Source organism: Oncorhynchus mykiss, chromosome 3 (assembly GCF_057628025.1).
Source record: "Oncorhynchus mykiss isolate SJ-2025 chromosome 3, ASM5762802v1, whole genome shotgun sequence".
Taxonomy (NCBI): Eukaryota; Metazoa; Chordata; class Actinopteri; order Salmoniformes; family Salmonidae; genus Oncorhynchus; species Oncorhynchus mykiss.
The window spans coordinates 78,232,396-78,304,484 of record NC_143024.1 but is presented as its reverse complement, the minus strand read 5'-3'; the positions used below and the strand labels follow the sequence as shown (position 1 = coordinate 78,304,484).

General features: G+C 42.0%; 1 protein-coding gene and 1 pseudogene across 3 annotated transcripts; one reads left to right on the top strand and one right to left on the bottom strand.

Moving 5' to 3' along the window:
* Positions 1-19,727: 19,727 nt before the first annotated feature.
* LOC110520430 (motile sperm domain-containing protein 2) lies at positions 19,728-46,631 on the bottom strand. Of its 2 annotated transcripts, XM_021597741.3 has the most exons (15): positions 46,463-46,631; positions 46,298-46,361; positions 44,542-44,694; positions 43,684-43,770; positions 42,874-43,028; positions 40,357-40,417; positions 39,532-39,570; positions 39,192-39,316; positions 38,277-38,447; positions 32,391-32,512; positions 29,474-29,567; positions 29,257-29,353; positions 28,325-28,454; positions 26,071-26,173; positions 19,728-25,823 (listed from the first exon to the last, which is right to left on the bottom strand). In XM_021597741.3, the coding sequence occupies exons 1-15, from the start codon at positions 46,493-46,495 to the stop codon at positions 25,680-25,682; spliced, it is 1,578 nt and encodes a 525-aa protein (XP_021453416.3). In that variant the 5' UTR covers positions 46,496-46,631; the 3' UTR covers positions 19,728-25,679. The 2 variants fall into 2 exon arrangements, with proteins under 2 accessions (XP_021453416.3, XP_090086328.1); XM_090230202.1 differs by lacking the exons at positions 19,728-25,823; positions 26,071-26,173; positions 28,325-28,454; ... (1 more) ...; positions 29,474-29,567; positions 32,391-32,512 and adding an exon at positions 33,298-34,719 and having other exon boundaries at positions 46,463-46,620.
* An 850-nt stretch (positions 46,632-47,481) lies between these two features.
* LOC118964314 (Fanconi anemia group B protein-like) lies at positions 47,482-48,708 on the top strand (annotated as a pseudogene). The gene is made up of 2 exons (XR_005051358.2): positions 47,482-48,316; positions 48,407-48,708. The product of XR_005051358.2 is annotated as a Fanconi anemia group B protein-like (transcript).
* Positions 48,709-72,089: the final 23,381 nt, after the last annotated feature.

The window sequence follows — 72,089 nt, the reverse complement described above, 5'->3', positions numbered from 1 at the left end:
CACAGTTTTATTTGAGACAACTGTACAACCATCAAGATTAATAGTCAGATTCAACAGAAGATCTCTTTGTTTCTTGGGACCTAGAACAAGCATCTCTGTTTTGTCCGAGTTTAAAAGTAGAAAGTTTGCAGCCATCTACTTCCTTATGTCTGAAACACAGGCTTCCAGCGAGGGCAATTTTGGGGCTTCACCATGTTTCATTGAAATGTACAGCTGTGTGTCATCCGCATAGCAGTGAAAGTTAACATTATGTTTCCGAATGACATCCCCAAGAGGTAAAATATATAGTGAAAACAACAGTGGTCCTAAAACGGAACCTTGTGGAACACTGAAATTTACAGTTGCTTTGTCAGAGGACAAACCATTCACAGAGACAAACTGATATCTTTCAGACAGATAACAGGCCAGAACTTGTCCGTGTAGACCAATGTGGGTTTCCAATCTCTCCAAAAGAATGTGGTGATCGATGGTATCAAAAGCAGCACTAAGGTCTAGGAGCACGAGGACAGATGCAGAGCCTCAGTCTGACGCCATTAAAAGGTAATTTACCACCTTCACAAGTGCAGTCTCAGTGCTATGATGCGGTCTAAAACCAGAGTGAAGGATTTCGTATACATTTTTTGTCTTCAGGAAGGCAGTGAGTTGCTGTGCAACAGATTTTTCAACAAAAAAAAATTGAGAGGAATGGGAGAATCGATATAGGCCAATAGATTTTTTAAAACATTTTCTGGGTCAAGGTTTGGCTTTTTCAAGAGAGGCTTTGTTACTGCCACTTTTAGTGAGTTTGGTACACATCCGGTGGATAGAGAGCAGTTTATTATGTTCAACATAGGAGGGCCAAGTACAGGAAGCAGCTCTTTCAGTAGTTTAGTTTAAAAAAGGGTCCAGTATGCAGCTTGAAGGTCTAGAGGCCATGATTATTTTCATCATTGTGTCAAGCGATATAGTACTAAAACACTTGAGTGTCTCCCTTGAGCTTAGGTCTTGGCAGAGTTGTGCAGACTCAGGACAATTGAGCTTTGGAGGAATAAGCAGATTTAAAGAGTCTGTAATTTTCCTTCTAATGATCATGATCTTTTCCTCAAAGAAGTTCATGAATTTAATACTGCTGAAGTGAAAGCCATCTTCTCTTGGGGAGTGCTGTTTTTTAGTTAGCTTTGCGACAGTATCAAAATAATTTTTGGATTGTTCTTACTTTCCTCAATTAAGTTGGAAAAATAGGATGATCGAGCAGCAGTGAGGGCTCTTCGATACTGGACGGTACTGTCTTTCCAAGCTAGTCGGAAGACTTCCAGTCTGGTGTGGCGCCATTTCCATTCCAATTTTCTGGAAGCTTGCTTCAGAGCTCGGGTCTTTTCTGTATACCAGGGAGCTAGTTTCATATGACATATTTTTAGTTTTTAGGGGTGCAACTGCATCTAGGGTATTGCACAAGGTTAAATTGAGTTCCTCAGTTAGATGGGAACTACTTTGGGGTAGGGGGCAGTATTTTCACGTCCGGATGAAAAGCGTGCCCAGAGTAAACTGTCTGCTACTCAGGCCTAGATACTAGGATATGCATATAATTAGTAGATTTGGATAGCAAAACTCTCTGAAGTTTCTAAAACGGTTTGAATGATGTCTGTGAGTATAACAGAACTCATAGGGCAGGCTAAAACCTGAGATAAAATGTAACCAGGAAGTGGGAAATCTGAGGTTCGTAGGTTTTCAAGTCTTAGACTATCCAATACACAGTGTCTTTGGGGTCATATTACACTTCCTACGGCTTCCACTAGATGTCAACAGTTTTCAGAACCTTGTTTCAGGCTTCTACTGTGAAGTGGGAGAGAATGAGAGCTGATTGAGTCATGGGTCTGCCAGAAGAACATGTGCTCAGCCAGGCGCGCTGCCGTGAGAGTTAGCTCCGTTCCCTTTCATTTCTAAAGACAAAGGAATTATCCAGTTGAAACATTATTGAAGATTTATGATAAAAACATCCTAAAGATTGATTATATACAGTGGGGCAAAAAAGTATTTTAGTCAAAGATGAATAGAAAGAATAAATACTTATTTTCCACCATAATTTTCATATAAATTCATTAAAAATACTACAATGTGATTTTCTGGATTTTTTTTTCTCATTTTGTCTGTCATAGTTGAAGTGTACCTATGATGAAAATGACAGGCCTCTCTCATCTTTTTAAGTGGGAGAACTTGCACAATTGGTGGCTGACTAAATACTTTTTTGCCCCACTGTACATCGTTTGACATGTTTCTACGAACTGTAATATAACTTTTTTGACTTTGTTTGGACCTAGTGCATACGCATTTGGATTACTGTACTAAATGCGTGAACAAAAAGGAGGTATTTGGACATACATGATGGACTTTTTCGAACAAAACTAACATTTATTGTTGAACTGGGATTCCTGGGAATCAAATGTAAGTGAATATTTATAATGCTATTTCTGACTTTTGTTGTCTCCATAATATGGCGGGTATCTGTATGGCTTGTTTTGGTCTCTGAGCGCTGTACTCAGATTATTCCATGGTGTGCTTTTTCCGTAAAGCTTTTTTTGAAATCTGACACAGCGGTTGCATTAAGGAGAAGTATATCTTTAATTCCATGCATAACATTTATGATGAGTATTTCTGTAAATTAACGTGGCTCTCTGCACTTTCACCGGATGTTTTGGAGGCAAAACATAACGTGCCAATGTAAACAGAGATGTTTGGATATAAGTATGAACTTTATCGAACAAAACATACATGTATTGTGTAATTGTGTAATTGTCCTATGAGTGCCATCTGATGAAGATCATCAAAGGTTAGTGATTCATTTTATCTCTATTTCTGCTTTTGTGACTCCTCTCTTTGGCTGGAAAAATGGCTGTTTTTTCTGTGACTAGGTAATGACCTAACATAATCGCATGGTATGCTTTTGTCGTAAATCTTTTTTGAAATCGGACACTGTGGTGAGATTAACAACAAGTTTATCTTTAACATTTTGTATGATACTTGTATGTTTGAGGAATTTTAATTATGAGATTTCTGTTGTTTGAATTTGGTGCCCTGTACTTTCACTGGATGTTGGTCAGGTGGGAAGTTAGCGTCCCATGTACCCTAGAGAGGTTAACTGAGTCTGGAAGGGCATCAAGGAATCTTTGGGTTGTCTGAGAATTTATAGCATGACTTTTGATGCTCCTTGGTTGGGGTCTGATCAGATTATTTGTTTGCGATTGCAAACGTAATAAAATGGTAGTACGATAGTCCAGGATTATGAGGAAAAACATTAAGATCCACAACATTTATTCCATGGCACAAAACTAAGTCCAGAGTATGACTGTGGCAGTTAGTAAGTCCGGACACATGTTGGACAAAACCCACTGAGTCGATGATGGGTCCAAAAGCCTTTTGGAGTGGGTCTGTGGACTTTTCCATGTGAATATTAAATTCACCAAAAATGTGAATATTATCTGCTATGACTACAAGGTCCGATAGGAATTCAGGGAACTCAATGAGGAACGCTGTATATGGCCCAGGAGGCCTGTGAACAGTAGCTATAAAAAGTGATTGAGTAGGCTGCATAGATTTCATGACTAGAAGCTCAAAAGACGAAAACACCATTTATTTTTGTAAATTGAAATTTGCTATCGTAAATGTTAGTAACAGCTCAGGGTATATGGTCACTAGTGTAACCAGGAGGTGAGGCCTCATTTAACACAGTAAATTCATCAGGCTTAAGCCAAGTTTCAGTCAGGCCAATCACATCAAGATTATGATCAGTGATTAGTTAATTGACTTTAACTGCCTTTTGAAGTGAGGTATCTAACATTAAGTAGCCCTATTTTGAGATAGATGTGAGGTATCAAGATCTCTTTCAATAATGGCAGGAATGGAGGAGGTCTTTATTCTACTGAGATTGCTAAGGCGAACACCGCCATGTTTAGTTTTGCCCAACCTAGGTCGAGCCACAGACACTATCTCAATGGGGATAGCTGAGCTGACTACAGTGACTGTGCTAGTGGCAGACTCCACTAAGCTGGCAGGCTGGCTAACAGCCAACCTCTCCCTGACAGAGTCTGTAATACCTAAATGTTTCAAGCAGACCATCATAGTCCCTGTGCCCAAGATAACGAAGGTAATCTACCTAAATTATTACCACCCCGTAACACTCACGTCTGTAGCCATAAAGTGCTTTGAAAGGCTGGTCATGGCTCACATCAACACCATCATGCCGGAAACCCTAGACCAACTCCAATTTGCATTCCGCAACAACAGATCCATAGATGACTCAATCTCAATCGCACTCCACACTGCCCTTTCCCACCTGGAAAAAATAAACACCTACAGTGGGGCAAAAAAGTATTTAGTCAGCCACCAATTGTGCAAGTTCTCCCACTTAAAAAGATGAGAGAGGCCTGTAATTTTCATCATAGGTAATCTTCAACTATGACAGACAAAATGAGAAAAAAAATCCAGAAAATCACACTGTAGGATTTTTTATGAATTTATATGCAAATTATGGTGGAAAATAAGTATTTGGTCACCTACAAACAAGCAAGATTTCTGGCTCTCACAGACCTGTAACTTCTTCTTTAGGAGGCTCCCCTGTCCTCCACCTGTATTAATGGCACCTGTTTGAACTTGTTATCAGTATAAAAGACACCTATCCACAACCTCAAACAGTCACACTCCAAACTCCACTATGGCCAAGACCAAAGAGCTGTCAAAGGACACCAGAAACAAAATTGTAGACCTGCACCAGTCTGGGAAGACAGAATCTGCAATAGGTAAGCAGTTTGGTTTGAAGAAATCAATTGTGGGAGCAATTATTAGGAAATGGAAGACATACAAGACCACTGATAATCTCCCTCGATCTGGGGCTCCACGCAAGATCTCACCCCGTGGGGTCAAAATGATCACAAGAACGGTGAGCAAAAATCCCAGAACCACACGAGGGGACCTAGAGAATGACCTGCAGAGAGCTGGGACCAAAGTAACAAAGCCTACTATCAGTAACACACTACGCCGCCAGGGACTCAAATCCTGCAGTGCCAGACGTGTCCCCCTGCTTAAGCCAGTACATGTCCAGGCCCGTCTGAAGTTTGCTAGAGAGCATTTGGATGATCCAGAAGAAGATTGTGACAATGTCATATGGTCAGATGAAACCAAAATATAACTTTTTGGTAAAAACTCAACTCGTCGTGTTTGGAGGACAAAGAATGCTGAGTTGCATCCAAAGAACACCATACCTACTGTGAAGCATGGGGGTGGAAACATCATGCTTTGGGGCTGTTTTTCTGCAAAGGGACCAGGACGACTGATCCATGTAAAGGAAAGAATGAATGGGGCCATGTATCGTGAGATTTTGAGTGAAAACCTCCTTCAATCAGCAAGGGCATTGAAGATGAAACGTGGCTGGGTCTTTCAGCATGACAATGATCCCAAACACACCGCCCGGGCAACGAAGGAGTGGCTTCGTAAGAAGCATTCCAAGGTCCTGGAACGGCCTAGCCAGTCTCCAGATCTCAACACCATAGAAAATCTTTGGAGGGAGTTGAAAGTCTGTGTTGCCCAGCAACAGCCCCAAAACATCACTGCTCTAGAGGAGATCTGCATGGAGGAATGAGCCAAAATACCAGCAACAGTGTGTGAAAACTTGTGAAGACTTACAGAAGACGTTTGACCTCAATACGGGGGCCCTTCAGGGGTGCGTGCTTAGTCCCCACCTGTACTCGCTGTTCAAGCACGACTGCGTTGCAAAGTACGACTCCAACACCATCAATAAGTTTGCTGACGACAGGCCTGGTCACTGACAACAATGAGACAGCCTATAGGGAGGTCAGACACCTGGCAGTTTGGTGCCAGGACAATAACCTGTCCCTCAACGTAAGCAAGACAAAGGTGCTGATTGTGAACTACAGGAAAAGGTGGGCTGAACACGCTACCAATCACATCGATGGGGCTGTAGTGGAGCAGGTCAAGAGTTTCAAGTTCATTGGTGTCCACATCACCAACAAACTATCATGGCCCAAACACACCAAGACAGTTGTGAAGAGGGCACGACAACACATTTTCTCTCTCAGAAGACTGAAAGGATTTGGCATGGGTCCCCACATCCTCAAAAAGTTATACAGCTGCACCATCGAGAGCATTGTGACCGGTTGCATCACCACCTGGTATGGCAACTACTCGGCATCTGACAGTAAGGCGCTACAGAGGGTAGTGTGTATGGCCGAATACATCACTGGTGCCAAGCTTCCTGACATCCACGACATGTATACTAGGCGTAGCCAGAGGAAGGCCCAAAAAATGGTTAAAGACTCCAGTCACCCAAGTCATAGACTGTTCTCTCTGATACCAGAGCGCCAAGTCAAGGACCAAAAGGCTCCTTAACAGATTCTACCCCAAAGCCATCAGACTGCTGAACAATTAATCACTGCTGCTACTCACTGTTTATTATCTACGCATAGTCACTTTACAAATGACCTGAACCCCAGCACATTGACTTGGTACCAGTACCCCCTGTATATAGCCATGTTATTGTTGTCATTTTCATGTGTTACTTTTTAATTTAATTGGATTTTTGTTACTTTAGTTTATTTAGTAAATATTTTATTGACTCCATTTCTTGAACTGCATTGTTGGCTAAGGGCTTGCAAGTAAGCATTTCACGGTAAGGTCTAAACCGTTTGTATTCGGCAATTGTGACAAATAAAATTTGATTTGAATGACCTACAAATAACTACAGTATGTGGCTTTCATTGAGTGGCTGGGGAAGGGAAACCCCCCTCTTGATGTACAGTGCTATATGTGCTGTAGGTCTGAATATAGTATGGTGGAAATGACAAGATTATGTTATAATACTTTTATTGCATCAAATGATTGTTTTATGCAACAGAATAGAGGATTCTCATAACTATCTATTGTGTCTGTGTGAACTGAAAGTGGGCCTCTGAGAGAACACTGACAGGAGATTTATGATGTCTTTTGGGGATTCCACATTCCAGAGCATGAGTTAGTGTTTCTCTACTGGTGTTCCAGGGGGAGATGTCTCCAGTATGGAGTTGGGGGGCCAGACACTGGTCTCTAGACAATAAAAACTGTTTTTACAGCAGATACTGTCTGCCGTGAATTATAAGTATCTTTCATACAAATCTTAACCTTGTGACCCATTTCATGCATCTGTTTGGTGTCATGTGGACTAAAGGAGGATGGACTTTGATATAAAATGCTGTGGCTCAAACCAGCTTGTTGAGTTCTCAGTGATCACCTCCAGGGGTGATTACAGACCAGCTTTTAAATAATAAAGATCAGTAATTAAAGTTGCTAAAAGATGCTAAAGTTAGATTGTTTTGAAGAAATCTAAAAGTCTGTCTTTTTGATTACAATAATTTCACCACAATAGCCCCATCAGTTAGCTGTCTATGCTTAGCCTTGACTGATGAGGTTTAGCATCATTGACATCATATCACATAGGTACAGATTAAAAGCATAAAAACCGAGCTTGAGGGACCCACATTGAAACCACTGTACACTAACATCTTTCTCTGTATTATAAACTGACAGATAATCAGAAAGGCTGAAAGAGTAAACATGAGGTTATGTGCTGCCGTGAACGTGGAGATTTCCCTTTTCTGTGATAATACAGCAACAGCCGCTCAGACACATACAGATCCAGGAGCTCTCGTTACTCTCACTACCTCTCCATCGATCCTCTCACAATTTGCTGCTTGCAGTAAATCATTGTCCCCTCAAGCATACAATGAGCATCTTGGGCCAGCTGCGCACATTGAGCCGGACTTCAATTTACTGGTGTTTAATGTTAAATCAATATTGTGGAGGACTTCCTGACTTCTGGGACTCTGGGCAGACCTATTAGACCTGTGTAATTAGTGGCATCTGGGAAATCAGGGAGGAGGATGAGTCTGGGAGAATCTCAATTGCATACTCCTCGTGACCTCTCTCCTTGCCTCCTTCTCAAAACCTATTGGAGGAGAAGGTCAGAGGGGAGGGACGTCTGACTTTCTCATCCAATGGGTTTTAAGGAGGAGAGAGGACACAAGGAATATGTCATTGAGATCTTTCCTCTCTCTGTTAGGGGGGAGAGAAGACAGTCATGTGTCTGCACACCTTCAAACATCTAATTAACTTTCTGAACAGTAATGACTGAAAGTAATGCATTAGTGGTGGGAGTGTGTGGGGACATGGAAGGATGCTCATACTGGATTTTGGACCACTTTATGTAACCAACTGGATCAATCTGGCTTTGACTGGATTTTGACGAAGACTTGGTCAGGTACTGAAGGAGGTATAGCTGCATTTAAGAGATTACCCTCCTGCACCTGATGTTAGAATTTTTACCTAAAGCCCCCTAGAGAGCCTAGCACTCTATTTACCCTTGTCCTGCTAAATGCACAGGCACTTACTGCCCCAAACAGCTGTGAAAGCATTTCTCAGTGAGAGTGAAAATACAACAAATAATGCATGTTTTACACCCAGTACACACATTCTCCTCAAATGATCCAACGACTAATATAAACAGTCCATTAATACAAGGACAGAGGTTTCTCAATCGCGAGGTAGACTCATACAGAAGAAACCTTTAAGAGTAAAAAGAAAGTTCAGAACATCAGAACATGTGAACAAGGGGAAACACGGAAAAAGCACTGTTACGAAACACGAGGTAGCAGAACGTGATGTGCTAAAATAAGAAGGAGAAAAGAAAAGGCTCCAACCAAAGCAAAAGCCAATGCATATGAAACACTCAAAGCAGGAAGTACCAGTGACTTGCTCAATATGGAAGTGGTCAGATGACTCAGATGCTAAGCTACAGGACTATTTTGCTAGCACAAACTGGAATATGTTCCGGGATTCATCCAATGCCATTGAGGAGTATACCTCCTCAGTTACCGGCTTCATCAATAAGTGCATCGATGACGTCATCCCCACAGTGACCGTACGTACATGCCCCAACCAGAAGCCATGAATTACAGGCAACATCCGCACTGAGCTGCCGCTTTCAAGGAGCGGGACACTAACCTGGACGCTTATAAGAAATCCCGCTATGCCCTCCGACGAACCATCAAACAGGTAGACTAAGAAGATTCTAACTTTCAAAGTTCTCAGGATTGACTGACCTTCAAGTCTTAAGGTAATGATGGACTGTCATTTCTCTTTGCTTATTTGAGCTGTTCTTGCCAATAATATAGACTAGGTCTTTACCAAATAGAGCTATCTTCTGTATACCAGCCCTACCTTGTCACAACACAACTGATTGGCTGAAAGTAATTCCACAAATTAACAAGGCACATCTGCATTCCAGGTGACTACCTCATGAAGCTGGTTGAGAGAAGACCAAGAATGTGCAAAGCTGTCATCAAGGCAAAGGGTGGCTACTTTGAAGAATCTCATAGTTTATGTTTTCACTATTAGTCTACAATGTAGAATATAGGAAAAATAAAGAAAAGCCCTGGAATGAGTAGGTAAGTCCAAACTTTTGACTGATACTGTATATAACAAATATTTTTGAATTATAAGAAAGGAAGACGTTCCTTATTAAACACTGTTGTTTTGTGTGTTTGTGTTCGAGTGTGTGTGTATTATGGAGTTTCACAAGGAGGCAAGAGCAGCAAGGGAGAACCTTGCCTTCCCGATCAGCTGATTGGACCAGTACAAATAATGGCGGATAAATGGGGCAGGGACATTCTGGAACAGGTACCGCTTTGGCACAAAGTAGCAGATTTACCCTTTTTTATTTAACTAGACAAGTCAGTTAAGAACAAATTCTTATTTACAATGACGGCCTACCAAAAGGCAAAAGGGCTCCTGCGGGGACGCGGGCAGGGAATAAAATAAAAAAATAATAAAATATAAATATAGGACAAAACACACATCACGAAAAGAGAGACAACACATGACAACACAGCATGGTAGCAACACAACATAACAACAACATGGTAGCAACAAAACATGGTATCAGCACAAAACATGGTACAAACATTATTGGGCACAGACAACAGCACAAAGGGCAAGAAGGTAGAGACAACAATACATCACACAAAGCAGCCACAACTCTCAGTAAGAGTGTCCATGATTGAGTCTTTGAATGAAGAGATTGAGATAAAACTGTCCAGTTTGAGTGTTTGTTGCAGCTCGTTCCAGTCACTAGCTGCAGCGAACTGAAAAGAGGAGCGACCCAGGGGTGTGTGCGCTTTGGGGACCTAATGTGACTGGCAGATTGGGTGTTGTATGTGGAGGGTGAGGGCTGCAGTAGATATCTCAGAGGGGGGAGTGAGGCCTAAGAGGATTTTATAAAATAAGCATCAACCAGTGGGTCTTGCGCTGGGTATACAGAGATGACCAGTTCACAGAGGAGTATAGAGTGCAGTGATGTGTCCTACAAGGAGCATTGGTGGCAAATCTGATGACCGAATGGTAAAGAACATTTAGCTGCTCGAAAGCACCCTTACCTGCCGATCTATAAATTATGTATCCGTAATCTAGCATGGGTAGGATGGTCATCTTAATCAGGATTAGTTTGGCAGCTGGGGTGAAAGAGGAGCGATTACGATAGAGGAAACCAAGTTTAGATTTAACTTTAGCCTGCAGCTTTGATATGTGCTGAGAGAAGGACAGTGTACTGTTCAGCCATACTCCCAAGTACTTTTATGAGGTGACAAACCTCAAGATCCAAACCTTCAGAGGTAGTAATCACACCTTGTGGGGAGATGGGCATTATTTTTTACCAAACCAACATTACCTTTGATTTGGAGGTGTTCGGAATAAGTTTAAGGGTAGAGAAAGCTTGTTGGACACTAAAAAAGCTTTGTTGTAGAGCATTTAACACAAAATCCGGGAAGGGTCCAGCTGAGTATAAGCCTGTATTCATACACATGGATGAGAGAGCTTCCTACTGCCTGAGCTATGTTGTTGTCACTCCTTTGGTGACAGGCAGTGGCTAAGACAGCAGATTTTTTTACTTTATACACTGCACTCTTGGAGAGAGGTTGTTAGCAAACCACTGCCAAAGACCCCTCAGAGACACCAATACTCCTTAGCCGGCCCACAAGAATAGGTTGCAGTGCCACATCCATAACCTGAGCGGAAACCAGATTGCATAGCCGAGAGAACACTATAGACATCAATAAAGCCAGTCAGTTGATTATTGACAAGTTTTTCCAACACTTGATCAACAGGGCAAAATAGATACAGGACTATAACAGTTAGGATCAGTTTAATCTCCCCTTTAAATAAAGGACGAGCCGTGGCCCCCTTCCAAGCAATGGGGACCTCCCCAGAAAGGAGAGACAGGTTAAAATGTTTGGAGATAGGCTTGGCGATGATAGGGGCAGCAACCTTAAAGAAGAAAGTGCAGGGCCTGGGGAGGTGAGACAGTGGAAGAAGAAGTGTTCCTTTTGACACATTGAGTGAAGTTTTATTAGTAGAATTTATAAAGAACTTAGAGAAGTTTGAGGGAACCAAGAAAGGCAAGAAAAGCTAAATAGATTGGGGTAAGTTTAGAAAGTGGGAGAGGGAAGCCAAAAGACAATCAGACAGGAAAGTTAAAAGAATAAAGGTGAAAGAAAGTAAGAAGAAGAAACAGACAGAGGAAGATAAGAAAATAAGGAAAAACAGGGATGATGATAATGACTTTCCACCCCCCTAGTATACTCCTGTATCCACTGCACCAGCACCAGCTCTGGTTGTCCGACAGCAACTTGCTCAGCCGTCTCCCCCACCGCAGCTCTACCAGCAGACCATTCGGAGGTGGCCCGTGAGCAGTGGAAATCCATTCCGTCCACTGCCCACATTGAGTCCTGTCTCTGGTGTTGGTGGACTCTGGGAACGTAGTCCACCATAGACCTCAACCCCTACCACGCAGCTAAATCCCTCACCCCCAACAGTCACGACCAGAACAGGAAAAAAAGGGGACCCAAACACAACCTTTCTCCAGGCACCTCTGGTAACGTTCCACAACCACAACCTTTCTCCAGGCACCTCTGGTAACGTTCCACAACCACAACCTTTCTCCAGGCACCTCTGGTAACGTTCCACAACCACAACCTTTCTCCAGGCACCTCTGGTAATGTTCCACAACCACAACCTTTCTCCAGGCACCTCTGGTAACGTTCCACAACCACAACCTTTCTCCAGGCACCTCTGGTAACGTTCCACAGCCACAACCTTTCTCCAGGCACCTCTGGTAACATTCCACAACCACAACCTTTCTCCAGGCACCTCTGGTAACATTCCACAACCACAACCTTTCTCCAGGCACCTCTGGTAACGTTCCATAATCCACAACCACAACCTTTCTCCAGGCACCTCTGGTAACGTTCCATAATCCACAACCACAACCTTTCTCCAGGCACCTCTTGTATCGTTCCAAAACCACAACCTTTCTCCAGGCACCTCTGGTAACGTTCCACAACCACAACCTTTCTCCAGGCACCTCTGGTAACGTTCCACAACCACAACCTTTCTCCAGGCACCTCTGGTAACGTTCCACAACCACAACCTTTCTCCAGGCACCTCTGGTAACGTTCCACAACCACAACCTGCGGATGGTGAAAAGGGCCATGACGATATTACCCGCTTGTCGACATCCAGAAGACTTGGAGACAGGACGAAATGGACATTGCTAAAGAACTTCCTTTTGCCAACTGTTACAATTTATACTGATAGACAGATACGCGTTTGGGGCGGTACACAATTTTGGAACATTGTGGCAGCATCGTGGGTTCCTTACTTAATCTGGTAAGACAATTTCACATTCTAAACTGATTGTGAATCTGGTGGAAGCCATTCTCTGGCCTACATCCATTTCTGTCTGCAAGTGTTAAGTTCACACTAACTCATCTGACCCTGTTTCTAAAAGGAATGCTATGGCTGATATGGCTGCAAAAGCAACTGCCATGTCGATTGTGTCCCCAATTCTCCAAATTATTTCACTTCCTGTTTCTGCTGCAAATATGTTTTCATTACAGTTTCAGATCTGCAATCAGGTGCAGGGTCTGGGGAGGTGAGACAGTGGAGGAAGAAGTGTTCCTTTGACACACAGAGGAACCTCTGGCTGGGGCCAAATGGCCTTCCCATTTTACCCAGATCTTGCTTCCCCCAAGTTGGCACATGGCCAAGACCATGTGTCAAAGGGGGGAGTTGTAGAAATTGCACATGATTTTTGGTTTGCTCCTGGATTTTCTGTTTTTGCAGAGCAATTTTGTGCAAAGTGTTTGATTTATGACTAACAATGCAGGCAGATGCATTACGATGCCTATGTCAGCCCACCCAAGGCCTGAAGGACCTTTTGAGCACATAATGGACTTCATTGAGCTTACTCCATGCCAGGGTTATAAGTACTGCATGGTTGTGGTTGATGCCTTCTCCAGATGTGTAGAAGCATTTCCTTGTAAGCATGCCACATCCATGGCTGTAGCAAAGAACCTACGAAGGGAAATCATCCCTAGGTGGGGTCTGCCGTCCAAATGAACATCAGACAATGGCTCTCATTTTGTAAATAATATTATTCAGAACATCTCTGAAAGTTTGCAGATTGACCTGCGAACACACTGTAGCTATCATCGATCCAGTGGTGGTCTCCTAGAGAGAGCCAACCAAACGCTGAAAAATAAATTGACTGAACTGATGGCTGAGACCAGATTGCCATGGGTAACAGTAATGCCTCTGATGTACATGCGTGGATGCGCGCATCGTACCACTGGTTTAGCATCTCATGAAATATTCACAGGAAAACCCAGGAGAATGCTTAACACTCCATTCCCGAAGAACAGGTTGACATTGATGGGTTGCGAGGATCAAATGTTAAGTTACTGTGCTGCACTTAACAATGATGTAAAGTATTTTTCCCAGGTTTTCGGCTTTACCTGAATCAAAGGGAGGACCACTCCACAAACCTTAACCAGGTGATTGGGTGGTCATCAAGGACCTCTGCAGAAGGACTTGGCACCAACAGAGCTGGACTGGTCCATTCCAGGTGCTCCTGATGACTCAAACCCCAGTGAAAGTTGCAGAGAGGTCTACGTGGGTTCATGCCAGCCACTGCAGGAAGGTGCCCCACAAACCAGACGAGGATGTACCAGCTGATGTCCCGTCATAGGCAACGCTATATGACATGGGAGAACCAGGACCGGTCTCTACGCATCATGTTGGTTGATTTTGTGGTCAGTCTTCTCATTGCAGCTGTTGTATGGGCCCTGGGAGGAGATGAACAGCCCAGAGCAAGAAGTGGCCACAATGCAACTGAAGTATACAACACCAGCATAGTCCCACGGCGGGACTGAAATAACAGCCGCTCCAGCTCGAGCCAACAGCAGGCTCAGGATGGGAGTCCAGCAAACAATAGCCGCCCCGATAACAGAAGAAGCAGGAGGTCAATGCATCCACTTGACGAGCATCCCAGCCGGAATCACGAGGGAAACACTTGGTCACTGCTTAATCATACAGTAAAACCTGAACTGATGGTAGGAAACACCTCATGCTATGTTTGTAGTATTTTTCCACACTCAAGAGATCTCACCATTCTTACAGTATTCAGTAGAGGCCAGCATTAACGACACTTTGCAAATTAAACGTCATGGGGTAAACCTTCAAAGGCTAAAACTTTGAGGGGAAAATGCATTAATGGTGATTTGTCAGCAACCTGAACCTATTCTAATCCAATCCCAGCCAAATACATTTAAACTCAGTTTTTCACAATTCCTGACATTTAATCCCTGTCTTAGGTCAGTTAGAATAACCACTTTATTTTAAGAATGTGAAATGTCAGAATAATAGTAGAGAGAATGATTTATTTCAGCTTTTATTTCATCGCATTCACAGTGGGTCAGAAGTTTACATACACTCAAATAGTTTTTTGTAGCATTGCCTTTAAATTGTTTAACTTGGATCAAACGTTTCGGGTAGCCTTCCACAAGCTTCCAACAATAAGCTGGGTGAATTTTGGCCCATTCCTCCTGACAGAGCTGGAGTAACTGAGTCAGGTTTGTTGGCTTCCTTACTCGCACACACTTTTTCAGTTCTGCCCACACATTTTCTATAGCATTGATGTCAGGGCTTTGTGATGGCCACTCCAATACCTTGACTTTGTTGTCCTTAAGCCATTTTGCCACAACTTTGGAAGTATGCTTGGGGTCATTGTCCAGTTGTAAGACTCATTTGCGACCAAGCTTTAACTTCCTGACTGATGTCTTGAAATGTTGCATCAATATATCCACATAATTTTCCTCCCTCATGATGCCATCTATTTTGTGAAGTGCACCTGTCCCTCCTGCAGCAAAGCACCCCCACAGCATGATGCTGCCATCCCCATGCTTCTCGGTTGGGATTGTGTTCTTTGCCTGCAAGCCTCCCCCTTTTTCCTCCAAACATAACATCATTATAGCCAAGCAATTATATTTTTGTTTCATCAGACCAGAGGACATTTCACCAAAAAGTATGATATTTGTCCCCATGTGCAGTTGCAAACAGTAGTCTGGCTTTTTTATGGCGGTTTTGGAGCATTGGCTTCCTCCTTGCTGAGTGGCCTTTCAGGTTATGTCGATATAGGACTCGTTTCACTGTGGATATAGATACGTTGGTACCTGTTTCCTCCAGCATCTTCACAAGGTCCTTCGCTGTTGTTCTGGGATTGATTTGCACTTTTCACACCAAAGTACGTTCATTTCTAGGAGACAGAACGCGTCTCCATCCTGAGTGGTATGACGGCTGCGTGGTCCCATGGTGTTTATACTTGTGTACTATTGTTTGTACAGATGAGCGTGGTACCTTCAGGCATTTGGAAATTGCTCCCAAGGATGAACCAGACTTGTGGAGGTCAACAATTTATTTTCTGAGGTCTTGGCTGATTTCTTTTGATTTTTCCATGATGTCAAGCAAAGAGGCACTGCGTTTGAAAGTAGGCCTTGAAATACATACACAGGTACCTCCAAATGACTCAAATGATGTCAATTAGCCTAACAGGAAGCTTCTAAAGCCAAGACATTATTTTCTAAAATTTTCCAAGCTGTTTAAAGGCACAGTCAATTTAGTGTATGTAAACTTCTGACCCACAGGAATTGTGATACAGTGAATTATAAGTGAAATAATCTGTCTGTAAACAATTGTTGAAAAATTACTTATGTCATGCACAAAGTTGATGTCCTAACCGACTTGTCAAAACCATAGTTTGTTAACAAGAAATTTGTGGAGTGGTTGAAGAACAAGTTTTAATGACTCCAACCTAAGTGTATGTAAACTTCCGACTTCAACTGTAGCTAAATCTGTTAAGTGCGACAGAAGCCTGTGAGACATCCCGTGAGTTTACAATCAGCAGGAAGTCAGCTGTGTGGAACCTTGCAGAAATGAGCACATTATAGTGTGAACTGTGACACAACAAAGTTATACAGTTGAGCCCTCGTGTTATCAACCTTAGGCTACCTTAATCTGCACAAACAAACCAATTGCATTTTACACTATGTTCCGCCCCTGTTTCCACACATCTGCTAAACTGCCACGTAGACAAAAGAAGTTGTACTTTGTCTATAAAAGAAGAGACGCGACTATGTTAAGCTTTCAACTCTGTACCATTCTTTGTAATGGTTGTTTGCTTCATTTTTGCAAATCTTATAATAAAGTTGTTGTTAGAGGAATCTACAGTCTCTCTCTTCCTATAGAATTGCTACCACATCACGCTCTCTGTAGCTGATGTATGACCTTTAAACAGGTAAACGTTCAGACGGATTACCAGGATATGTGCTCAGTGCATGCGCTGACCAACAGGCAAGTGTCTTCACTGATATTTTCAACCCGTCTCTGACGGAGTCCGTAATACCAACATGTTTCAAGCAGATCACCATAGTCCCTGTGCTCAAGAACGCCATGGCAACCTGCCTAAATGACTACCGACCCATAGCACTCACGTTAGTAGCCATGAAGTGCTTTGAAAGGCTGGTCATGGTTCATACAGTATCAAAACCATTATCCCAGAAACCCTAGACCCATTTCGATTTGCATAACACCCCAACAGATCCACAGATAATGCAATCTCTATTGCACTCCACACTGCCCTTTTCCTGGACAAAAGGAACTCCTATGTAAAAATGCTATTAATTGACTACAGCTCAGCGTTTAACACAATAGTGCCGTCAAAGCTCATCACTAAGCTAAGGACCCTGGGACTAAACACCTCCCTCTGTAACTGGATCCTGGACTTCGTGACGGGCCGCCCCCAGGTTGGGTAGGTACAGTGCCTTGCGAAAGTATTCGGCCCCCTTGAACTTTGCGACCTTTTGCCACATTTCAGGCTTCAAACATAAAGATATAAAACTGTATTTTTTTGTGAAGAATCAACAACAAGTGGGACACAATCATGAAGTGGAACGACATTTATTGGATATTTCAAACTTTTTTAACAAATCAAAAACTGAAAAATTGGGCGTGCAAAATTATTCAGCCCCCTTAAGTTAATACTTTGTAGCGCCACCTTTTGCTGCGATTACAGCTGTAAGTCGCTTGGGGTATGTCTCTATCAGTTTTGCACATCGAGAGACTGAAATATTTTCCCATTCCTCCTTGCAAAACAGCTCGAGCTCAGTGAGGTTGGATGGAGAGCATTTGTGAACAGCAGTTTTCAGTTCTTTCCACAGATTCTCGATTGGATTCAGGTCTGGACTTTGACTTGGCCATTCTAACACCTGGATATGTTTATTTTTGAACCATTCCATTGTAGATTTTGCTTTATGTTTTGGATCATTGTCTTGTTGGAAGACAAATCTCCGTCCCAGTCTCAGGTCTTTTGCAGACTCCATCAGGTTTTCTTCCAGAATGGTCCTGTATTTGGCTCCATCCATCTTCCCATCAATTTTAACCATCTTCCCTGTCCCTGCTGAAGAAAAGCAGGCCCAAACTATGATGCTGCCACCACCATGTTTGACAGTGGGGATGGTGTGTTCAGCTGTGTTGCTTTTACGCCAAACATAACGTTTTGCATTGTTGCCAAAAAGTTCAATTTTGGTTTCATCTGACCAGAGCACCTTCTTCCACGTTTGGTGTGTCTCCCAGGTGGCTTGTGGCAAACTTTAAACGACACTTTTTATGGATATCTTTAAGAAATGGCTTTCTTCTTGCCACTCTTCCATAAAGGCCAGATTTGTGCAATATACGACTGATTGTTGTCCTATGGACAGAGTCTCCCACCTCAGCTGTAGATCTCTGCAGTTCATCCAGAGTGATCATGGGCCTCTTGGCTGCATCTCTGATCAGTCTTCTCCTTGTATGAGCTGAAAGTTTAGAGGGACGGCCAGGTCTTGGTAGATTTGCAGTGGTCTGATACTCCTTCCATTTCAAAATTATCGCTTGCACAGTGCTCCTTGGGATGTTTAAAGCTTGGGAAATCTTTTTGTATCCAAATCCGGCTTTAAACTTCTTCACAACAGTATCTCGGACCTGCCTGGTGTGTTCCTTGTTCTTCATGATGCTCTCTGCGCTTTTAACGGACCTCTGAGACTATCACAGTGCAGGTGCATTTATACGGAGACTTGATTACACACAGGTGGATTGTATTTATCATCATTAGTCATTTAGGTCAACATTGGATCATTCAGAGATCCTCACTGAACTTCTGGAGAGAGTTTTCTGCACTGAAAGTAAAGGGGCTGAATAATTTTGCACGCCCAATTTTTCAGTTTTTGATTTGTTAAAAAAGTTTGAAATATCCAATAAATGTCGTTCCACTTCATGATTGTGTCCCACTTGTTGTTGATTCTTCACAAAAAAATACAGTTTTATATCTTTATGTTTGAAGCCTGAAATATGGCAAAAGGTCGCATAGTTCAAGGGGGCCGAATACTTTCGCAAGGCACTGTATTGATGTTTTAACACTTTTTTGGTTGCTACATGATTCTATATGTGTTATTTCATAGTGTTGATGTCTTCACTATTATTCTATAATGCAAAAAATAGTAAAAATAAAGAAAAACCCGTAAATGAGTAGCTGTGTCCAAACTTTTTGACTGGTACTGTACTTGAAAATAGATGGAAACACCTGACAATTGTTGTCTAGCAATGATCAACAACCAATTTAACAGAGCTTGAAGAATTTTGAAAAGAATAATGGACAAATGTTGCACAATCCACGTGTGGCTCTTAGAGACTTAAGAGACCCAGAAAGACTCATAGCTGTAATTGCTGCCAAAGGTGCATTTACAAAATATTGACTCAGGGGTGTGAATACTTACAGTTGAAGTCAGAAGTTTACATACTCTGATTCAGAGGGGTTGGGTTAAATGCGGAAGACACATTTCAGTTGAATACATTCAGTTGGACAACTGACTAGGTATCCATTTCCATTTCCGCATTTTGAATTCAGGCTGTAAAAACAAAATGTGTAATAAGTCAAGGGGTATGAATACTTTCGGAAAGCACTGTGCATGTACATATTTGCTCAATTACCTTGACTAACCTGTACCCCCACACATTGACTTGGTATCGGTACCCACTTGGCATTCGGGCTCCCGAGTGGCGCAGGGGTGTAAGGCACTGCATCTCAGTGCTAGAGGCGTCACTACAGACCCTGGTTAGATTCTAGGCTGTATCACAACCGGTCGTGATTGGGAGTCCCATAAGGTGGCGCACAATTGACCTAGCGTCGTCCGGCTTAGGGTTTGGCCAGGGTAGGCCGTCATTGTAAATAAGAATTTGATCTTAACTGACTTGCCTAGTTGAATAAAGATACAAAAAAAGTTAAATAATATAGCCTCGTTTTTATTTTCTTGTAATTTTTTTTTTTTACACAAATGTATTTAGTAAATATTTACTTCACTCTTTTTTTTCTTAAATCTGCATTGTTGGTGAAGGGGTTGTAAGTAAGCATTTCACGGTAAGGTCTACTACACCTGTTGTATTCGGCGCATGTGACAAATAAAATTGGATTTGATTTGAGTTCAATGAAGATCAAACATATAACCACCAGACAGCACATCGTTTTGAGGGGACAAAAGGCAAATCAGACACCAACAGCAGAACAAACTAGCCTTGGTGTAAGTCAGCGTGTTATTATAAGTGGTGCATTGGCTCTGTGGTTGATTGCTCTGCACTGGATCTTGTTATAGATACCCAGCCTTCCCACTGAGCCCCGTGAGTGAGTTCTGCCATCTCCTCATCCTCAACAGTAATTGCTTGGTATTTTTAGGTTGCCAGCATAGGGTAATTAAAACAAATAGAGGGAGATAGCACAGACAGAGATCTTCCTGGGCTCTCCAGGGGTAAGTGAGGAGAGGTCATGCATGCTGTTGTTTTCAATTAGGCACCACTGCACCGATGAGGCTTTTATTGAAGAGGGGGGGTGGGGCTGCTTCATGGACACAGTGAGACTGTTAATGTAAAATAAGGGTTAAGAGACAAAAGAGGTTTCAGGCCTGCTTCAGGAGTGAAATGGTTATCTACTGTATCAGGATAGAGCTGTGCTCATGCTCATGTTGGTGGTGCCTTGTTCATGCCAGCACACACTGGCTTTCAAAGATTTGGTATAACTCTACATGACCCCCTCATAATATTCTACCATTGCACTGAACACATTAAGAAACATTAAGAAACACTATTTTTATAAGCCATTTTCAGATACAACCCATCAATACAACAGTCATGTTCAACAAAAGGAAAATGCTATTTGTTTAAACAAACAAAAACAAATTTGTTAAAGTTTATTCTTAAACATGATATGTTCATATATTTCAAATGAAATATCAGAAAAATTAACAACTAAATCTTCTACGTCATGTTACATATTGACATAAATAGACCTCATATACAATACCTGCAGAAAGTATTCACACCCCTTGACTTTATCCAAATGTTGTATTACAACATTAATTAAAAAAAATACATTTCATGAATTTTATCACTGGCCTACACACAATAACCCATTATGACAAAGTGGAATTATGTTTTTACAAATTAATAAAAAATGTAAAGATGAAAAATCTTGAATCAATAAGTATTCAACCACTTTGTATGGCAAACCTAGCTCCACTCCCACTCCCCAGTTGCTCTCATTTGTTGACTTCTGTAACTGTAAAAGCCTTTGTTTCATGCATGTTAACATTAGAAGCCTAAGTTTGTTTTACTCACTGCTTTAGCACACTCTGCCAACCCGGATGTCTTAGCCGTGTCTGAATCCTGGCTTAGGAAAACCACCAAAAACATTGAAATCTCCATCGCTAACTATAACATTTTCCACCAAGATAGAACTGCTAAAGGGGGCGGTGTTGCAATCTACTGCAAAGATAGCCTGCAGAGTTCTGTATTACTATCCAAGTCTGTACCCAAACAATTAGCGCTTCTACTTCTAAAAATTCACCTTTCCAGAAACAAGTCTCTCACTGTTGCCGCTTGCTATAGACCTCCTTCTACTATCCAAGCTTGATGCCCTCAATCTCACACAAATGATCAATGAACCTACCAGTTACAACTCTAAATCTGTAAACACTGGCACCCTCATAGATGTCATCCTAACTAGCTCGCCCTCCAAATAAACCTCTGCTGTTTTCAATCAAGATCTCAGCGATCACTGCCTCATTGCCTACATCCGTAATGGGTCTGCGACCAAACGACCACCCCTCATCATTGTCAAACGCTCCCTAAAACACTTCAGCGAGCAGGCCTTTCTAATTGACCTGGCCGGGGTATCCTGGAATGACATTGACCTCATCCCGTCAGTAGATGATGCCTGGTTATTCTTTAAAAGTGCCTTCATCACCATCTTAAATAAGCATGCCCCATTCAAAAAATGTAGAACTAGGAATATATATAGTCCTTGGTTCACTCCAGACCTGTCTGCCCCTTGACCAGCACAAAAACATCCTGTGGCGTTCTGCATTAGCATCGAATAGCCCCCGTGATATGCAACTTTTCAGGGAAGGTAGGAACAAATATATACAGGCAGTTAGGAAAGCTAAGGCTAGCTTTTTCAAACATGAATTTGCATCCTCTATTACTAACTCCAAAAAGTTCTGGGACACTGTAAAGTCCATGGAGAATAAGAGCACCTCCTCCCAGCTGCACACTGCTCTGAGGCTAGGAAACACTGTCACCACCGATAAATCCACTATAATCGAGAATTTCAATAAGCATTTCTCTATGGCTGGCCATGCTTTCCACCTGGCTACCCCTACCCCGGTCAACTGCCAGGCACCCTCCACAGCAACCCGCCAAAGGCCCCACCATTTCTCCTTTACCCAAATCCAGATAGCTGATGTTCTGAAAGAGCTGCAAAATCTGGACCCCTAAAAATCAGCCAGGCTAGACAATCTTGACCCTCTTTTTCTAAAATTATCTGCAGAAATTGTTGCAACCCCTATTACTAGCCTGTTCAACCTCTCTTTCGTATCGTCTGAGATTCCCAAAGATTGGAAAGCTGCCGCGGTAAAACCCCTCTTCAAAGGGGGTGACACTCTAGACCCAAACTGCTACAGACCTATATCTATCCTACCCTGTCTTTCTAAGGTCTTCGAAATCCAAGTTAACAAACAGATTACCGACCATTTCGAATCCCACCCTACCTTCTCCGCTATGCAATCTGCTTTCAGAGCTGATCATGGGTGCCTCAGCCACGCTCAAGGTCCTAAAAGACATCATAACCGCCATCGATAAGAGACATTACTGTGCAGCTGTATTCATTGACCTGGCCAAGGCTTTCGACTCTGTCAATCACCACATTGTTATTGGAATAGTCGACATCCTTGGTTTCTCAAATGATTGCCTCGCCTGGTTTACCAACTACTTCTCTGATAGAGTTCAGTGTGTCAAATCGGAGGGCCTGTTGTCCGGACCTCTGGCAGCCTCTATGGAGATGCCACAGGGTTCAATCCTCAGGCCGACTCTCTTCTCTGTATACATCAATGATGTTGCTCTTGCTGCTGGTGATTCTCTGGTACACCACTATGCAGATGACACCATTCTGTATACTTCTGGCCCCTCTTTGGACACTGTGTTAACTAACCTCCAGACGAGCTTCAATGCCAAACAACTCTTGTTCCGTGGCCTCCAACTGCTCTTAAACGCAGGGAGAACTAAATGCATGCTATTCAACCGATCACTGCCCGCACCTGCTCGCCCGTCCAACATCACTACTCTGGACGGCTCTGACTTAGAACTACAAACAGCTACAAATACCTAGGTTAGACTGTAAACTCCTTCCAGACTCACATTAAGCATCTCCAATCCAAAATTAAATCTAGAATTGGCTTCCTATTTCGCAACAAAGCATCCTTCACTCATGCTGCCAAACATACCCTCGTAAAACTGACCATCCTACCGATCCTCGACTTCGGTGATGTCATCCATAAAATAGCCTCCAACACTCTACTCAACAAACTGGATGCAGTCTATCACAGTGCCATCCGTTTTGTCACCAAAGTCCCATACACTACCCACCATTGCGACCTGTACGCTTTTGTTGGTTGGCCCTCGCTTCATACTCGTCGCCAAACCCACTGGCTACAGGTTATCTACAAGGCTCTGCTAGGTAAAGCCCCACCTTATCTCAGCTCACTGGTCACCATAGCAGCACCCACTCGAGGCACGCGCTCCAGCAGGTATAGCTCACTGGTCACCCCCAAAGCCAATTCCTCCTTTGGTCATCTTTCCTTCCAGTTCTCTGCTGCCAATGACTGGAACGAACTGCAAAAATCTCTGAAGCTGGAGACTCATATCTCCCTCACTAGCTTTAAGCACCAGCTGTCAGAGCAGCTCACAGATCACTGCACCTGTACATAGCCCATCTGTAAACAGCCCATCTATCTACCGACCTCATCCCCATACAGTATTTATTTATTTATCTTGCTCCTTTGCACCCCAGCATCTCTACTTGCACATTCATTTTCTGTACATCTACCATTCCAGTGTTTAATTGCTATATTGTAATTACTTCACCATGGCCTATTTATTGCCTTAACTCCCTTATCTTACCTCATTTGCACTCACTGTATATAGACTTTTTGTTTTCTTTTGTTCTACTGTATTATTGACTATGTTTTGTTTATTCCATGTGTAACTCTGTGTTGTTGTCGAATTGCTATGCTTTATCTTGACCAGGTCGCAGTTGCAAATGAGAACTTGTTCTCAACTAGCCTACCTGGTTAAATAAAGGTGAAAAACTCTGTGTGCAATAATAGTGTTTAACATTATGTTTGTATGATGACCTCTTCTCTGTACCCCACACATACAAAAAATTGTAAGGTCCATCAGTCAAGCAGTGAATTTCCAACACAGATTCCACCACAAAGACCAAGAAGGTTTACCAATGCCTCGCAAAGAAAGGCACCGAAAACATAAAAAGCAGATATTTTTTAATATCCCTTTGAGCATGGTGTTATAGTTATTAATTGCACTTTGATACAGGCGTTCTTAACTCAGTTGCCGGAGAGGAAGGAAACCGCTCAGGAATTTCACCATGACGCCAATAGCGACTTTAAAACAGTTACAGAGTTCAATGGCTGTGATTGGATAAAACTGAGGATGGATCAACCATATTGTAGTTACCCCACAATACTAACCTAATTGACAGAGTGAAAAGAAGGAAGCCTGTACAAAATAAAAAATATTCCAAAACATGCATCTTGTTTGCAACAAGGCACTAAAGTAATACTGAAAAGAATGTGGTAAAGCAATTAACTTTTTGTCCTGAATACAAAGTGTTTGGTTTGGGGCAAATCCAATACAACACATTACTGAGTACCACTCTCTATATTTTCAAGCATAGTGGTGACTGCTTCATGTTACGGGTACGCTTGTAATCGTTAGGGCCGGGGAGTTTCAGGATAAAAAATAAACGTAATAGAGCTAACCACAGGTAATATCCTAGAAGAAATCTTGGTTCAGTCTGGTTTCCACCAGACACTGGGATATGAATTCACCTTTCAGCAGGAAAATAACCTAAAACAAAAGGCCATATCTACACTGGAGTTGCTTACCAAGAAGACAGTGAAGGTTCCTGAGTTGTTCCAGTAATTACTTAAATCTACTTCAAAATGTATGTCAAGAACTGAAAATGGTTGTCTAGCAATGATCAACAACCAAGTTGACATTGCTTAAAGGATATTTAAAATAATAAATGAGCAAATGTTGCAAAATCCAGGTATGGAAAGCTCGAGGCTTACCCAGAAAGACTGCATCTAATGCATTGACTCAGGGGTGTGAATACTTACGTAAATTATATATTGCTGTATTTAATTTACAATAAATGTGCAAAAAATTCTAAAACCATGTTTTCACTTTGCCATTATGGGCTATTGTGTGTAGATGGGTGAGAATGATGTATGTCTTAATCCATTTTGAATTTAGGATGTAACACAAAAACATGTGGAATAAGTCAAGGGGTATGAATACTTTCTGAAGGCACTGTATAATTCCATGATCAGTAGTAAAAATACATTATTGATTCCATTTCACAGTGTCGAGACTCTTAAGGTACAGTACCTCTCACAACACCCAGGAAACTATGAGGAATCTCTCTGGGCAACTCCACAAGTTCACTGCTACGGAACAGAGCAGCCCTCCATCTCCATGACGACAGCTCTTGTAGAGAAGAGAGCCTACTCTCGTATTATCACTGAGTCCAACACCAGCCCTCTGTTGGTTAAGCTTTCAGCTGCTGTAGTCTCTATGTTAGATGGGAGGAGGAGGTAGACCATGTTGTCAGGTCAGGAAGTCCCAGGAAGGTTGTAGAGACACAGGAAGGTGAACATCATGACAACAAGCACCAGACCAATCAGAACCTGCTGGACCCACAGATACTTGTCCAGCTTCTGCTCCAGCCGGGCGTTACACACCATCACACGCATCAGCTGCAGAGGAGAGCATTTGGTAACTTCATCTTACTAATGTATTCACTTTTCAGTTTCCCATATCAATTTGACACCATGAAAATGTATAATGCTTGTAATAGTGTAAAAAGAAAGGGAGGGAAAAAAGAAGATAAACCAATTAAATCAAAGTTAAAATACAGCAAATACTGTACATTGATTAATATTTTATAGGTTAATGTATTGTTGTGGGTGGAGGAGCATCATCCAATAGGAGTGTAGAGCTCACCGTCGTGTGCAGGTCCGGGTGGCCATTGGCTCCTCCTTCAATTGGGCTGTCACTTCCACAGGTCAGGATGGGCTTAGTGCTCTCCAGGATGTGACATCGTAATCTACAGGAAGGACAGGACACAGTCACGTCCAATGATGTGTATAAACCCTGGATGACTGACCGTGGGCGCTGTATTGAAGCCACTGCGCAGCCATCTTGGTACTCCTCCTCAATTATAAAAAAAGATTTAGCATTTATTAAATGTCTACATTAGTTTGACACGTTTATTCTATTACAGACACCTTAATGGACGTGTCAAACTCATTCCACAGAGGGCCGAGTGTCTAAGTCTTAATTGAACGGAAAAACCCCAAACCAGCAGGCACTCGGCCCTCCGTGAAATGAGTCTGACACCCCTGCCTTAATGCATCATTTTTTATTATATTATGTGAGCTAAACATAAAAATAAATACAAATAATATTTAAAAATGTACTAATGTTACTGTCCCGCTACAATTTCAGTTTATGTGACAAAACAAGCAAGTATAGTGTAGAGAATTACTAGGACAGCTCCAGGACAGCAACACAATTAGACCCAACCAAATCATGGGAAAAAAATAAAAGATAATTACTTGACACATTGGAATTAATTAACAACAAAAACACTGACCAAACTAGAATGTTATTTGGCCCAAAACAGAGAGTACACAGTGGCAGAATACCTGCACTTCCTAACCTCATGCCAAATGTATGACCCTATTAGAGACACATACTTTCCTCAGATTACACAGATCCACAAATAATTGGAAAACAAACCCAATTTTGAACTCCCATATCTATTGGGTGGGATACCACAGTGTGCCATCGCAGCAGCAAGATTTGTGACCTGTTGCCACAAGAAAAGGGCAACCAGTGAAGAACAAACACCACTCTAAATACCTCCCATATTCATATTTATTTATTTCCCTTTTCATACTTTAACCATTTGCACATGACATTTGAAATGTCTTTATTCTTTTGGAACTTTTGTGAGTGTAATGTTTACTGTTCATTTTATTGTTTATTTCACTTTTGTTTATTATCTACTTCACTTGCTTATACAATGTTAACATATGTTTCCCATGCCCTTACATTGAATCACTGTACCATCTAAACCACTGTGAAATATCTTTCCAAAGCAAAAAATATAGTATTTTCAGCTGTTTGATACTGGAAGTAAAATATACAAAAAGGAAACTTAGCGCACATAGAATTGATCTACCACTTCTTAGACTTACTTTCAATGAGAATGACAGATCTATAACAAATATTTATATGTGAATTTGGTCAGGTCGCCCAAAAGTTACATATTGCAGCTGTAATTTTGCCCTTGAAACATTTGAAATACTGTAGAACTCCATTAATTACTATGGAAGAGTGCTCATACTAGGGATTGCCCATATGGTCGACCGCTGGCTTCAAAGCCTCTCAATGGCCAATACATAGCGTCAGCAATCCAGGGTTTATATACATCATTGGTCACATCAGGGAAGACTGAGGAAAGGGGATAATCAGCCTGCTAGGTCACTGACATACCCCAGCCATGCTGAGGCAATCTGTGCTGTACACTGCAAGACCACGATGGGTTTAGTGAATCAAAGTTATCTTGAGGTCATTATAGATGTTGATGGTGGCATATTAATGACTGCTTGCCCTTTGGCTCAAAAGGAATTGCTTTACTCATTTACATACACTCAGTATACCAAACATTAGGAACACCTTCCTAATTTGAGTTGCACCACCCCCTTTTGCCCTCAGAACAGCCTCAATTCGTTGGGGAATGGATTGTACACGTTGACTCCAAAGCATCCCACAGTTGTGCCAACTTGGCTGGATGTCCTTTAGGTGGTGGACAATTCCTGATACAGACGGGAAAAAGTTGAGCTTTAAAACCCCAGCAGTGTTGCAATATTTGACACAAACCGGTACGCCTGGCACCTACTATCATATCAAAGGCACTTAAAAAATGTTGTCTTGCCCATTCACCCTCTGAATGGCACACGTACACAATCCATGTCTCAATTGTCTCAAGCCTTTAAATCCTTCTTTAATCTGTCTCCTCCCCTTCGTCTACACTGATTGAAGTGGATTTAACAGGGGACATCAATAAGGGACCATAGCTTTCACCTGGATTCATCTGGTCAGCCTATGTCATGGAAAGTGCAGGTGTTCTTAATGTTTTGTACACTCAGTGTATATTCCCATCCATGAGGAGGCATTGATGATGATGTACCTGTGCTCCATGATCTTGGTTTTGGGCACGTCCTTCCAGAAGTGAGCGAGCTCTGGTGATCCAGCACCAGCGTTCTGCTCCATCTCTGCAGCCATAACTAGGAAGCGGTCCTGCAGAGATGCCTGGTAGCCTGCACAAACACATCCATGAACTCATTGAACTCATGAACTCATTGAACTATTTTTTTTATCTCAGTATATTGTTCAGTTTATGTATCTAGATTCCTACATTTGGATGGGATCAGCTGTACAAAGTATATAGTTTAAACCCCGCTGCTGTCAGAATCCAATAATCAGAAGATAGATCTGAAAGAGCTAACTCTGTCACAGCTGTGAACAGAAAAAGTGAGGGTTCTTATCCACTAAACTCGAACAAATGAACAAGATATAGGCGATAGACGGTGGCTCCCGAAAACTGAATTAAGTTCAACCCAGAGAGAGAAGGAAACCCTCAAACTTTGGAATAATTCCAGAATTTGATTATTAAAAAAAAACCATATCTAGCACATCAGAAGCCATGACTGACATTTCCATGCTTGAAGGCCTCTGAACGTCTTATCAGCCAAGTCCCTGCATCCCTACTCAATGTTGGTCTCAAGTGATCAAGAGGAAAACATTGACCTTAGGGGTTTCAGCCTTCCACAGAGTACTGAGACTGGCTCAATAAAGTTTATTTACCCGCCGGTAGATTTCTGAAAGGCTCAGCTTAGGGGAAGATAAGAGATTATTATTTTATCACTCTTAAAATATGTATGTCAGGCAAAAGAAAGCTGTACTCTGTCAGCACTTTCCAAAGTTATTAGACTGAGACTGGACCTTTTGATTATTCTGAAGTTTCTTCTGGTGCATCTGGAAACATCCGAAGGAAGTAGATAAGAGGAGTGGGTGGGGAGAAAGAGAGAGAGAGAGCGAGAGATAAGTGCAGTACTCTACCTCCATGTAAGGACACCACTATATCCACAGAAGCGCCCGAATTACAGCAGCTGTTGCTGGGCTTCACTCTGTACTTCTCAGGTGCTGTGGTTCGTACCTGTGGAGGGAGACACCGTCAAGTCAGCTTGGAGATTTGTTTATTTTCACACACATACACACACAGGGGCACACACAAGCACAGAGTGTCACGCTTGCACACACAACGGCATGCACATACCTTGAAGGCCACTTGATTCTTGGACACATTATCGAGGATGATAAGACACTTCCTGTCTGACTCTTTGGACCCAAAGCTCAGCTCCTCTGCTGGACTGGAAGTAAGAGAGAAAAGACATTACATTTTAGAGGAGAAACAGCACAGGCTGCATGAAGACAAGGCGGCCGGCTACGATTGAATTTGTGACTTAACAAACAAATGTATTTTTCTTTATGAAGGCATCAGCCACAATGGCTAGCTGGTGTTCAAAACAAGCCAATACATCTGTTACAAGTCTTGCTTTACAGCGTGCTTTGTTGTTCCTCTTCGTGATATCTTAGCTTAATCGATCTGTTTGGCAAAGCTTTGTGAGCTTAGATGTTGCTTCCTGAGAGTGATTGCAGTATGATTACCCAGGGACTTGTAGATTCTGTTAGCTTCCATTGTTACACATTTACTAAACAGCTGCTGGATCACCATCTAGCTCAATATTCTAGCTAAGACATGGCAGATTATGTCCATCTGTGCTTGAGTGTTTTTTTTTGCTTTAAATAAACAAAAAGCCTTGTACACTACATCGATACCATGTGTAGTTGCCATTTATCCGACTCAATTGATGTCAATATGTTCTTTATTTGTTCTTTATAATATTTTCCAAGGAGGTTCATTCCAGAGAAATAGCCCCCGACTAACTGTATGTTCCCTGGGGCCAAACCCTCAGTCTCTGATGTGCTGTGCTCCTCCTGACCTATATGGAGCTGTCTGTCAGGCCCCTGGGAAGAAGGCAGGCTCAAGCCTAGCAGGCGTAGCTGAACCCATTTGTGAGGAAAATGGAGAATTAAACCACATTATTACCCAAGTCTAGGGTGAAAATATCTGTGATCTTGCATCAAAGCTGTGAAATCTGGAGGAGCCGAGGAAAAATCCATGGCCTGAGAAAGTAGCCACGAGACGCTCTAATTCGCTCTCCAACACTCAGCGCACCCCATCCCAGCCCCTAACAGACCACCCCCCACCCCCCCCAACTGCCTCACGAGGCTCATGTTTAAGGGATAATTGTGTAAAATGGATAATTCAACCTCAGTGAACACTTCTCCACACTGCGCTGTTTACTGCTGCTGGCATGCTTCAGTACCTAATGACAACTCAGTGAAATGGCCAACATGCTAAAAATTCCTGTGTAGTGTATATAAAAAGTCTAGCTGTACAGAGCTCTAAACAACAGATTGTTTTGTTCTTTGCCCCAGTAAAGCGTTGTGAGGACCCCAGCGCTCCCCTGAGCCCGGAATGACTCTCTAGACTTCAGGAAACCTTTTGACAAACACATTCTGAAGATCAAAGCATCCCCTCTTCCGCCCTTCCAGCTCTGGTTCTGCCTTCCTCGTGGACTCACTGGAATCAGGGCTAACACAGCTCAGAGACATAATTGCATTTAAGGCTCAAATAAATATTTTTTATCACTCTAATACATAGCCCGTAGCTGTGAAAAATCTCACATCAAAGAGTCTGCTCTCCATAAACTGAACTGGACGGAAAGGACTTAGGAACATAGGAATGATCTAATTTAACATCGGAATACCCATCAATGGAGGCAGCTCTCAAGTACTGTACCTTGATGGATTCTGGGTTCTAACTCCTTAACTTGGGATAGGGTTAATTATCAGGTATCCTATTGAAATATAGAGGGTCTACACCAGAAGTTAATGGTTATCTGTAGGAGGAAGGTATATGGTGTGTGTGCAATTAAGCTTGGAATGTACTGAGTGTAGGGAAAACGATCATGTGGCAGCATTGATAAGGGGAGAGAGCCATGGACTAGTGATGAAGGGGGTCGAGATCAGGTCAGGTTACGTTAAGGGAAGAGGAACCGTTTAATGCCTGTATCACTTAGTTTCTTGCTAGCAATAAAAATGTACAATATTTAGCGAGAAGGAGAAGTACCCAAAGTGGGGTACACTTATTTTTTAATCCTGCTTTTATCATTTGATATTTTCTGGGACAAAATGGCTGCCTCTTGTCTTTGTTTCGGTGGTGGTCTAACATAAATATGTGCTGTGTTTTCGCAGTAAAACATTTAAAAAATCTGACACGCTGGGTAGATGAACAAGGTGTTTATCTTTCATTTGAGGTATTGGACTTGTTAATGTGTGGAGGTTAAATATTTCAAAGAATATTTTTGCATTCCCTGCGCCACCGTTTCAGATGAACGGGGAGGGGGTGTAGTTCCCGCTTGGGAACCCATGGCAGCATAATAAACCTCAGGGTGAAGAATGCCGGTCTATAATCAACATCAGGGTGAAGATTGTTTTGTTTTGAACAAAAGTGTCGCTTGATCACTACTGCAACATCCATTGGGCCATCCAATTTGAATGATGGTACTACAGGCTGTTCCATGGTTAATATGGGGAGTAATCATCGGTGTGATCAATTAATTCCATTGATTATTACTGCAAATTAACTGCACCAACTGATTTCCATTCAATCGCAGACATCCTTTATTTCTGTTAAGATACTACAAGATTAATCTATCCATCCAGATACAAATGTATCGATATCTGGCTCTGGGCTTGAGTGTCAACAATACATTCACTCTAAGCTCTACAACACCTTCAAATCCAACATGTGGACATGGATTGGCTATAGCCGTGTCACTGTGCTACCAGTCGACTATTCTTTAAGCCTCGAGTGCAGCTGAGAGATATGCTGAATTCCATATCAAACCCTAGTCTCTTCCGACTTCCTAGAAACCCTTGTACATCTGCAACTACTGGATAAATAATACGTTGAAAATTCCACCCAGAAGGCAAGGTGAAAGAACTACACCTATTTGATCCTTTCAGAGATACATGTGTATCTACCGTTTAGGGGCTAGGGATTTATTTGATATTCAGGAAGAGATGGCTAAGAGAGGGAGATCTGAGAAAGTTGGCTTGAATACCTGACGTGTAGCAGAGGGGCCTTGAATGTGGTCAGTGGCTTCCTGGCTCCCTTCGGCCGGCTGTCTCCTTTGTCGTTGTCGTCCAGTTTCAGACTGCTCAGGCGCTCCTCTGAGAAATACACCTGAAACAAGGACAACAGTGGCTTCGTGAGACAATGTTCATCAACACACTGATCAAATGATTCTAAGGTGCTTTGTTTGGAGAGGTGTTCTAAAGATACAAATGATTAACATATCTTTATTAATTTCTAAATAAAACTATTAAACGCCTAACTATAGTCCATTTCAAATGATGGGATGAAACATATTAAAAATAGGGAGCTTTTGTATGACACTTAATTTCACAATCAATACATCAATCCCCATAACAATCCCTGACCCTTGCTCACAGTACAGTGAGGCAACAGGAACACACTCACATCCTGTGAGAACACAGAGAGAACACAAAAGTAAGCTCTTTCACTTCAACTGTAAACTTTCACCCAAATGCAACAGACTCCCTCATACATCCATTTACACAATGTCACAAGACTACAGAACAGCTGATATACACATGGTTTGTGCAATGTTAGCAGAAATTTGGGGAAGGACAGATGAAGTTGTGGTGGGACGAGCATCATTTGGTTTCCATACCATATTGACCAAGGCCAGTCCCACAGCTTGTGTGAGGCAGATGGGAGATGGGGAGTACAGCAGGAGAGGATGTGAAAAGATAGGAGAGCTGATAGAGAGGTGACTGGGGTCTGCCTATGATGCACGTACAAGCACTAATGAGTCAGATGGAGTGTGTTTTCTGCTGTGATAAGCAACATGCACACACACACACACACACACTCCCCCTTCAGCAGGCTGCTGCGACACACACCACACACAGATGACACAATAAAGACATCAAGAGACTTTGAGCTGCTTCTGAAATGTTTATTTTTATTCAGTGTTCAAATCAAGTGCAATACAGTACTGAGTAAGATATGGGGAGAATGGGAATTCATTAGCTGCTGTTGAAAGATACATGACCATAATTGACTTCAATAGACTGCTTGGTTGATTGAATAAATACAAAATACAGCATTTCTATTGATTATATACACTGTATAAAATAACTACGGTACATAAAAGTAAAACTCATAACACATTTTATTTTTAATTAAACATTAGTAAAACAACACTTTCAGTGTATCATTCTGGTTAGTCAAAACCAGGATCAAAATACTCAGTATTGAGATATTTACAATAATCTTTGGCACTAGAACTACAAATTATGCATGAACTAACATTAATGAAAAGGTCTTAACATGTAATATCAACACACTGAAACAGTCCAAACCTACTAGCTAAAATGTGAAAATCACAACAATAACAAATACACAAACTGGAATGAATAAGGCTGATCTAGGCAGGAGATACAATTTAGAAATCCATAGATCCAAAAATGTCTAAGAAATGTAGACCGTATGAAATACTTGTTTTGATAATATGATTTGTAGGCAGCTTCCCCAACAGACCATGGAGTGACAGTCTGATCATCTGGAGAGTATTGACAATAAGGCACAACACAGATTATTTTTAAATAAGTACTCTCTCGTTAAAGAGAGGCATCGATACACAGAGGAAGTGCTTTCAATTACAGTTATAATATGGCATAAGGTAGTTGAATATACATTGTATTACTTCAGTGTCAGTGCAAATGTGCTAACATTGAGTGTGGTAAAAATAAAGGATTTCAAGCTGGTGTTAGTAGAATACTCTTTTCTTAGTATTATAAACATTAGTACATTAGTACATCATTACAGTACAGTTGATATTAATACAACAGTAATGATAAAATAAAGTATAATTTTGGGTTAAAAGATCAGTACAATTCGATAAGGCATGTTACGTATACACTTGGCACACATGCTTTACTTTCTCTACAAAACATTATTTCCCTAACGTTATATTAAGTTAGGTAAAATACTGAAGTTGGATAAAATATCACCATGTTATAATGCTGGTCACAGGAACAGGAATCAAGGGGGCAAACGTTCCTTCTTATTATCTGATAGACTATTGTGAGTTATGTATCTCATAGCCTACTTGATTGGCTATGAATCTCTTCAAAATCATGACATTGTGATAAGTGCAACACATTGTGGGGGTCATATTTTAAATGTTTGGTCAAGGTCCATTTTGGATTCAATGAAAGGCTGAACGTGTTCATGATGGTGACTCGATGGCGGGGCTGGTACATGAGTAAAACCCTCAGACTGCCCTTTCAGAATGCAGAACTCTCCAGGAATCAGTGTTGCTGGTGAGGCAGAGATCATACAATGCCTTACCAAAACCAGCCCTTGAGTCAAAACAGAGAGAAAGGAAATTAGCTGATCTGGGAAGCTACTGTATCAACACACTGTTGAGAGCCACAGGTATTCATTCAGTACTGAGACTGGCTTTATGTAGAGATAGGAGCAGCAGAACATGATCATGACAGTGGAATGTGTGCAGACAGACAAGCTGTAAACAATGGGTATCATGATTGGTGTTAGGACCTTAACGAGATACTTCGGGACTTCCCCAGAGTCAGATGAACTTGTGGATAACATTTTTATGTCTCTGTGTCCAGTATGAAGGAATTTAGAGGTAGTGTCGTAAGCCAATCCTAACTTGAAAAACTACCTCTAACTTCTTTCATACTGGACACAGAGACATAAAAATGGTATTCACAAGTTCATCTGACTCCGGGGAAGTAGATAAAGGGCCTCATTGTCAAAATCCCGAAGTATGCCTTTAAAGCCAGCAAGCCAAGAGATTAGCCTATAGCCTAGGTAGATCATTAGGGACTGGTTAAATCAGAGGCACCAAAGACTACATTCTGCTCACAGGCAACGATCCCTTTAAGCTGCACGCGTGCGCGTAGCTCCCCTCAGACTACCAAGCAGAATAAATATTCCCCCACGCAGAGAAGCACGAGATTGAACTTCACTCACCTTCCTTGAGTTTTCCCCTTTAGTTAACACTATCATGTTTCACTCTACTGTGAGAAACATGATCGAGTCAATGCAATATTATCCATTAGACTTAGTATGCAAAATGAAGTGTGAAAGATAATTTCTTGTAGGCAGAAAGCATTGGAGTAGGATTCTATATTGCATTGACAGGCATGACTCAGGCCCGTACTCTACACAGACAGGTGTGCCATAACCAATCAGAGCTGCAGTAGGCCTATATGCAAATAGCCATTGCCATATATGGATCTGTGCCATTCACTTTGAACTGGACTGTGTATAGGCTACAGTATGAGCAATCTTGAATAGATGCATTTTTCATGTATTTTTTTATCAAAGCAAGGCTGTTATTGTAAATAAGAATTTGTTCTTAAATATTTAAATAAAAGACAGTTGCATGTAGCCACGTGTGCACATTTGTTCATATTCTTTGCTAGCTAGTTTTTTTAGCTTTTTTTTGTCTTAAAGGGACAGTGTTGTATTTTGAGACGGTCTTAAGTAGCCCACAGGCAGTGCGTAGTATAAATTGTCTGATTCTCTGGAATAATGGTATGGGGAATATACAGATATTGTATTTTGTAAAGTGGCTTCTGGCATCAAACAACACATTTTCAGCCGCCTCCTTGTCTGAAGGACAAGTGGATGAACTGTTTAATGTCAAGACCTAGATGTTTTTTTCCAAAAGTCTCATTAATGTTGGCCTACATTGAACACCACACATTGGCTGCTACTGTAGGTCGAATGATATAACAGCTAATTCCATTAAACATTTTATGGGATGCATTTTTCGCCATTGTTTTTTATGGTAGGCCACTGATAGGCCTACAATAAGATCAAACCAAAGTAGGCTACTTGACCACTGTCTGAAACTGTAAGCGGGTACAGTCTCAGTGTTCACAGTAATCGCGTGCTGGAAGTTGCACAGAACTTTCACAATGTTAAGGTTTTCGTTCAGAAGACCTGAAATTTGCATAGTGCTGAAAAAATTTTAGAGGGAACATTGCTCACTTGTATTGATGGACCCATTAACATACATTCATCCACTAAATTGCACAAAGGTCGAAACACAAAACCACACACAAACTTGATCAGGCTTAGATTCTGGTTTGCCAATTTATCATCATTGACAATGAAGAGGCTTAAAAGGCTCATGTGAGCAGCTTTGTGATGTGTAGCTGACAGGGCAACTCTGGAGCGCAAGTTTGTTTGTGTGTGTGTGTGTGTGTGTGTAAACACCAGTGTGTGTGTGTACAGAGCCCCTGTGAGCTATGACAGTGGTGCAGGTTACCCAGAAGGCTTAAGGGCGCAGGAGTTTGCCTCGACACAGCGCAGTCACACACACCCCTCCCTCGAGTCTGTCACGGTAGAGACAACACACAGCGCAGCGACACCCAGCGTAGCGACACCCAGCGTAGCGACACCGACACCCAGCAACACCCAGCGCAGCGACACCGAGGCCACATTAACAAAATCACTTCACTCCCATCCAGTTCACATTACACTGAATAATATTTATTGAAACAGGTAGGTCTACTCATACAGGCTAGTCTTCAAATGACAGAAATGTATATATAGGGTGTACCCTACATTCCAGGCTGATATTGATCTATTAGCTACTCACTACAATGTGTTTGTTTTCTGTGTCACAAAGAAGAGGCCAAATATCAACTGTGGATAAATAAATGAAGACCCGTAGCTACAGTAAGAGAAAGACAGAGAGAGATACATAAATTTGTGCTGCATATGCTGACAATGAAGCCCTGACCGTTGCTAGGGTGCAGCAGCCTGACGACAGCAGAGAATGCTAGATGGTGTCTGTGAGGAGGTGTGTTAAAGCCAAGAGCTGCAGGGTCTCTGTGATGGTGCCTGGCTGCACGGGGGCCGTCCGGGCCGGTGGGGCTGCCAACTAACCATCTGAGACCATCGCACACACAAATAACAGCCTGTGACAAACCACATCACCCCAACGTCTGTCTCACTCTCATCACCCAGCCTCCAACAAGGTTGAGCCAAAATCATTAGCGGCAACACAAAATAAATGAAGTATTCTGGGAAGTGCTTTAAAAACTTCTGTGAAGTTAGGTATGCTGAACGAAGCATGCGGGGGGAAAAGCAGTCTCTAGCACAGCTAGGAAGAGCTTCTGTGACGGCAGTCAGACATGACACATTCTCAGTAGCCAGAGAAGTGCTCAGGAGATGAGAGGAGGGAGACTGAAGAAGGGACTGTGATGTGTTATATGGGTACAGTCAGTGGACAGGAAGGATTAAGCTGCATCTGGAGACATGGGGAGTCACCTTGACTGAGACAATGAGGAAGAGCGTAACAGCTGCCAAATTAGGACATTACCGCCTCTACAATTCACAGCTCTCTCCATAGAGGAGCCCGATTACATGCTGTAATCTCACACTAAACGTTGAGAAATGAAAGGGTCTGGGAGGAAAACGGCACATCAAAGTGAGGAGGGACTTGACTGAACCTCTAATGTCTTATTTGACTGACAAGTGAGAACGGGGTGTGTTTAATGTTAATTAAGGCTAATGACGAAGAGAAAAGGTCTCTGCTGTTTCGTAGAGAGCCCAATGCAGGGTTAAATCGTCAGTAATCAGCACACTGCAGATACTAACTGTATTGACTCTACTGTTAATGAGTAATAGCAGCAGCCATCATCAGTTTTAACAGTAGGCTACATTAGAAACATGGCAACAGACTCATGTACTACTTCTGACAATTAAGTGGATAAGTAGTAGGCTATTCAAGGCGGAGTATGAGTTCATATGCAGCCCCAGCGTGAATATTTAATGCACTTCTATGCGTTACTGTCTTCCTTACTGTACCTACATTCAGAGGGAGGAGTTCCAGAAATAAACAAACAAAAAGTTTGTTAAACAAAAGGTTTTGTACCTTTTTGGGCCCGATGGCGACCTCGGAGCTGAAGCTCGACTCTAACTCCTTGCTGTCTGATTCGAAGTCCTTGCTCTCGTTGTCGTCCTCGCTGACGATTGGTCCGTTCTCACATACTGGCGTTTGGAAGTCATCGTCAGGAAGGGGAGGATAGCTGTATCTGAAGGGATCCTGGAATGAAGTCAGCGATAGGGTTAATACTATCAGCGCCGAGACCCCAGCAAAAATCAGCTTTTCACTTATCTGCAAGTCCGGCCCTTATATTCTGTCTCACAATGAAGTGTTTTACCATTTTCTTTTCAGGAGAACCAGGGCTACAAGTAGAACACAAAACAAGTTGACATAAACAGTTGCATTCATGAACGTCAATTAAATAAATAAGGTCCGCCGAAACAAAAACCTCATAAAAAATGTATTTATATGAATGCTTTCGGTACAGATATTGTTTCCTCACTGGGAAATGAATATCCAGTTCATCAGTGACAACTGTGTGAAGTTGTCACTGACAAATTGGACTCTAAAGATTTAAAAATCCCCTTTCGGGATCCGTCCTTCTCACAAAAACCGCTCTAGCTCAGCCCGTTAATCACACAGCCGTAGGTACCAACCATTAGTCTGCAGAAGAAATAGATTAATCCAACACGATGTTTAAAAGGGGTTAGAAGTCCAAAACGGACCGGTGTTAAGTGGGACTCATTGGGTTAAGTCAACAGTAAATAAATATAAATATTGACTAATCACAGGTTAGTCACATTTTCTCATGACAAGTGAGGGAAGAAATAGAGGCAAAACCTGTCAAATGTTGACATTTGAAAAGGGAATTTATCAGATGATAGTAAGATGAAAATATATGTAGCCAGGTAGATAGATGGCGTCATTGCCATCTTCAGTGAGTTGAATACTGCGGGTACATACCGTTCCACCCATGTGAGGAGGCAGGTATTCAGGGCCAATAAATGTTTGGATCTCATTTTTAGATGCAAACTTGAGCTTGCTGATGGCTTCTGGACCCAACCATGTCCTCACAATCTTCCATGCAGCTAAAAAAACAAAAACACATGTACCAACTTGTCATTTGTTGTTTTTGGTTATTGCATTGCTAGATATTACTGCACTGTTGGAGGTAGAAACATAAGCATTTCGCTGCACCTGCAAATCTGTGTACGCAATGAATAAACTTTGATTTGAACTACGATGTCCAAATTACGATGATTCCGTTTCTATTGCAAATCGTTTCAATAACTACATGACTCACCATTCAAGATCCATGGCATGTCGACAATGATCATTTTGGCTGAAATGACAAGACCATGACTGAGGGGTGAAATACACTGAGTGTACAAAACATTAAAAACACCTGCTCTTTCCATGACATAGACTGACCAGGTGAATCCAGGTGAAAGCTATCATCCCTTATTGATGTCACTTGTTAAATCCTCTTCAATCAATGTAGATGAAGGGGAGGAGACAGGTTAAAGAAGCACTTTTACGCCTTGAGACAATTGAGATATGGATTGTGTATGTGTGCCAACTCGTTTTTACTTCGAATTAGTCCTTTCGGAAGTTTTCCTTGGTAAGCCACTCTTGTGTATGTGTGCCATTCAGAGGGTGAACAAAATATTTAAGTTCCTTTGAACGGGATATTCTGGGTTTCTCCACACCCAACAGTTTCCCGAGTGTATCAAGAATGGTCCACCACCCAAAGAACATCCAGCAAACTTCACACAACAGTAGGAAGCATTGGAGTCAACATGGGCCAGCATCCCTGTAGAACGCTTTCGACACCTTGTAGAGTCCATGCCCGGACAAAATGAGGCTGTTCTGAGGGTAAAAGGGGAGTTGTTGCAACTCAATATTAGGAAGGTGTTCCCAAAGCTCGGTGTACTAATGTAGCATTGGCCCTAACACAGAATCATATGACGGCATTCCATGTACTTTTGTTTCTTATAATACATTTAATAAAATCCATTTTAAACAGGATGTGGGTCAATAATAGGAACAATTACATATATGTGTCATACAACGTTTATCAATCAACCTGTGAATGAACTCCATATTGTTTCAAATTTGATATACTTACATAGAAACTTTGGATAATACACTTTGAAGCAATTAATTACATACTTCACAAAATCCATGTCCTGAAAAAAATGAAAGAGAATATAATTAGGACTCAGAAAGTACAGTACTATATACAGCCTCAAAGCAGGCTTTGACTAGCAAAGACGTTTTATGGCCTTTCAATAGGGAACCCGTTTGCTCAGCCGGAGATATTTACTGCCTCAAGCTAGCTGTGCAATGACCCAATTCATAACCATTTCAACTTTGTCACAAAGCTGAACAAAGCTGTAGTCAATACTTTCAAACACCTTCCCTCAACTCAATCATATTAAATATATTTCTGGGAAAAATGTGTGATACAAAAGTAGTGTGTGTGCAGTGCACACTGCACCCCATGCAACACCACAACTACTTTTACTCTTACTTTGCTCAAATTTGATTATTAACTGTAATCCATTCACAGTATTTGCTGAAACGTTGCACAGTCTGGTTGTTTACTTTATGATTGCGTAACCTTGATCTTCATAGAAGGTTGAATAAACTTGCTCTACATACAGTATCAAGCCTTGGCTGAGAACTACAGACAGCTTTGAAACTCAAATGTTTCCTTTTTGTCTGTGCGAAAGTGTTCTCTAAACCAGGGTTTCCCAAACTCGGTCCTGGGGCCCCCTCTGGGTGCACATTTTGGTTTTCGCACGAACACTACACAGGTGATTCAAATAACCGTCTCATCATCAAGCTTTGATTATTTGAATCAGCTGTGTAGTGCACGGGTAAAAAATAAACATGCTCCAGAGGGCAGGACAGAGTGTTGGAAGCCCTGTAAACAACCCAATACTATCTGTCCTGAGGCCTCAAACAAAGACAGAGGTGGGATTTTATACAATCCCACAAGACCAACAGTATCTAAAACATTTCACAGTCAGTTTAATGGATTACAGCTAACCATGAAATGCCTCCTCCATGAGAATTTACTGAGCAGGGCTCTACGCTGACCTTTTTCACAAGGAGCATGTGGGCACCTAAGTAGAAAAATGCATACGCACACAAAGAAATGTAAGAGCACAGCGAAAAATGTTTGAGATATTAAAGCTAGAATCCTTAATTTTTCTATGTGCACTGGTTGTCCTAAATTAAAATTCCAGGCCTCACAACATATTTAGGCACATATTCAAGTATAGTGGTCACACTGTAGACCCCTGCTCAGTCAAAGGTACCACATGTTTTCATTACCATAATGGCCATATTATCATCAGACAACAGAACTATCAATATTCTAGTCAGACCCTTAGGAAGAGGAGCCTATCAGCCTGGCTACATCCTATGCCCTACAGAGACTCATTGCCATGCACTAGACCAATGTTTCCCAACTCTGGTCCTCGAGTACCCCAAACAGTACACAGGTGTGCTTGTCCAGGGTTACAATAAAAATGTGTACTGTTGGGGGCACTTGAGGACCAGGGTTGGGAAACACTGCACCAGATCAATGGTTCCCAACCTTTTTCGGTTACTGTCCCACCTACTGAATGTTGGTCTGCCCAGAGTACCCCTGATTTACCCTCTCATGTGCATTTTACCAGTAGCCCTATGGTCTCATGAGATTTCTCAAGTACTCCCTGTGGATAGGCCAAGTACTGCCAGGGGTCCTAGTATCACTTGTTGGGAACCACTGCACTAGACTCACTAAGAAAGTTAGAGATAACACTAGCCAGGCCTGTTCCAGCCCACACAGTGCCTATTTCAGCAAACTTCATTAAGGTTGCTTCCCAAACTGATCTACTAACACACTAATTTCATATTAGGGTTTTGTGAAGTTATTTATTCTCTCTCTGGCTTGTGTGTATTTAATTAGGGCATTTCTCCAAGAGAGAGTTTGGCCAGTGAAGCGAGCTGGCTGACATAAAGGAGAGTGCCTGCTGGGAAACTCCGATCGAGACAAAGTCAGTCTATGAATTAGGCAGTCAGTCGACTTGGAATGACCAAACTAATTTAAAGGTCACTTTCAATGTGTTAAACCATTGAAGAGCATCAATCCCTCAAAGTCCCAAGCTCAAACAGAAAGCAAAATTAGAAAGTTCAACAGGACTTCAATGACACTCATAACCACACACAAACAGACAGGCTACTTCTTTTTGAAAATGGGGAAAACATGTTTAATTATGAGGACAGAAATTGATCAATAAAGCCCTCCTTAAATCTATGTAGAGTGGATCAACAGCGACATTGGTATAAATCAGAGCTGTAGCCCTGGTTTGATTCTTCAAACACTATCAAATAGCCTAATGGTTAGAGCATTGGGCCAGTAACTGAAAAGTTGCTGGATCGAATCCCCAAGCTGACAAGGTAAAAATCTGTTGTTCTGCCTCTGAATAAGGCAGTTAACCCCCTTCCCCCCAGTAGGCTGTCATTGTAAATAAGAATTTGTTCTTAACTGACTTGCCTAGCTAAATCAAGGTTACATTTTAAAATAATAAGGGAAGGTGACAAATACAAGAAAAGACTACAATCTTAATCAAAAAGGTAAGTGTTCACTTACGATATTGCTGATCCCTGAATCGGCCATGTCAAACACAACAGTGAGTGGCATCCCTGGCTCTCTCTTAGCATAGCGCTCCAGCCAGAAGGCCACATACTTCTTCTTGTCCATGCTGGTCTTTGCATCCTTGGTATGTAGCTTGACTTTGAACCAGACTGAGAACACAGACAAAATTATTGCATTCAATAACCTCAACATACAGTACCAGTCAAAAGTTTGGGCACACCTACTCATTCAAGTAAAATAAATAATATTATTTACTATTTTCTACATCAGATGACCTGGCCTCCACAATCACCTGACCTCAGCCCAATTGAGATGGTTTGGGATGAGTTGGACTGAACAGTGAAGGAAAAGCAGCCAACAAGTGCTCAGCATATGTGGGATCTCCTTCAATACTGTTGGAAAAGCATTCCAAGTGAAGCTGGTTGAGAGAATGCCAAGAGTGTGCAAAGCTGTCCTCAAGGCAAAGGGTGCCTACTTTGAAGAAACTAAAATATAAAATATATTTTAATTTGTTTAACACCTTTTTGGTTCCTACATGATTCCCGTATGTGTTATTTCATAGTGGTGATGTCTTCACTATTATTCTACAATGTAGAAAATAGCAAAAAATTAAAAATAAAACCTGGAATGAGTAGGTGTGTCCAAACTTTTGACTGGTACTTTATGTGTTAAACATATTACAAAGCAATAGCTTACAATTTTTGGTAACCTTTTGTAAGGGGTAATAATAGTGTCTGTGAGTAATTATTAGAGAGAAATCTAATTATACATATGGTGCAGTATGAGCATCATTAATCAACATACAGAGCTTGTTGCCTTCCTTGTCGTAGCCGTGGAGGAAGACAGCCCCCGTCTCAAACATCCACTTTGGAATGCTGCTCTCAGTGAGGTCTGAAACAAGACAAAACATTATCAGCCAACAATATAAAACAGCAATCAATAATAATGTTTTATAACAAGAACAATTATTGGCCAAAATAATTATCATAAAAACCAAAGTAATTCCTAACTCCTTGCCACCATACAAGACCGACAAATCTTGTCAACAAGTGACAATAAGGCATTGTCAATATCAGAAGTTAGGCAATTGGAAGAGATAACGTTTGTAAATCTAATTTCTGCATGACACCGATTTAACAAACTGAATGTTGTCTGGCTAGAAAACCCTGTATTTGTATGAGTAAAATGTAGCAATTTAAAAGTGAAACGTAAGAAAAATAGAGAGGATTGTCTCCATGCGGAACAGATGGAAATATTACCACAGCACACAATAAGCCTTTATCTGAGAGAAGGTCAAGAATCTATAACACATTGACACACAAAGACAGCTACTGATGAACCGAACCATCCCACAGTGTGGTGATACTTATAGGCCCAAATAAAACTGCACTGTATAACTTGCCTGTATTTAAATACAGTTAAGATACTAGTTTAGCAGGGAATGAGAATGTGTGCTGTTCCTGTTTTCTACACCCAACCCTAAGCAAGGCCAAAGTCACATGTTGTAGGGTACAAATACAGCCACAGGCTTCTCAGATCGAGATGAATCACTTCAAGAGTGATTAATTGATGACCGACACTTACACCTTCTTCATTCTCTGAAAACAAGTGCACGTGCAGTGCAGTTTTACTAGAGGTTAAATATGTGCCCAGACCGCTCACCATTCAAACTAAATTCTTTCCTCCACATAAAACTGTCATCAATCATCTTCAGGGCATCGTCCACAGAGAATAGTCGCCATGTCAGGTATGCCTCCACCAGAGCATCATCCTTTTGTAGCCTGTCCACATCTCTGGAGTCATATTTGTCAGATTCTGTGAGGGAGAACAGTAAAAAACTTAAATCACTTGACATGAAACTGAATTCCTACTCCAACGTCTGACCTACAACCATAACACCTACAGCAACTATGAGTATGTTGCTTATAACCTTTTATGACAAGACCCAACCATAGAGTGAAGACAGCACTTAGCTTCCTATACTAAAACAAGGCTGCCTTCAGCTACCTCATTTACTAAAATGCTGAAATGTATCTACCAATATAAAGATTGTTTAGGAAACAAGTGTTCTTTGAAAGATGGATTGGTCTCTCAACAATGCCTAACAGGGAACTGAAAGGCATACCGACAATGATGAGACAGCCTATAGGTGCCAGGACAACAACCTCTCCCTCAACGTGATCTAAACAAAGGAGATGATTGTGGACTACAGGAAAAAGAGGACCGAGCATGCCCCCCTCCCCTTCTTATCGACGGGGCTGTAGTGGAGCAGGTCGAGAGCTTCAAGTTCCCTGACGTCCACATCACCAACAAACTAACATGGTCCAAGCACACCAAGACAGTCGTGAAGAGGACACAACAAAACCTATTCCTCCTCATGACACTGAAAAGATTTGGCATGGGTCCTCAGATCCTCAAAATGTTTTACGGCTGCACCATCGAGAGCATCCTGACGGGTTGCATCACTGCCTGGTATGGAAACTGCTCGGCCTCCGACCACAAGGCACTACAGAGGGTAGTGAGTATGGCCCAGTACATCACCGGGACCAAGCTTCCTGCCATTCAGGACCTTTATACCTGGCGGTGTCAGAGGAAGGCCCTAAAAATGGTCAAATACTCCATCCACCCTAGTCATAGACTGTTCTCTCTGCTACCGCACGGCAAGCGATACCGGAGCACCAAGTATAGGTACAAGAGGCTCCTAAATAGCTTCTATCCCCAAGCCATAAGACTCCTGAACAGCTAATCAAATGACTACCCAGACTATTTGCATGCCCCGCCCCCCCTCTGGAACACTGCTGCTACTCTCTGTTATAAGTGCCCCACATTAACATTGACTCTGTACCGGTACCCCCTGTATATAGCCCCGGTATTGTTATTTACTGCTGCTCTTTAATTATTTGTTATTCTTATCTCATACCTTTTTTTGGGGGGGGGGTAAGCATTTCACTGTAAGGTCTACTACACCTGTTGTATTCTGCGCATGTGACAAATAAAATTTGATGTGATATTGTATGGCTTTATTAAAGAACACACCTCAAGTAGGTTACTCAATAAAAGTGTTTTTTCTATTACAAAAAAACGAGTTTAGATCATAATTATGGTGTTAATACAGACATATGTCATGTCACTGCCAGTAGCCAAACTAATAGTCATTACTCATCCATTAATTAATGTATCAGAACAATCTGTCAAACAACTGACTGGTAAAGCAGCTGATGATAATGTGTTGCGCTAGCTAAGTAAAATAGCTAGATGGATGGAATGCAATCGAACAGCCCATGATATCTGGCTTTTAGCTAACAGCTAGCTAGCTGTTACAGGAGCGAATGTTAATTAGCTAGATTATGGGGGTCTTGTTGTAAAAATACATGTTGTTACCTAACTAACGTTAGTTAGCCTGTTAGCATGAATTTACCTTGTCCTTGGACATACTCATTGTTGAACTTCTGTCTCGTCTCCTCAATCTTCTTCTCAATGTCCTGTTGTACAGAAAGATTAGTTAGCCATGTGTAATGAATGCATTACAAATTGCCTGGCAAAATATACGTATTATTGCAAGAAAAATGAAATGGTAAGCTACCTGCTCTGGTTCAAACTTCCCAACTTCCGCCATGTTCAAGTGACTCTGCTGTTCTGGCTAGAATGGGTACATTGAAGTTGAGGAATAAATCAGTTCTAGCGTATGAAACTGTTGCCCTTGTATTGCCATTTTAGCTCTTGGCTAGATCATCAAAGTGATACCTAAAAAATAAGACATCTCAGGTCCATTCAATCAAATGTAAAGAATATTTAATGGATTATTTAGATATTTATCAACGTAAGCATTGATAACAACAATATGTATTGTACATTTGTCTGTTGCCGGAGACAATACTGGCTAACCCACAATGCAAAGTTTCTTACTTCATTTGCGTTATGTGCTGCCCCGGATACACGGATGAGCGGCCAATACTGAGCAAAAGTAGTTGCATATCAGATTTAAAGCCTTGTATGATACTTATATTAGCGTATAACTTTTTAATAATATCATATGTATAGCTTTATAACAATTTAAACGTATATGAACCATTTTGGATGTAGCCCATCAAAATCACTCAACGTCTTCCACGCGAGCGACATGAATCGAGCGCACCCAGTCTTCTGGCGAGATGTTTAGACTTTCGTGTAGTGATAGATGCGTATTCGAGAAACTGTTGCCCAATAACTCTGATAGATAAGTATTCGGCAAACTATTGCCCATTACCTATGTGTAGGTAAGCATCATCTGTTATAATTTGTATAACTAAATCATGTATGCATGTATGTATTATGTAACGTTAGTTAACGTCAGCAGCTGCGTAGTTCAACCTTGGTTCACGTGCTACTCTATACTAGGAAACTCGGAAATGTTCAACTTGCTAAATGGTTGAACGCGTACCGCGTAACTACAGTCACTGTGTAACTACAGTCGTGGCCAAAAGTTTTGAGAATGACACAAACTTTTGGCCACGACTGTACAACCTTTAACAAGTCGAACATTTCCCAGTTTCCTTGTTCTGACTATCACTTGAACGCGGCAATAATACCACAATGACACAAGACTGTCCCAGCCAACACATGAAACTACTAACGCTCCATTCCCAGAGAAGAGATGGCGAAAGTTGAAGAGGATCAGAACTGGCTTTCAGCAGACTGACATTTCAATGGATGGCTGCACTTTCTCAAACGGGAATGGTGGTAATATGGCTGTTATCAACAGAGAGAGTTAATCAGATGTTGATATGGTGGCATGCATCTTTGCCCTACATGTGGAAAACAGTGACTTCACCATGCATTTTACTGATAAGTAGGGGGATGTGTTCAAGTACAGGCTTCTCACTCTGAGCAGGTCAAATAGATAAGAGCCACATATGGAGTTTAAACTACCATACCGGATTAAAGGAAATGTTACTGTCTTGAAGAGCCCCAGTGTAATATGGAGCCATGAAGGTGTTGTCTTTTACATTTCTCTACAAGCAGGTGAAGTTAGACAAATGCCTATCAAGCTCGCTCTGAACTTTATTGGTGAGGATCCCCTCAACAAAAGGAAAATATTCATACTAGATTCCCAAACACTATCCAAAGAATGCCTGAATGATCAATTGGACTCTCCAGGGAGGAGCAAAACCCTGGGGTATTTTGTAGAGGAAGGACAAGTATTTAACGGTGCTCTGATCTTACCTCGTGCCTACAGTTCCATCACACCGTGTAGATTTGTGATCTCAGCTGAAGAGGTGAACAGTGTGTCAAAATCAACTGGTGGCAGCGACCAGTAAAAAGCAGTTGCTGTATTTGAAAGGTATGCCAGGTTTTCTTTTGAAGAACCTCACCACATTCAGATGGTCAACACTGGACGGAATGGATGTCTGTTTGCCATCTCTTTCAACCACGTGCAGTATGGAAAGACACTTTTGAGGTATTGGAATGCTATTTTGTGAGATCATCATGCTTATTGCTTACTGTGTAAAACTGTATAATTGTCATGGCCCTGCTCTGTCTCCCTCAGGTAGCATCATGCTGGTTAGGTGTGAGCTCCCTCCGTGAGGATGACGTTGTGAACTGTGGAACAGATCAGATACTGCTGGTCTTTGGAAGCCAGAGCCCTACTGTGGGTCCAGTGGATCAATACCTCATCACAGATCTCTGCGGGACAACCTATTCTGAGAGACGCTGTACTTTTTTGCTCTTCTTTACCAGTCTTATAACACCCTACTTATAACCCAGTTCTGATGTGTGAAGATTGTTGTATGTTTCAGTATGGACATGAGAGCGGAGAAGGACGGACCATATCTGACACAGCTCAAGAGAACTACCTCCTAACTGTCAAAACTCTACAGGACAGACTACAGGTATATTGTTACATTAAAGAGAGCAGCATCAAAGCTGATATTAGTATTTGGGTACAGTTATTAAACGGTTGTAATGTTTGGAGTCTATTGTCCAGATGCAACGATATTCTCGTTTATCCAACATGTTGTTGTTGATACCCCCCCCTGATGTGTTTCTGTAGAGTGGTCTGACCTTGCTCCAGCTTCTTCAGAGAGATCTCCCTCCCTAAGTTTGTTCTATTCACTGCTTTAGAACACTCTGCCAACCCGGATGTTCTAGCTGTGTCTGAATCCTGGCTTAGGAAGACCACCAAAAATTCAGACATTTTAATTCCAAACTAAAACATTTTCAGACAAGATAGAACTGCCAAAGGGGGCGGTGTTGCAATCTACTGCAAAGATAGCCTGCAGAGTTCTGTCCTTCTATCCAGGTCTGTACCCAAACAATTTGAACTTCTACTTTTAAAAATCCACCTCTCTAAAAACAAGTCTCTCACCGTGGCCGCCTGCTATAGACCACCCTCTGCCCCCAGCTGTGCTCTGGACACCATATGTGAACTGATTGCCCCCCATCTATCTTCAGAGCTCGTGCTGCTAGGCGACCTAAACTGGAACATGCTTAACACCCCAGCCATCCTACAATCTAAACTTGATGCCCTCAATCTCACACAAATTATCAATGAACCTACCAGGTACCTCCCCAAAGCCTTAAACACGGCCACCCTCATAGATATCATCCTAACCAACTTCCCCTCTAAATACACCTCTGCTGTCTTCAACCAAGATCTCAGCGATCACTGCCTCATTGCCTGCATCCGTAATGGGTCAGCGGTCAAACGACCTCCACTCATCACTGTAAAACGCTCCCTGAAACACTTCAGCGAGCAGGCCTTTCTAATCGACCTGGCGGGGTATCCTGGAAGGATATTGATCTCATCCCGTCAGTAGAGGATGCCTGGATATTTTTAAAAAATGCCTTCTTAACCATCTTAAATAAACATGCCCCATTCAAGAAATTTAGAACCAGGAACAGATATAGAACTTGGTTCTCCCCAGACCTGACTGCCCTTAACCAACACAAAAACATCCTATGGCGTTCTGCATTAGCATCGAACAGCCCCCGTGATATGCAGCTGTTCAGGGAAGCTAGAAACCATTATACACAGGCAGTTAGAAAAGCCAAGGCTAGCTTTTTCAAGCAGAAATTTGCTTCCTGCAACACTAACTCAAAAAAGTTCTGGGACACTGTAAAGTCCATGGAGAATAAGAACACCTCCTCCCAGCTGCCCACTGCACTGAAGATAGGAAACACTGTCACCACTGATAAATCCACCATAATTGAGAATTTCAATAAGCATTTTTCTACGGCTGGCCATGCTTTCCACCTGGCTACTCCTACCCCTGTCAACAGCACTGCACCCCCAACAGCAACTCGCCCAAGCCTTCCCCATTTCTCGATCTCCCAAATCCATTCAGCTGATGTTCTGAAAGAGCTGCAAAATCTGGACCCCTACAAATCAGCCGGGCTAGACAATCTGGACCCTTTCTTTCTAAAATTAACCCTAACCCTAACCCTAACCCTAACCCTATTACTAGCCTGTTCAACCTCTCTTTCGTGTCGTCTGAGATTCCCAAAGATTGGAAAGCAGCTGCGGTCATCCCCCTCTTCAAAGGGGGGGACACTCTTGACCCAAACTGCTACAGACCTATATCTATCCTACCATGCCTTTCTAAGGTCTTCGAAAGTCAAGTCCACAAACAGATTACCGACCATTTCGAATCTCACCATACCTTCTCTGCAATGCAATCTGGTTTCAGAGCTGGTCATGGGTGCACCTCAGCCACGCTCAAGGTCCTAAACGATATCTTAACCGCCATCGATAAGAAACATTACTGTGCAGCCGTATTCATTGATCTGGCCAAGGCTTTCGACTCTGTCAATCACCACATCCTCATCGGCAGACTCGACAGCCTTGGTTTCTCAAATGATTGCCTCACCTGGTTCACCAACTACTTCTCTGATAGAGTTCAGTGTGTCAAATCGGAGGGTCTGTTGTCCGGACCTCTGGCAGTCTCTATGGGGGTGCCACAGGGTTCAATTCTTGGACCGACTCTCTTCTCTGTATACATCAATGAGGTCGCTCTTGCTGCTGGTGAGTCTCTGATCCACCTCTACGCAGACGACACCATTCTGTATACTTCCAGCGCTTCTTGGGACACTGTGTTAACAACCGTCCAGGCAAGCTTCAATGCCATACAACTCTCCTTCTGTGGCCTCCAATTGCTCTTAAATACAAGTAAAACTAAATGCATGCTCTTCAACCGATCGCTACCTGCACCTACCCGCCTGTCCAACATCACTACTCTGGACGGCTCTGACTTAGAATACGTGGACAACTACAAATACTTAGGTGTCTGGTTAGACTGTAAACTCTCCTTCCAGACCCATATCAAACATCTCCAATCCAAAGTTAAATCTAGAATTGGCTTCCTATTTCGCAACAAAGCATCCTTCACTCATGCTGCCAAACATACCCTTGTAAAACTGACCATCCTACCAATCCTCGACTTTGGCGATGTCATTTACAAAATAGCCTCCAATACCCTACTCAACAAATTGGATGCAGTCTATCACAGTGCAATCCGTTTTGTCACCAAAGCCCCATATACTACCCACCATTGCGACCTGTACGCTCTCGTTGGCTGGCCCTCGCTTCATACTCGTCGCCAAACCCACTGGCTCCATGTCATCTACAAGACCCTGCTAGGTAAAGTCCCCCCTTATCTCAGCTCGCTGGTCACCATAGCATCTCCCACCTGTAGCACACGCTCCAGCAGGTATATCTCTCTAGTCACCCCCAAAACCAATTAGTTCTTCGGCCGCCTCTCTTTCCAGTTCTCTGCTGCCAATGACTGGAACGAACTACAAAAATCTCTGAAACTGGAAACACTTATCTCCCTCACTAGCTTTAAGCACCAACTGTCAGAGCAGCTCACAGATTACTGCACCTGTACATAGCCCACCTATAATTTAGCCCAAACAACTACCTCTTTCCCAACTGTATTTAATGTATTTATTTATTTTGCTCCTTTGCACCCCATTATTTTTATTTCTACTCTGCACATTCTTCCATTGCAAAACTACCATTCCAGTGTTTTACTTGCTCTATTGTATTTACCTTGCCACCATGGCCTTTTTTGCCTTTACCTCCCTTCTCACCTCATTTGCTCACATTGTATATAGACTTGTTTTTTTCCAACAATTGTTTACAGACAGATTATTTCACTTATAATTCACTGTATCACAATCCCAGTGGGTCAGAAGTTTATATAGACTAAGTTGACTGTGCCTTTAAACAGCTTGGAAAAGTCCAGAAAATTATGTCATGATTTTAGTAGCTTCTGATAGGCTAATTGACATCATTTGAGTCAATTGGAGGTGTACCTGTGTACGTATTTCAGGGCCTACCTTCAAACTCAGTGCCTCTTTGCTTGACATCATGGGAAAATCAAAAGAAATCAGCCAAGACCTCAGAAAAAAATTGGAGACCTCCACAAGTCTGGTTCATCCTTGGGAGCAATTTCCAAATGCCTGAAGGTACCACGTTCATCTGTACAAACAATAGTACCCAAATATAAACACCATGGGACCTTGCTGCCATCATACCGCTCAGGAAGGAGATGCATTCTGTCTCCTAGAGATGAACGTACTTTGGTGCGAAAAATGCAAATCAATCCCAGAACAACAGTGAAGGACCTTGTGAAGATGCTGGAGGAAATAGGTACAAAATTATCTATATCCACAGTAAAATTTGTCCTATATCGACATAACCTGAAAGGCCGCTCAGCAAGGAACTCCACTGCTCTAAGACCGCCATAAAAAAAGTCAGACTATGGTTTGCAACTGCACATGGGGACAAAGATCGTACGTTTTGGAGGAATGTCCTTTGGTCTGATGAAACAAAAAATAGAACTGTTTGGCCATAATGACCATCGTTATGTTTGAAGGAAAAAGGGGGAGGCTTGCAAGCCGAAGAACACCATCCCAACAGTGAAGCACGGGGGGCAGCATCATGTTGTGAGGGTGCTTTGCTGCAGGGGGGACAGGTACACTTTACAAAATAGATGGCACCATGAGGGAGGAAAATTATGTGGATATATTGAAGCAACATCTCAAGACATCAGTCAGGAAGTTAAATCTTGGCCGCAAATGGGTCTTCCAAATGGACAATGACCCCAACCATACTTCCAAAGTTTTGGCAAAATGTCTTAAGGACAACAAAGTCAAGGTATTGGAGTGGCCATCACAAAGCCCTGACCTCAATCCCATAGAACATTTGTGGTCAGAACTGAAAAAGCTTGTGTGAGCAAGGAGGTCTACAAACCTGTCTCAGTTACACCAGCTCTGTCAGGAGGAATGGGCCAACATTCACCAAATGTATTGTGGGAAGCTTGTGGAAAGCTACCCAAAACGTTTGACCCAAGTGAAACAATTTAATGGCAATGCTACCAAATACTAATTAAGTGTATGTAAACTTCTGACCCACTGAGAATGTGATGAAAGAAATAAAAGCTGAAATAAATCATTCTCTCTACTATTATTCTGACATTTCACATTCTTAAAATAAAGTGGTGATCCTAACTGACCTAAGACAGGGAATTGTTACTAGGATTAAATGTCAGGAATTGTGAAAAACTGAGTTTAAATGTATTTGGCTAAGGTGTATGTATAATTCCGACTTCAACTGTAAGGAACTGTTATCATATTGGTGTTGATGGTAGTGTCTGATCCTCGAACAGGAAGGACTTTCTCTATGGGATGAGGATGACAAGTCAGAGGATCAGGCAACAGATGAGAAGATGCAGGTTATACCTTCAATTAGGGCTATTGCGGTGACTGTATAACCCCCCCCCCCCCCCCCCCAGTCAAATTCCAGGTGACCGTTTAGTCATGGTAATTAGGCTTTCCAATCTCTGATGCTGCTGCTGCTGGTCATTACTAGCCTACCAAACTTGCTAACTGCCTGGTACTCAACACTCTATTGTCCCTCTAATCACTCTGACATTAAGGAAAATGTGGTTGAAAATCTAGTCAAACACTTCATGTGCTCATGTTGTGCAACATTTCTATAGGCAATGCATTTGCGTGAGAAAACAGGGTGATGGCCTCTACTAGAACGAGGAGGATCCCATCAGCTTTCTATAGACTAAGCCTACTATATTTATTTCTCAACTTTCCTAATATTAATCACATTGTTTATCTTTACAACAGGAGTATAGCCTACTAAAATGAACCACAGGAAAAGCATCCTCCATTCTCTATTTAAGTGCATAGATGACATGTATTTTTTCCCGCTGCCCGCTGACATGAGGTAAGATAAGGGAGGTAAAGGCAATGAATAGGTCAATAGTGGCGAAATAATTACAATTTAGCAATTAAACGCTGGAGTGATAGAGACTGGAGTAATAGATGTGCAGAAGATGAATGTGCAAGTAGAGATACTGGGGTGCAAAGGAGCTAAATTAAATAAATAACACTATGGGGATGAGGTAGTTGGATGGGCTATTTACAGATGGGCTATGTACAGGTGCAGTGATCTGTGAGCTGCTCAGACAGCTGGTGCTTAAATCTAGTGAGGAAGATATGGGTCTCCAGCTTCAGTGATTTTTGCAATTCGTTCCAGTCATTGGCAGCAGAGAACTGGAACTGTGGCACCCCATAGAGAATGCCAGAGGTCCGGACAACAGTCCCTCCGATTCGACATACTGAACTCTGTCTGAAAAGTAATCGGTGAACCAGGCGAGGCAGTCATTTGAGAAACCAAGGCTGTTGAGTCTGCCGATATGAATGTGGTGATTGACAGAGTCAAAAGCCTTGGCCAGGTCTATGAATAAAGCTGCACAGTATTGTCTCTTATCGATGCAGGTTATGATATCATTTAGGACCTTGAGCATGGCTGAGGTGCACCCATGACCAGCTCTGAAACCAGATTGCATAGCGGAGAAGGTACGGTGGGATTCGAAATGGTCAGTGATCTGTTTGTTAACTTGGCTTTTGAAGACCTTAGAAAGGCAGGGTAGGATAGATATTGGTCTGTAGCAGTTTGGGTCTAGAGTGTCTCCCCCTTTTGAAGAGTAGGATGACCGTGGCAGCTTTCCAGTCTTTGAGGATCTCAGACGATACAAAAGAGAGGTTGAACATGCTAGTAATAGGGGTTGCAACATTTTCGTCTGATCATTTTAGAAAGAGAGGGTCCAGATTGTCTAGTCCTGCTGATTTGTAGGGGTCCAGATTTTGCAGCTCTTTCAGAACATCAGCTATCTGGATTTGGGTGAAGGAGAAATGGGTGAGGCTTGGGCGAGTTGCTGTGGGGGGTGCAGGGCTGTAGGGGTGGCCAGGTGGAAAGATTTTGCAGCATGGCCAGCCATTGAAAAATGCTTATTGAAATTCTCAATTATCGTGGATTTATCGGTGGTGACAGTGTTTCCTAGCCTCAGTGCAGTGGGCAACTAGGAGGAGGTGCTCTTATTCTCCATGGACTTTACAGTGTCCCAGAACTTTTTGGAGTTTGTGCTGCAGGCACAATGATGAATGATGCCCAGCATAAGAAACTGCCTTTTTTTTGCAACATTTTCTGATCGTAGTTGCACACCTCATGTAGCCTAGACCATAGGCCTACATGTTTTGGTAAGGTTTGTATCACAACTAAAGTGTCCAAATAACTTATTAAAATTAAACACATTAATCCGCTTTGCACGGGTTTTAGAGCCTAACTGGCATACAAAACCTGCTTGTGAGTTTCAAGTTTGGGGAAGATTTTCACCATAAAAATGCACCTTTATAATAAAAGCATTACATGCATAATCGCATTTGCGGTCACTTTTGATAATGGTGTTTTCTTGCTAATGGAACATAAACGCTTATAGCCTACTGCCATGTGCCCATTGCTGCGTGAAGAAATAGCCTAATAGTTTATCAACATGTTAAGCTAAACTTTCTGATCTGTTGTGTCATCCACATTGGGTAAAAAACTTTTTTTTTTATGCTAGTGTTTGTATTAATTTGGGATCTATAGCACCCCACAAGTGTCCCAGAATTTGTTTGGAATATGTATTTATTGCACAGAATAGATCGACTTTTGTACCATGGGGGATGGTAGATTGACATAGGCTAGCGCTTTTGCTGTTTTTGGGACTACTCATCTTGTTGGCTGACACAAAGTAAATGTGGACAGTTCTTCCAATATCTTCAATATGCACCTCAAAATTGGATAAGGAAGTGTGCTGTTGTGTCCCCGAAGTGTCTGTCTTCACTTGTAGCCTTTGAGAAAGACCCTATCACGTGATGGAGAGACATATGAGTGAGAGGCGCTTCGGATTGCGCAGCACTCAGGGAGAGGGACAAAGGGAATGCCGCCATGAAATTTGAGGCATTATCAAGTGCTTGTCAAATTGTGAATGAGGCAATTGAAGTGTGTACAGCCTGTGCAAAAAAACTCATTAGAGCTCATACCTTTCAAGCAACTTTTTTTCAAATCATCTTTAGTCTCATGTAGCCATACAATGTACTAAAAATTTACAAAACATATAGCCCAATGTTTGTAGACCAACTAAAGTTACATGAATAACTCTAAATTAAGCAAACAGGAGTACCTATTTCTTTGTTAATAACCGCTCAACACAGAATAACAGCATGTGCGCACTCCCTCAAATCGTTTGGAGAAAATATTTATATTTTTTTCAGCTTTGTTCAATTGTATTCTTCATACTATAAAATAATATAAAATAATATAACATGCTAAATGTACTAGTGTAGCCCACATTAATTTGGCATAGCCACATCAGACCTAACATAAGGACAACTCAGAGTATGCTATTCTTCTGAAATAGACTGCATTTTCTTTATATCATGCTTCTTTAGAACTGTCTAAAATAAATACTGGATTTATTGTGAAGGTGTAGGCTATATTACGTGTATTTATTAGACTTTTTAAAATGTAGATGTTCCAAAGGTCTGCATCAGTGGCTTGTAGGCTATGCGTGGAAGCCAGGAAATATCTTATTTTCCTCAGTTATGCTTCATTTTTATTTAACCTTTATTTAACAAGGCAAGTCAGTTAAGAACATATTCTTATTTACAATTATTGCCTAGAAATAGTGGGTTAACTGCCACACTCAAGGTACAAATCTGTTGTTCTGCCCCTTTCAGCCTGGGGACTTGATCAGCCAACCTTTTGGTTACTGGCCCAACACTAACCACTAGGCTACCTGCCGCCTCCAGTAGCGAATAGTAGTGAATTGTAACACTTCAAATCTTCATGATATCTTGTTAATGTTATGGAGCTGAGGGCATGTCAATGGTAATGATAGTGGCAGTGTTAATATAATGATTGTATGTGTTAATGGGGTTCAGTCAACCATGGTTCCTGCCTGGTGAACGGCACTTACCAGCGGTTAGATCCCACAACTGATGTCTGACCAGATGTCTTTATCTACCAACGAGAGCAATTCCCCAAACCAAAAGCCAGAAAAAAAAGCCTGAATACTAATCTTCAAAACCACTCACTTAAATCACACCTGAAAGAGAATGTTTCCCCTCCGGACATTTGTCTCAACATCACGACTTTGATCATTGCATTGATGAGGATATATAGCAAACAAACCTAACATCAAACGCTGCTTATCCCTGTGAAGTGCTCTCAAAGCAAGACGTCAATAACATCTCACCTTCCACAGCCTAAAGTGTAGAAGAGCTACTGTTAAGCGCCAGTCTCTCAGGCGATAACTACAGGCTTTCTGAGAAATTACTCCACAGCAGCCACATGCCTGTCTGGTCACCATGGCAACATGCTCTCCAATAGCCCTGGAGCTGTTTCTGTGGAAGCGCAGACCAATCAAGAGTCCAAGTTGCTCCAGTTGTCTGGAGAGCATCATCCTTATGATGGAATTGCTGGTACAGCTCAAGTAGCACATACGCTCTCCAGGCACTTTGAGACTTCTTTAAATTACTCATATCCCTTATTTTACCAGGTAAGTTGACTGAGAAGACATTCTCATTTACAGAAACAACCTGAAAAATAGTTACAGGGGATGAATGAGACAATTGAAAGCTGGGGATGATTAGGTTGTCATAATGGTATGAGGGCCAGATTGGAAGCTGGGGATGATTGAGTGGTCATAATGGTATGAGGGCCAGATTGGAAGCTGGGGATGATTAGGTGGTCATAATGGTATGAGGGCCAGATTGGAAGCTGGGGATGATTGAGTGGTCATAATAGTATGGGGGCCCGATTGGGAATTTAGCACCCCATGGGATCTCTAGTGAACACACCGTCAGGACACCTGTTTAACATCCTATCCAAAAGACGGCATCCTACACAGGGCATATATACTGGTCCTCCAACACCACTTCCAGCAGCATCTGGTCTCCCGTCCAGGGACTGACCAGGACTAACCCTGCTGAGTTTCAGAGGCAAGCCAGCAGTGGGATGCACGGTGGTATGCTGCTGGCACTCACTAGCTCACTCACTTCATGAATGCTAAATGTAATTGATTCCCTGTGCGGCAACCTACCATGTCCAAGTGATTGTTCCTGACGTGTTATATAGTTCTGTTCCAACTTAGCGGAGAGTGTGACTTTATCCATCCTGACAGAGGCAGGCCAGTGCCAGGCGCTTGCGGTCATTCAGACCCACAGCCAAGTGTCCCCCCCCACACACAAAGATCCCATCTCACTGCTCTCACCCAGTGCCTACGGCCAAGATAAGCAGGCGAGATGGTGCCAGTGGAGCCTGTGACACAGACACACACAGACTGGCAGTGACCGCTGTGACTGACCTGACCCCACTGCTGACCTCTGGCAGTGTCAAATGTGCTGTCATGCTCCATTACGTCCACAGACAGGGATCTTCTGGCTCCCCGACCGCCCTAGTTGAAGTCGCCCAGTACGAAGATTGTCTCTGCTCCTTGGCGAGGAGGAGGGGGAGACTGAGAAGAAGAGGAGGAAGTGCAGCGGAATGAGAAAGATGGAGCCCCCTGATCCAGGTTCTGCATAGCGACTCAAGAGGTGCAGGGAGGTGTGGCCGTGGGACAGGGAGAGGAGTAGGAGGAGGTTTAGCCCCCTGGTGGACGTGGAACGCTGTCGTAGGCTGACCCTGATACTGGCCCAGGTTCAGTTGGAGGGAGATATAGCCACCCTCATAGAGTCACAGTCACTCATTCAGCTCTGCACTGCATTGACATGTATAGTAGTTCCTTTTATTTATATGCTTTCATGAGTACCAATGGATTGTACGGTTACGTTCATTTGCTTTCTAATATTCTGTAAGTGCCCATTATTCAATGAAATATTGAGTTTCAGTCCAGGTGATGTCGCTCTTATCTCATTTTGAACTGAGTGCTACCCAATGCATTGGTAAGGAGAAGTTTCAAACCAGAGATCGATATGGTTCACCATGTATGCTACTGTAGTTGGTAGGTTTACATATCTGTTACTGTAAACCTGTCTACCAATAGTGTGGGTGAATGCGTGTCTCCTTTGGACAACGTCCTGCTCTTCACACCTCATCTCTGTGTGATCGCTACTCCTCTCTCCCACTCTTCTCCCCTCAGACCGGCAGCCTGTGAAACACTCTTTAATGTGTGCTGCTGTGCATTGCACACTGGGAAAGGCCGGCTTCATACTCTGTTCTGAAGTGGGAAATGCTGTGTGTGTTCAGAATGAAATGTTAGGAGGTAACTGGATGGCATAAAGGAGGTAACTGGAAGGTCTAAATCTCCTTCCCTGGTTGGTAGCTGGATTTGGCTGCAAAACCTTTTAGTAGCAATTCTGCCCTTCATGGTTCAGTTCTGTTCTCTGTAACATGCTATAAAATTAACCCATTTTGGATGATGGTTCATGATGACCACATGTAGTACAGTTACTATTGTGTCCTTTCTCCAAGGGAATCAACAGCAGCCCTCTCATGAGTCATCATCCCAAGCTGTTAGATCAGTTATTTCTGACTAAAGGTGTCTGTTATTTACAGAATACTTAAATAAAAACGATTAAACTTTAAACCTGTTTTCTGAGAATTGTGTCCTATGGTGATACCTGCCATTGTGTTTTTCTCCTCTCTGTCATTTTCACAACACTCACACTATTTTACTCTCACCCTGCACTGAGGCACCTGCTCGATTTGTTATGGTATCAGCTGGGGATGGTTTTCTGCCTGGAGCCCTCTACAAACCTCACTGCCTGGCAGGCTGAGGAGAATGTATAGGGATTTGTTTTGTCATCCCATTATTGCATGCTAACTTTCATTAAGTTTGAGAAGGATGACTGCAGGGCTCCTGCTGCCTTCCATCTGCAGAAGTGCTTCCATCACAATGAAGAATGTGGTTTCTGACAGAGGATGTCATCAGGCACCATTGAAGAAGAGGAACAGACATGAAGCTTGCAGGATTGCATCTTTCTTCTCCAGAGCCAAAATAGTTTATGTAGGTTGTTATTAAAACATGAAGGCAATTGACCAGTCATTCCAGATTTAAATCTGTTGACAAGACAAGGTCATGTACACTGTAGCTTGTACAATTTATTGGAATCCTTAGGTTACTGTTACATTAATAATTTAATAGTCTATTATAGGGATTATTCTGTACTTTTGTATACTTTTTAGCCAGTAGTTCTAAAAGTAGTGCTCACGAGCCAAAAGTGGTCCCTGAAATTGTGTAATACATCACGTGTACCAGATCATTGCTCTTGCTCTGCTGTGGGTGCATTTTGCTAGCGGTCACTCATATGGCGAGGGGCTGAAGCTCATTGGTTGAACTCAACTTACTAGGGTGCTGCCCCACATGGGGGAACATGTAGGGGAAAATGGCGCAGCACAGCTTCCAAAAACACCTTACATTCAAACTAGGGATTTCACGGCTATTTGAGGCAAGACTGTAATTCTGTCTTAGATTATGCATGTATGAACTACACATTGACACATCCAGCCCAAAGCGGGAAGTAAAATAATACTTATTAGTCACCAAAGTTCCGGAGCATGTCTTTAAGGGACAAACAAGCCCCAGATACTTGATTGACTGTTTCCAAAGGCATCATTGCGGTAATGTTGACACTAACAATGATGAGTAATGTTGGTGGAGAGGAGTGGAGTCATTGTTTATGTTGATGCTGAGTGACAGGAGATCTTCCATGTCAACCTTGATCGCTCTGCCCCTGGTCTGCTTGCTATAGCTACAGTGGCTTGCGAAAGTATTAACCCCCTTGGCATTTTTCCTATTTTGTTGCCTTACATCCTGAAATTAAATTGATTTTTTTGGGGGGTTGTATCATTTGATTTACACAACATGCCTACCACTTTGAAGATGCAAAATATATTTTTATTGTGAAACGAACAAGAAATAAGACACAAAAAAATCTGAAAACTTGAGCGCGCATAACTATTCACCCCCCCAAAGTCAATACTTTGTAGAGCCACCTTTTGCAGCAATTAAAGCGGCAAGTCTCTTGGGGTATGTCTCTCTAAGCTTGGCACATCTAGCCACTGGGATTTTTCTTAAGGAGCTGGAGCAAAACTGCTCCAGCTCCTTCAAGTTGGATGGGTTCTGCTGGTGTACAGCAACATATAAGTCATACCACAGATTCTCAATTGGATTGAGGTCTGGGCTTTGACTAGGCCATCCCAAGACATTTAAATGTTTCCTCTTAACCACTCAAGTGTTGCTTTAGCAGTATGCTGAGGGTCATTGTCCAGCTGGAAGGTGAACCTCCATCCCAGTCTCAAATTTCTGGAAGACTGAAACATTTTTCCCTCAATAATTTCCCTGTATTTAGCGTCATCATTCCTTCAATTCTGACCAGTTTCTCAGTCCCTGCCGATGAAAAACATTCCCACAGCATGACGCTGCCACCACCATGCTTCACTGTGGGGATGGTTGGGTTTGCGCCAGACATAGCGTTTTCCTTGATGGCCAAAAAGCTACAATTGTATTCTCATCTGACCAGTGTACCTTCTTCCATATGTTTGGGGAGTCTCCCACATGCCTTTTTGCGAACACCAAACTTGTTTGCTTATTTTTTTCTTTAAGCAATGGCTTTTTCCTGACCACTCTTCCGTAAAGCCCAGCTCTGTGGAGTGTATGGCTTAAAGTTGTCTAATGGACAGATAATCCAATCTCTGCTGTGGAACTTTGCAGCTCCTTCAGGGTTATCTTTGATCTCTTTGTTTCCTCTCTGATAATGCCCTCCTTGCCTGGTCCGAGAGTTTTGGTGGGCTGCCCTCTCTTGGCAGGTTTGTTGTAGTGCCATATTCTTTCCATTTTTTAATAATGGATTTAATGGTGCTCCGTGAGATGTTCAAAGTTTCTGATATTTTTTTATAACCCAACCCTCATCTGTACTTCTCCACAACTTTTCATGGTGCCGCTCACTTGGTGGTGCCCCTTGCTTAGTGGTGTTGCAGACTCTGGGGCCTTTCATAACAGGTGTATGTATACTGAGATAATGTGACACTTCAATAAAGTCCACCTGTGTGCAATCTAACTAATTATGTGACTTCTGAAGGTAATTGGTTGCACCAGATCTTATTTAGGGGCTTCATAGCAAAGGGGGTGAATAGATATGCACGCATCACTTTTCCGTTTATTTATTTTTTAAACAAGTCATTTTTTAAATTTTACTTCACCAATTTGGACTATTTTGTGTATGTCCATGAGATGAAATCCAAATAAAAATCCATTTAAATTACAGGTTGTAAAGCAACAAAATAGGAAAAATGCCAAGGGGGATGAATACTTTTGCAAGGGAATGTATTGACTAAGGTCACAGGTTACTCTCACTGCAGGACTATGCAGCGTTTCCCCTATATTGATTTAGCAGCAGTCTCCCACCGCTGCTAAATTGTTGCAACTGCTGCCAAATATATATACAGTTGAAGTCAGAAGTTTACATACACCTTAGCCAAATACATTTCAACTCAGTTTTTCACATTTCCTGACATTTAATCCTAGTAAAAATGCCCTGTCCTTGGTCAGTTAGGATCACCACTTTATTTTAAGAATGTGAAATGTCAGAATAATTTTAGAGAGAATGATTTATTTCAGCTTTACTAATCCCAGTGGGTCAGAATTTTACATACAGTACACTCAATTAGTATTTGGTTGCATTGCCTTTACATTGTTTAACTTGGGTCAAACGTTTGGGTAGCCTTCCACAAGCTTCCCAAAAATAAGTTGGGTGGATGTTGGCCCATTCCTCCTGACAGAGCTGGTGTAACTGAGTCTGGTTTGTAGGCCTCCTTACTCGCACATGCTTTTTCAGTTCTGACCACAAATGTTCTATGGGATTGAGGTCAGGGCTTTGTGATGGCCACTCCAATACCTTGACTTTGTTGTCATTTTGCCACAACTTTGGAAATATGCTTGGGGTCATTGTCCATTTGGAAGACCCATTTGCGACCATGATTTAACTTCCTGACTGATGTCTTGAGATGTTGCTTCAATTTATCCACGTAATTTTCCTCCCTCGTGAAGCCATCTACTTTGTGAAGTGCACCAGTCCCTCCTGCAGCAAATTACCCCCACAACATGATGCTGCCACCCCATGCATCACGGTTGGGATGGTGTTCTTTGACTTGCAAGCCTCCCCCTTTTTCCTCCAAACATAACGATGGTCATTATGGCCAAACAGTTATATTTTTGTTTCATCATACCAGAGGACATTTCTCCATGTGCAGTTGCAAACCAAAGTCTGACTTTTTTATGGCGGTTTTGGATCAGTGGCTTCTTCCTTGCTGAGAGGCCTTTCAGGTTATGTTGATATAAGACTCGTTTTACCCTGGATATAGATACTTTTGTACCTGTTTCTTCCAGCATTTTCACAAGGTCCTTTGCTGTTGTTCTGGGATTGATTTGCACCTTTCGCACCAAAGTACGTTCATCTCTAGGAGACAGAACGCATCTCCTTCCTGAGCGGTATGACGGCTGTATGGTCCCATGGTGTTTATACTTGCATACTATTGTTTGTACAGATGAACTTGTTACCTTCAGGCATTTGGAAATTGCTCCCAAGGATGAACCAGACTTGAACCAGAGGTCTACAATTCTTTTTCTGAGTCCTTGGCTGATTTCTTTTGATTTTCCCATGATGTCAAGCAAAGAGGCACTGAGTTTGAAGGTAGGCCTTGAAATACATCCACAGGTACACCTCCAATTGACTCAAATGATGTAAATTATTCTAACAGGAAGCTTCCAAAGCCATGACATAATTTTCTGGAATTTTCCAAGCTGTTTAAAGGCACAGTCAACTTAGTGTATACTATGACTGGGGTGGCTGGAGTCTTCTGACCCACTGGAATTGTGATACAGTGAATTATAAGTGAAATAGTCTGTCTGTAAACAAATGTTGGAAAAATGACTTGTGTCAGGCACAAATTAGACGTCCTAACCGACTTGCCAAAACTATAGTTTGTTAACAAGAAACTTGTTGAGTGGTTGAAAAACGAGTTTTAATGACTCCAACCTAAGTGTATGTAAACTTCTGACTTCAACTGTATTTTTTGTACATACATTTCTGCCGAGACACGCTTCTAAATGGAGAGTCGTTAGATCAATGTCTGGAAGTTTTTGGGGGAAATCTAGCATGTCATTGCGCTAACATTAGTAGCAATGCACTCTATCAAATCAAATCAAATTTTATTAGTCACATGTGCCGAATGCAACCTTACAGTGAAATGCTTACTTACGATCCCCTAACCAACAATGCAGTTTTAAAATATACAGATAAGAATAAGAAATAAAAGTAACATGTAATTAAAGAGCAACAGTAAAATAACAATAGCGAGACTATATACAGGGTGTACTGGTACAGGGTCAATGTGCGGTGGCACCGGTTAGTTAAGGTAATATGTACATGTAGGCAGAGTTATTAAAGTGACTATGCATAGATGATAACAACAGAGAGTAGCAGTGGTGTAGAAGAGGGGGGAGGGGCAATGCAAATAGTCTGGGTAGCCATTTGATTAGGTGTTCATGAGTCTTATGGCTTGGGGCTAGAAGCTGTTTAGAAGCCTCATAGACCTAGACTTGGCACCCCGGTACCACTTGATGTGCGGTAGCAGAGAGAACATTCTATGACTAGGGTGGCTGGAGTCTTTGACAATTTTACCATACCAGGCAGTGAAGCAACCAGTTAGGATGCTCTCGATGGTGCAGCTGTAGAAACTTTTGAGGATCTGAGGAACCATATCAAATATTTTCTGTCTCATGACGGGGGATAGGTTTGGTCGGGCCCTCTCCACAACTGTCTTGCTGTGCATGGACCGTGTTATTTTGTTGGTGATGTGGACACGAAGGAACTTGAAGCTATCAACCTTCTCCACTGCAGCCCTGTCGATGAGAATGGGGGTGTGCTCGGTCCTATTTTTCCTGTAGTCCACAATCATCTCCTTTGTCTTGATCACGTTGAGGGAGAGGTTGTTGTCCTGGCACCACACGGTAAGGTCTCTGACCTCCTCCCTATAGGCTGTCTCATCATTGTCAGTGATCAGGCCTATCACTGTTGTGTCATCGGTAAACTTAATTGTGGTGTTGGAGTCGTGCCTGGCCATGCAGTCATGAGTGAACAGGGAGTACAGGAGGGGACTGAGCACGCATCCCTGAGGGGCCCCTGTCTTGAGGATCAGAGTGACAGATGTGTTGTTACCTACCCTTACGACCTGAGGGTGGCCCGTCATGAAGTCCAGGATCCAGTTGCAGAGGGAAGTGTTTAGTCCCAGGGTCCTTAGCTTATTGATGAGCTTCGAGGGCACTATGGTGTTGAATGCTGAGCTGTAGTCAATGAATAGCATTCTCACATAGGTGTTATTTTTGTCCAGGTGGGAAAGGGCAGTGTGGAGTGCAGTAGAGATTGCATCATCTGCGGAATTTGTTAGGTTCTAATTCTCAGAGTAAACACTTTCATATGAACACTATGAAAGCTTAACACAAATGTATTCTTCCCAGAGAATCAATAAGGCTGCATTAGACAAAAACATTTTCATACAAGCACTGATATTTAACCGTTCCTCAAGGCTGAGTCTCCTCCTACACATCTGTACAAACATCGTTCTTTACTGCTAGGCAGGACACTAGTGATACGGGCCATAAACTTTTATTTCTCCCTTAAGGTGACCTGACCTCAACCCCCTCCGTCACTAATCCATGGCTCTCTTCCATTATCAATGCCTGCCACATGTAATCGCTTCCCTGCGCCCAACACATTCCAAGCTTAATTGCACACACTATATACCTTCCTCCAATAACAATGCACTTCTAGTGTAGACCCTCTAAACCTCAGCACTCCCTCAGTGACATAAATAAGTATATTTCATATTCTCAGAACCCAACAATCTGTTGGGCCGGTATGCAAATTGGAGTGGGTCTAGGGTTTCTGAAATAATGGTATGCACGTTACCCTTGCCACCCAGCTGAAAAAAATCTGAGGGGAAACAATGGCATGTCAGTTAAATGTATGTGAAAATACATAGGCTTATTTATCAAAAAAGAGAAGTAGGCACAACTCTACCTAGCTTTTCTACATAGAAGATTTATTTTGGCTATACCTCGACTCATCGTTGACGGAAGTAACGTCTCACCCTGTGTTTATTGACCACAATTCCAAGTGGCCGACTTACAGTCTTCCAAATTCAACATTTCCTATGCAGATTTTAATTTTTTTTTATCTTAAAAGCTATTCCCAGTAATGTGTTTCAATGGAACCATCACAGCTCCTTTTAAAGTAGTCCTCAGACGTAACTCGCAAGTGGAGGACTCTATCAAATATCAATAATGTATACTGATATTTGTTCAACTTAGCGATTCCCCTGCGTTCCCTCCTTATCACATTCTACCACTTACATTTAAGTTATTTAGCAGACACTCGTATCCAGAGAGACTTACAGTCAGTGCATTCATCTTAAGATAGCTAGGTGGGACAACCACATATCACAGTAAGTACATGTTTCCTCAATAGAGTAGCTATCAGCAAAGTCAGAGCTAGTAAGAGGGGAAAGAGTCAAGTGGGCGTATTATTTCACAAAAGGCTTCTTTTTTTAACCACATTATTTTTAGTTTCTGATTTGACTTCTTGGGTTTCTGACTAGTGGAACTTTCCAGATACAGTCAGAAAGTGTGGGGTTTTTCCGTCTAATTCATATCATTCCTATAATTGTCCCATCAGGAGCATAAACAGTGTTTATCAGCTTTCGTTAGTAACCATTTCTCTGAGCAGTAAAACTCAGAAATTATAAAGGGATATTTATTTATGCACTTTGGACTAGAGATTTAGAATGATATAATGGCTGTGCTTTGAAACCATTCCCAAGACAGCAGGGAAACCAGTCTTGGCAGGCCTCAAGGGGGATCAAAGCAGTCCAGTCTCATTGATTATAGACTAGCTACCTTGAGACATGACAAAGGAGCTGAGATCAATATGTCCAGACCATCCTCACACACTAACATCAGTAGGACCCCACATAAGTTCACATCTAGTAGCACATGAAGTCTGTGTCCAACCTCTAAAAAGGTGGAAATTAACATGTATTTATTTGTACCTATATTTAGCTAGGCAAGTCAGTTTGGAACAAATTCTAATTTACAATGACATGTTACACCGGCCAAACACAGATGATGCTGGGCAAATTGTGCACCGCTCTATGGGACTCCTAATCACAGCCAGTTATGATACAGCCTGTATTCGAACCAGGGTGTCTGTAGTGACATCTCTAGCACTGAGATGCAGTGCCTTAGACCGCTGCGCCACTCAGGAGCCCATTGGGTGGTTTTGTTAGTTAGTGTAGACTTGGCGGGCTGTTTTGCAGTTCCAGGCAGTATAATGGGTAAACATTGGTTTTAAATGGATGATAATGATAAAAGCTTTGCTGTGGTCATCTATATAAAGCTGGTTTAATCCCTAGAATAACGTAAAACAGTTTGTTTGTTAACATATTAATCTCGCAAATTGTTAAAGAGGAGAAAGACCAAAAATATATTCTGTGAACTAAAGGATCCACCAGTTTCCAAATCCAATCAATCCCCACATGCTGGACTTTCCATTTCTGTGCAGTTGCTATGGAAACCCTGTAATTTCTTGTTTCTCCTTCCCAGAACGTCTTGAAGCCTAATGAATGATTGAAAGTCGTGTTTTCTCTATCTGAGACAATTAAGATGCTGTCTATTTTTACTTTTTATGCTGAAAATAATTGTATTTTTATAAGCTGTCACGATTCAACTTGATTGGATGTTTCTATAAGACTGCCTTTTAGACCAATAATGAACAGTGATGTAAAGTGGTATTATTTGTAGAGTATTAACATTATGGATCAATGCATAATCCTAATGCATAATCCTTATGCACTATCACCTGCAGTTGTATGCAATATTCTGCCACATACACTACATCACTTTGGCGACTAGTAAGTCTTTTTTTAACCCATAAATCCTGTTCAAGCCGAGGGAGGGGGGTTCTACTAAGCAATATGGGATTGTTTAACAAGGACCATTTAGCTATTTGATTTTGAAGACCCCTTGAAACATAAAACATTTTTTTGATAAAAAATGACTTTTGGCCTTCATGCTATTAGCCCATACAAACGTATTGAATAACATATTCACCACATGGAACAACAGATAGTCCCCCCAAAAATCTAAAGGATGTGTGTTCTGAAGTGTCTGTCCTATAGCTGGAGATACTGTGCATTCGGAAAGTATTGAGACCCCTTGACATTTTTCCATATTTTGTTACATTACAGCCTTATTCTAAAATCCCCCCCCCCCCCCCCCCCCCCATCAATCTACACACAATACCCCATAATTACAACGCAAACACAGGTTCTATTAACTTTTGCAAATGTATAAAAAAAAAAAAACGGAAATATCCCTGTTACAGAACAGAGAGGGGGGGGGGGGGGGGTAAATGTCTCGCTTTGGTATTTTATTAGGATTAATACATACACACAAACAATCTAGGTCAAGTAGGGGAGAGGTGTTGTGCCATGAGGTGTTGCTTTATCTATTTTTGGAAACCAAGTTCACTGTTCATTTGAGCAATATGAGATGGAGCGGAGTTACTGTACACTTTCTTTAATTTGTTCTGGATTTAGGGATTGTGAAAAGACCCCTGGTGTCATGTCTGGTGGGGTAAGTTTGTGTGTGTCAGAGCTGTGTGTCAATTGACTATGCAAACAATGAGATTTTCAACACAATGTTTTTTATAAAAAGAAGAAGTGAGGCAGTCAGTCTCTCCTCAAGCCAATAGAGACTGGCATGCATAGTATTTATATAAGCCCTCTGATTATGAAAAATCACATTGTAGGATTTTTTATGAATTTATTTGCAAATTATGGTGGAAAATAAGTATTTGGTCAATAACAAAAGTTTATCTCAATACTTTGTTATATACCCTTTGTTGGCAATGACAGAGGTCAAACGTTTTCTGTAAGTCTTCACGAGGTTTTCACACACTGTTGCTGGTATTTTGGCCCATTCCTCCACGCAGATCTCCTCTAGAGCAGTGATGTTTTGGGGCTGTTGCTGGGCAACACGGACTTTCAACTCCCTCCAAAGATTTTCTATGGTGTTGAGATCTGGAGACTGGCTAGGCCACTCCAGGACCTTGAAATGCTTCTTATGAAGCCACTCCTTTGTTGCCCGTGTGGTGTGTTTGGGATCATTGTCATGCTGAAAGACCCAGGCACGTTTCATCTTCAATGCCCTTGCTGATGGAAGGAGGTTTTCACTCAAAATCTCACGATTCATGGCCCCATTCATTCTTTCCTTTACACGGATCAGTCGTCCTGGTCCCTTTGCAGAAAAACAGCCCCAAAGCATGATGTTTCCACCCCCATGCTTCACAGTAGGTATGGTGTTCTTTGGATGCAACTCAGCATTCTTTGTCCTCCAAACACGACAAGTTGAGTTTTTACCAAAAAGTTATATTTTGGTTTCATCTGACCATATGACATTCTCCCAATCTTCTTCTGGATCATCCAAATGCTCTCTAGCAAACTTCAGACAGGCCTGGACATGTACTGGCTTAAGCAGGGGGACACAGATTCAGTCTTCCCAGCCTGGTGCAGGTCTACAATTTTGTTTCTGGTGTCCTTTGACAGCTCTTTGGTCTTGGCCATAGTGGAGTTTGGAGTGTGACTGTTTGAGGTTGTGGACAGGTGTCTTTTATACTGATAACAAGTTCAAACAGGTGCCATTAATACAGGTAACGATTGGAGGACAGAGGAGCCTCTTAAAGAAGAAGTTACAGGTCTGTGAGAGCCAGAGATCTTGCTTGTTTGTAGGTGACCAAATACTTATTTTCCACCATAATTTGCAAATAAATTCATTAAAAATCCTACAATGTGATTTTCTGGCTTTTTTCTCTCATTTTGTCTGTCATAGTTGAAGTGTACCTATGATGAAAATTACAGGCCTCTCATATTTTTAAGTGGGAGAACTTGCACAATTGGTGGCTGACTAAATACTTTTTTGACCCCACTGTGGGTCTGCTGTTAGAACCACTAAAGGCCGTTTAACCTCTATTGGCCGCTTAACTACTGATTCCCTCCAGGCCCGAGGACAAATACTTTCCTCTAGGCTCAGATTAAAGATATGACAGATAGGAGTGGCTGCCAATGCCAGGATGTTTGTCATTATTGATTGTTAACAATAACAATCTTATTCACACTAACTTTACAAAATTCAAACTTGCAATACTTTTCTTTCATTGTTTTTTTAATGCATGGATATGATGGCTCATTGTTCAATGAAGTAATCATTACAATAACTGACAACATCAAATGGTTTTGGATGAATAAGCCATCTGACTTGATAAACGATGGAGTTGAATTTGTCTTTCTGCCCATAATTTAATTTAAAGTACTCCAAAGTTGTTTTTCTATCATTCTTTATATCATTGATCTTGGCTTCATAATACAGTTTATTCTACTTTTTGTTGAGCTTAGTCACATCATTTCTCAATTTCCAGTAGGTCAGCCAGTCAGATGTGCAGCCAGATATATTGGCCACTTCTTTTGCCCCCATCTCTTTCAACCATACAGTTTTCTCAATTCCTCATCAATCCATGGAGCCTTAAAAATTCTAAAAATCTGTTTCTTAACAGGTGCCTGTTTATCAATAATTGGAAGAAGCAATTGAATAAATTCATCAAGTGCAGTGTCTGGATGCTCCTTATTAATCACATCAGACCAACAAATATTTTGAACATCATCCACATAAGAGTCACAGTAAAATATTTTGCATGATCTCTTATATACTATTTTAGGCTCAGATTTTGGAACCTTGGCCTTCCTGGATGTAGCCACAATATTGTGATATTTGCATCCAATGGGTATGGATACAGTATTAGTAAAAATGTGATCGATACGTGTGGATGATATTTGTTCCTTTAGTGTTTGTAAACAGCCTGTTAGGTTGATTAATAGCCTAAACCAGATTACAGCCACTGGTTACAGTGAGAAGCTTCCTCTCGAGCGGACAGCTTATAGAAAAACAGTCAATATGCACGTCCCCAAGAAAGTAGACCTCTCTGTTTACATCACATACACTATCAAGCATTTCACACATAATATTTAGAAATGGACTGTACTTGGTGGCCTGTAGCAACACCCCAAAAGAAAAGGCTTAGATGTGCCAAGAGAACCTGCAAGCACAACACTTCAATAACACTTGACATAAGATCTTCTCTAGGTGTTACAGGGATATGGCTCTGAATATATACAGCAACACATCCCCAATAAGCATTTCTGTCTCTTCTATATATTTTATATCCTTGTATTGCTACTGCTGTATCATCATATAAATTAAGTGAGTCTCAGAAATGGCTAATATATGAATGTTATCTGATGTTAGCTGTATCTGTAGTTATTCTCTCAATGACTTACAGATTGTTGTCATCTTGCTATTCTCCTGTTTCACCTCATCGAGCTGACCCAGGGATAACTGCAAACTGTTCTTCAGGTCCTGAACCTCTCTGGTCAGGTTGTCCATTAGTTGAATCGACCAGTATTTAGACAAAACACTTGAAGCTATTTTCTTGTTGTTGTAACAACTGCTTGTAGAACTATTTTTATTAGTTTAAAAGATCCTTTACCTGTGATAGAGAGACACCACTGTCCTCAACGGTACTCCTGCCTGCTTTGGTCTTTGTCATGATAGCTAACAACATAGGTTACGAGGTTACTCCTTGCAGTTCCAGACAGGGCAGGTCACAGGGAAGATTGAACACAACAAACAGCAGGGATCTAGACAGCCACAAACCCAGGACAATCCGCGGTCCCAGCCACAATGGCTAACCACGTTGCGGGCTGCGTTCAAGCCCTCAGT

Coding starts and splice junctions, on each gene's coding strand:
- LOC110520430 (XM_021597741.3), bottom strand. CDS start 46,495: ATGGCGGAAGTTGGGAAGTTTGAACCAGAGCAG. Junction 39,571..40,356: donor GTATTATCCAAAGTTTCTAT/GTAAGTATATCA, acceptor TTGTCATTTCAG/CCAAAATGATCATTGTCGAC. Junction 32,513..38,276: donor TCGCCATCGGGCCCAAAAAG/GTACAAAACCTT, acceptor TCCTTGTTTCAG/GTGTATTTCTCAGAGGAGCG.